The sequence below is a fragment of the Mobula birostris genome, chromosome 3 (assembly GCF_030028105.1).
Source record: "Mobula birostris isolate sMobBir1 chromosome 3, sMobBir1.hap1, whole genome shotgun sequence".
Taxonomy (NCBI): Eukaryota; Metazoa; Chordata; class Chondrichthyes; order Myliobatiformes; family Myliobatidae; genus Mobula; species Mobula birostris.
Window position 1 is genome coordinate 2,213,750 of NC_092372.1, and position 72,089 is coordinate 2,285,838.

Below are 72,089 nucleotides of genomic sequence, written 5' to 3' on the forward strand. Positions count from 1 at the left end.
TACTGTAAACCCTTCCATCACCATACCACTCCCCATTACTGTAAACCCTTCCATCACTACACCACTCCCCATTACTGTAAACCCTTCCATCACTACACCACTCCCCATTACTGTAAACCCTTCAATCAGTACACCACTCCCCATTACTGTAAAACCTTCTGTCGCTAAACCACTCCCCATTACTGTCAACCCTTCCGTCACTACACCACTCCCCATTACTGTAAACTCTTCTGTCACTACACCACTCCCCATTACAGTAAACTCTTTCATCACCACACCTCTCCCCATTACTGTAAACCCTCCCGTCACTACAGTTCTCCCCATTACTGTAAACCCTCCCGTCACTACACCTCTCCTCATTACTGTGAACTCTTCCATCGCCACACCACTCCCCATTACTGAAGACCCTCCCATCACTACACTACTCCCCATTACTCTAAGCCCTTTCATCACTACACCACTCCCCATTACTGTAAACTCTTCCAGCACTACACCACTCCCCATTACTTTAAACCCTTCTATCTCTTTGCTGATAACACTAAATTGAATGGAAAAGCAAATTGTGCAGAGGATACGGAGAGTCCGCAGAAAGATATAGATAAGGTTAACTGAGTGTGCAAGGGTCTGCAAGAAGGATTACAAGATTGGTCATTCACTTTGCAAGGAAATAAGTGGAAGATCAGGTTATTATTTAAGTGGTAAAAAGTGCAGCATGCTGCTGTGTGGAGGGTGTTGAGAGTGCTTGTGCACGAATCACAAAAAGTAGGTTTACAGGTGGAGCAGGCTACCAAGACCCTTCGTCTTTATTGCCAGAGGAATTGAACTTAAGAGCAGTGAAATAATGCTGCAGCTGTATAGGGTGCTGCTGAGGCCGCATCTGGAGCACTGAGGGCAGCTCCTGTCCCTTTACCTGAGGAAGGAAATATTAATTTTGGAGGCAGTGCACAGGAGGCTTACCAATTTGTGCACAGAGATGAGGAGATTAGACTATGAAGAGAGACTGAGTCGACTGCGAATATATTCGCTGGAATTCAGAATGATGAGAGGAGATCTTATAGAAACATAAACATTATGAAAGGGATAGATAAGGTAGAGGCAGGAACGTTGCTTCCACTGGTTAGTGAGACGAGAACAAGAGGATATAACCTCAAGATTCGGGGTAGTAGCTGCAAGATGGAGATGAGGAAGAACTACTTTACACAGAGTGGTGAATCCGTGGAGGCTACCGCACTAAAAATAATTAAGAAAAGGTCGGAAAGATTTTTGCGTAGTAGGGGAGTTAAGGGTTATGGGGAAAAGGCAGGCAGGTGGAGTTGAGTCCATGGTCAGATCAGCAATGATCTTACTGAATGACGGAACATGCTGGACGGGACAGATTGCTTACTCCTGCTCCTATTTCTTATGATCAACTGCCGTACAGAGTCTCATGTAGATATTATCAAGGCGTGGGACTTTCCACAGGAGTGTCTAAGAGCAGATGACACAGCCTCAGAATACAGGGATGGCCTTTTGGAACGGAGATGAGGAGGAACTTCTTTAGTTAGAGAATGATGTACCTGTTGAATTCTGTGTCTCAGGCAGTTCTGGAGGCTAATTCATTATGTATACGTCAGTCTCAGTTTGAAAGATTGTTGATTGGTCAAGGTATGAAGGGACACGTGAAGAAGGCAGGAGACTGGGGCTGAAAGGAAAATTCTATCAGTCATGATGAAATAACGGAACAGAGTCGATGGGCTAAATGGCCTAATTCTACTCCTAAATCTTATGGATTTTTCGTCTTAAAATTATAGTTTGTGAAATAACATCAGAGGGGAAAGTTTTATCAACAACGCTGATATGAGATTGAAAGACCAACTTGTCCAAAATCAACTGGAACGTTCACGGAAATAGCTGTCATGTTGCTGTCGTTGTGGAGACCAGTATATATGGTAATCCTTCCTTCATTGCACAACGTGACTGGCCGTCTCGTATTTCATGCAGATATAATCAAGGCGTAGGAGTTCCCTAATAAGATATTTATCAGGGATAGATTCTGGAATAAAATAAATTAAATAAGTAAAATAAAATAGATTCTGGACTGAAGACAACGAAATCTGTTCTGGCATGATTCATTGGAGATATATATAAAGCATAGAATAGTACAGCACAGTACAGGCTCTTCGGCCCACAATGTTGTGCCGATCCTCAAACCCTGCCTCCCATATAAGCCCCCACCTTAAATTCCTCCATATACCTGTCTAGTAGTCTTTTAAACTTCACTAGTGTATCTGCCTCCACCACTGACTCAGGTAGTGCATTCCATGCCTGAGTAAAAAACGTTCCTCTAATATCTGAGTAAAAAACCTTCCTCTAATATCCCCCTTGAACTTCCCGCCCCTTACCTGAAAGCCATGTTCTCTTGTATAGAGCAGTGGGCCCTGGGGAAGAGGCGCTGGCTATCCACTCTATCTATTCCTCGTAATATCTTGTATACCTCTATCATGTCTCCAATCATCCTCCTTCTCTCCAAGGAGTAGAGCCCTAGCTCCCTTAATCTCTGATCATAATGCATACTTTCTAAACCAGGCAGCATCCTGGTAAATCTCCTCTGTACTTTTTCCAATGCTTCCATATCCTTCCTATAGTGAGGCGACCAGAAATGGGCACAGTACTCCAAGTGTGGCCTAACCAGAGTTTTATAGAGCTGCATCATTACATCGCGACTCTTAAATTCTATCCCTCGACTTATGAAAGCTAACACCCCATAAGCTTTCTTAACTACCCTATCCACCAGTGAGGCAACTTTCAGGGATCTGTGGACATGTACCCCCAGATCCCTCTGCTCCTCCGCACTACCAAGTATCCTGCCATTTACTTTGTACTCTGCCTTGGAGTTTGTCCTTCCAAAGTGTACCATCTCACACTTCTCCGGGTTGAACTCCATCTGCCACTTCTCAGCCCACTTCTGCATCCTATCAATGTCTCTCTGCAATCTTTGACATTCCTCTACACTATCTACAACACCACCAACCTTTGTGTTGTCTGCAAACTTGCCAACCCACCCTTCTACCCCCACATCCAGGTCGTTAATAAAAATCACGAAGAGGTCCCAGAACAGTCCAATATATAATGAACATATTGGACTTTCCACACACACAGGGAGAACGCGAGTATAAGTTATTGTCATTTTATGTGGCGGATGGTATCAATTCATTCGACTTAAATGCAACGTTTCTTAAATCCAATAAGGAACGTATGGAGACTGCACCACCTGTTGACAAATCACCTCTGTTAGACGTCATGTGCATTTCCACAATGGACACTCTGAGCCTTGTAAAGTTTGCAAAATAAAAAAGAGGAAAAGAACTGCTGTGTGAAAATAGCATCCCTGTAAGAAAAGGCAGAAAAATATCAATTGAGAGAGGGGAAATGGATTGGCCTTTTAGTGGGAAAAATCCAAGTACTTCATGTTCAAAAGCGCCCGTTGCAAATTTTGGTATTAAATCTTCTGGGAAAAGATTACTAGATTGACGACCAAACTAAATGCACTTCCTTAACCTCACAAATTTAATGAGTTTCGCCTATTGTTGCAATTGATAACTATTTGAGAGTGATGGTGCATAGTGTGAAAATATCGAGGCTTAGAATTATTTTACTTGAACCGCACAAACTCTGTGCCTCAGAGAAAGAATGGGCAACGTTCTCGTTTGAAAATGTGAGTAAACAAATTTAAGCGTTAATCTAATTTTGTGATTCTTTCGAGGGAGCGATTTTCATTGTACGATGACGCAATTCATATAAATAGTTTACCTGAAGTGGTTGTTTAGTGGACTGTCACTGATGTGACTGACCACGTGGTATGATTAATTGTCAAAGTGCACTTTCCTCCCCTGTATAAGAGCTTGCAGAGTAAACAATCAGCTGTAGATATCGGCAGTTGGACTATATTCAAATGATCACCAATTCACACAGAAAATGGGATATCCCGCAACTTACTACATCGCGAGTACTTACTATCCTGTGCTAGCAGCGACTGGTATCCCTGGTAAGTAACTGGAATTGGCTACTCCTGTTTGTGTGGGGTTTGTTCATGTAGCATCTGTGCCTCATCTGATTAGTATTTTAAGCCTGTTCATGTTTAAGTGTATATTTTGTTTTATTCTTTCATTTTTCTCTGGAATTGTTGCTTGGTTCTGATGTCCGATCATTTTGTTAATATTCACAATCGATTGAGTGTTTATACTGACGCTGTTCCAACATTTTGCCTTACTCGATCTTCAACCTTTACCAGCACGTATTATTCTAAATCTGATTCTGTATCAATATTGAAACTCAAACATTTACTAAAATGAAAACAATGTTTTTAACAGCGCAAACAACAGGAATTCTGCAGATGCTGGAAATTCAAACAACACACATCAAAGTTGCTGGTGAACGCAGCAGGCCAGGCAGCATCTCTAGGAAGAGGTACAGTCGACGTTTCAGGCCGAGACCCTTCGTCAGGACTAACTGAAGGAAGAGTTAATAAGAGATTTGAAAGTGGGAGGGGGAGGGGGAGATCCAAAATGATAGGAGAAGGCAGGAGGGGGAGGGATGGAGCCAAGGAAGAGCTGAACAGGTGATTGGCAAAAGGGATACGAGAGGATCATGGGACAGGAGGTCCGGGAAGACAAGGGGGGGGGGGGAACCCAGAGGATGGACAAGGGGTATAGTCAGAGGGACAGAGGGAGAAAAAGGAGAGTGAGAGAAAGAATGTGTAGATAAAAATAAATAACAGATGGGGTACGAGGGGGAGGTGGGACATTAGCGGAAGTTAGAGAAGTCGATGTTCATGCCATCAGGTTGGAGGCTACCCAGACGGAATATAAGGTGTTGTTCCTCCAACCTGAGTGTGGCTTCATCTTTACAGTAAAGGAGGCCGTGGATAGACATGTCAGAATGGGAATGGGATGTGGAATTAAAATGTGTGGCCACTGGGAGATCCTGCTTTCTCTGGTGGACAGAGCGTAGATGTTCAGCAAAGCGGTCTCCCAGTCTGCGTCGGGTCTCGCCAATATATAGTAAGCCACATTGGGAGCACCGGACGCAGTATATCACCCCAGCCGACTCACAGGTGAAGTGTCGCCTCACCTGGAAGGACTGTTTGGGGCCCCGAATGGTGGTAAGGGAGGAAGTGTAAGGGCATGTGTAGCACTTGTTCTGCTTACCCTTCTTCCCTTACCACCATTCAGGGCTCCAAACAGTCCTTCCAGGTGAGGCGATACTTCACCTGTGAGTCGGCTGGGGTGATATACTGCGTCCGGTGCTCCCGATGTGGCCTTGTATATATTGGCGAGACCCGATGCAGACTGGGAGACCGCTTTGCTGAACACCTACGCTCAGTCCGCCAGAGAAAGCAGGATCTCCCAGTGGCCACACATTTTAATTCCACATCCCATTCCCATTCTGACATGTCTATCCACGGCCTCCTCTACTGTAAAGATGAAGCCACACTCAGGTTGGAGGAACAACACCTTATATTCCGTCTGGGTAGCCTCCAACCTGATGGCATGAACATCGACTTCTCTAACTGCCGCTAATGCCCCACCTCCCCCTCGTACGCCATCTGTTATTTATTTTTATACACACATTCTTTCTCTCACTCTCCTTTTTCTCCCTCTGTCCCTCTGACTATACCCCTTGTCCATCCTCTGGGTTTTCCCCCCTCCCACTTTTCCTTCTCCCTGGGCCTCCTGTCCCATGATTCTGTCATATCCCTTTTGCTAATCACCTGTCCAGCTCTTGGCTCCATCCCTCCCCCTCCTGTCTTCTCCTATCATTTTGGATCTCCCCCTCCCCCTCCCACTTTCAAATCTCTTACTCACTCTTCCTTCAGTTAGTCCTGACGAAGGGTCTCGGCCTGAAACGTCGACTGTACCTCTTCCTACAGATGTTGCCTGGCCTGCTGCGTTCACCAGCAATGTTTATGTGTGTTGTTTTTTAACAGCGCTGCAGCTCTCTCTGTGAGTTGCCCTGTTTTTGGCAACACACAGTTTTTTTGCCTCTCATTATTTCTCTAAATGTCTTTGAAATTGCCAGAATAACATGTAAAACTTCTCCGTTTTACGGTGTCCTCCTTCTTTGAGCGGTTTTATTTTAGATAAGAGTGGATTCAATAAGGATTATTTTATTTCTTACATCCATCTCACAACATAAGGGAATAAAGATTTTTATGTTGCGTTTCCTTCGCAATGTACAGGATTTAAGTGGCACTTCTACTTCAAAACATTAATTTCTATGCATGTATATCAAGTAAAAATGCTGAGTTTCTGCGTATAAACTTAACTCTCCTTTGCTTCCTTGCAGTTAATTTAGCTGTGCGGTTCCTCCACTCCAAAGTGTTTTCTCCGAAGAAACAGTCCCCCGAGTCCATTTTATTCCCGCAATATATAAAACCATCAGCATTCTTAGCTACAATGATGAGTCTGTCTAGATGAGTGGGTCGATAAGGCGCCCACCGAAAACTTGCCGTCAACTGGAAAGTTATCCGAATCAACGCATTTCTATGCAAGTATATCAATTAAAAATACTCAGAGTTTCTGCGTATAAACTTAACTCTCCTTTGTTTCCTTACAGTTAACTTAATGGCGATTGTGATCCTGTCTCTGAGAAACTGCGGACTCTCTAAATGCATCTCCCTTTACCTGGTGGGAATGGCAGCAGCTGTTTTAATGGGTGTTATTTTTGCTGTTGTACTCTCTGAGATCAATAATATTTACATTTATGCCCCTTCTTTGCTCATTACACCGATTTGCTCCGTGTCTCATGTACTGAGGCTCGCAACCATGGACTATTCTGTTTGGCTCACGGTGGCTTTCACGTTCGATCGCTGTATTGCACTCTGTGGTCAAAAGCTGCGGGAACGATACTGCACCGAGAGGACAGCGACTATTGTGATAGTAATTGTGTGTTTAAGAAGTTGTGCGAAAAGTGTTCCATTGTACTTTCTTTTAGAACCTTACCTTATCATTGATAACGTACCCTGGCGATGCATTTTCAGAACGGATTACTTCACTGTACCAATGTGGAATGCATACCAGTTGTTTAACACTATCACTACTCCTTTATTGCCGATCGGTTTGATTTTACTGTTTAATGCTTTAACAGTCAGTCACATTATCGCGGCAAACAGAGTTCGCCGGGGGCTCAGGAACAGCAGCGAGAAAAGGAATGATCCAGAGATGGAGAACCGGAGAAAGTCAATAATTTTGTTGCTCGCTCTGTCAGCCAATTTCATATTGTAGTGGATGCTCTTTATTGTATACACTATGAATTGGCAAGTCGAGAATTACTTTTACACAAACAGGTAGTTGAATACCTCGACGTATATCCTGCAACAGTTTGGGTTTATGTTGCAGTTTCTGTCCACCTGCACCAACACGTGTATCTACACTCTGTCACAGAGGAAATTCAGGGAGGAGCTGAAGGCTGGAGTCAAACATCTGATGACGTTATGTGGTCGGCTCTGTGGGTAAACCGCAAATCAAATTGTAAGCTTTGATGGAATTTCAAATGAATTTCCATGTCATTTATACGTCTGGTAAATGCGCTGTGCTCCTGCAGCCGGATAGTCGAATGCTAGCAGTTTGTCAGTTCCAGTAAAGTCTGCAAAATTAATTCAAAATTCAATTCAAGAAACAACACAAAAATCCTTCAAACATGATGTATTGATGCAAGGGTGTAGTGTTCATACTTTCTGAAACACTGGGGAGGCTTCACTTGGAGTATTGTGAGCAGTTTTGGGCCCCTTACCATAGAGCTGGATGTGCCTAAATTAGAGTGGTTTGAAAGGAGGTTCACGCAAATGATTCCAGGATTTATTGGCTTGTCATATGAAGAGCGTTCGATGGCTCTTGCTTGTGTTCACTAGAATTCAGAGCAATGAGTGGTGACCTCATTGAACCGTATCGGATGGATGTGAAGAGGATGTTTCCAAAGGTGGCAGAGTCTAAGACCAGAGGGCACAGCGTCAGAATAAAGGGACGTTGTTTTAGAACAGAGTTTAGGAGGAATTTATTTAGCTAGAGAATGTGAGTTTGTGACATTCTTTGCCAGGGGCAACTATGGAGGCTAAGACTGTATGCACAGTATGGTTCAGGCAGAGGTTGATAGATTCTTGACTGGAGATTGCACGAATAGGTATGGGGAGAAGGCAGGAGACTGGGACTGAGAGAACAATTGCTCCAGCCATGATGAAATGGTAGAGCAGATTCGATGGGCCAAATGGCTCAATCAGACTCATGGCCTCATGGAGTGGCGGAACAGATGATGGGCGAATGGCCGTATTCTGCTCCCACGTCTTCGGGCCTTACCGCAGAAATCAGGTCAGGACAGAAGCAAAATCAGGCGATGCAAAGAGGAGGACTAAAGTATCGGAGGACAGAGGGCAGACTGAGTCCGTATCAGAATGGAGCGGGGTGGGGGGAGGGACAGTTTTCACAGGGTAACACTGCACAGAAAATGGGTGTTGCCTAGGCTGACGTCACTCGCCAGGAATACATACCTGGACGTGTTTGCATTTGTCTGTGAAAACACGTAATAGCGTTAGAGCGGGAAGCTGCAAACATGCATTCATCAATTTACCAGGGAAAATGCTCAGTATGGAATTTCATCCCGATCCAGTTTTGGAAAATAGCTGTGATTTTGCTTGTCTTTTCAACGCCAACCAGTATTTTCTTTTCGCATTAATTTTCCTCGTAATTAGAATACCCACTCTGCAGATGCGTTCAATCTAACATCTTGATTCTACTTACGTAATGAATTTAAAATTTCGCAACTTGCAATGATTTCGGAACAGAACATTATCGACACCTCACAGGGCACGTTCTGAATTCTAAACACTAAACGAGGGAGAGAAAAAAAAAAGTCAGCGTCCAGAAGCAGTCCCGCTGCGTCTTGACGGAACGTTAATTTTCCGTTCCGTCCACTTGATGTCCCCATGATTCAAACAATCTACACGGTGACACTGAGGGAATTCAGGAAAGAGCGAAGAAACGGAATCAAACTTCTGATGACATTATATAATCGGTTCTGTACGTTTTCTTGGTAGTTGTAGAGGAAAATAATGTGAGTTAAAGATTTTGAAGGAGAAGGGTTTAATATCGGGTTTTGAATGTGGAAAACAGCTTGCAGCTCAGTTTGTTATAGATAAGCCTTGGCTTTCAGCAGAGACGGACCTTAGTACAAATACTCGCAGTTGTTTATCTTGTAAGAATTAGGCTCCAGAATATGATAAAACTGTTTGTTCGTACAAGGTTTTGCAGAGGACTGATTTTTTTTAAATTTTTGGCTGTTGCTGTGGACATAGTTTATCGTATGTTAACCGAGCTTATCTTTTCTAATTCACAAGGTTAATCGAACAGCCTTTGTTTTGGCATTTGATTTGTAGATACATAAAAGGAGTTGTGCTCTCTATTTGAGGCTCCACTCCCATTATATCGTGAATAAAACTCTCTTTACTTCGTAGTCCGTGTCTTTTTTACTTGAGATCAACTTTAATCGAAAGTTCTTAGCAAACTTTCCCTGACGAGGATGGGATCCCCAGAGATAAGTGATCCAGACGAACACCGGTGGCAGTAAATTTCTCTGACAACGTGAGTTCCGCTCGGGAATGTTTGACAATAAGCCGCTGTGAGTCTCCGGGGGAGAAACGAGCAGTAAAATTCCATACTGAGCAAGACCGGTACAGACGAGGGGCCCGTAAACACAAAATACTCTGCAGATAGTGTGGGTGGGTTGGCAAGTTTGCAGACGACACAAAGGTTGGTGGTGTTGTAGATAGTGTAGAGGATTGTCAAAGATTGCAGAGAGACATTGATAGGATGCACAAGTGGACTGAGAAGTGGCAGATGGAGTTCAACCCGGAGAAGTGTGAGGTGGTACACTTTGGAAGGACAAACTCCAAGGCAGAGTACAAAGTAAATGGCAGGATACTTGGTAGTGTGGAGGAGCAGAGGGATCTGGGGGTACATGTCCACAGATCCCTGAAAGTTGCCTCACAGGTGGATAGGGTAGTTAAGAAAGCTTATGGGGTGTTAGCTTTCATAAGTCGAGGGATAGAGTTTAAGAGTCACGATGTAATGATACAGCTGTATAAAACTCTGGTTAGGCCACACTTGGAGTATTGTGTCCAGTTCTGGTCACCTCATTATAGGAAGGATGTGGAAGCATTGGAAAGGGTACAGAGGAGAGTTACCAGGATGCTGCCTGGTTTAGAGAGCATGCATTATGATCAGAGATTAAGGGAGCTAGGGCTTTACTCTTTGGAGAGAAGGAGGATGAGAGGAGACATGATAGAGGTGTACAAGATAATAAGAGGAATAGATAGAGTGGATAGCCAGCGCCTCTTCCCCAGGGCACCACTGCTCAATACAAGAGGACATGGCTTTAAGGTAAGGGGTGGGAAGTTCAAGGGGGATATTAGAGGAAGGTTTTTTACTCAGAGAGTGGTTGGTGCGTGGAATGCTCTGCCTGAGTCAGTGGTGGAGGCAGATACACTAGTGAAGTTTAAGAGACTACTAGACAAGTATATGGAGAAATCTAAGATGGGGGCTTATATGGGAGGCAGGGTTTGAGGGTCGGCACAACATTGTGGGCCGAAGGGCCTGTACTGTGCTGTACTATTCTATGTTCTATGTTCTATGTTCTAGATGTTGGGGTCAAAGCAACACTCACAACACACTGGAGGAACTCAGCAGGTCAGGCAGCATCCGTGGAAATGATCAGTCAACGTTTCGGGCCGGAACCCTTCGTCAGGACTGTAGAGGAACGGGGCCCTATAAAGAAGGTGGGGGGAGGGTGGGAAGGAGAAGGCCGGTAGGTTCCAGATGAAAAACCAGTAAGGGGAAAGATAAAGGGTTGAGGGAAGGGATAGGCAGGAAAGGTGAAGAAGGAATAGGGGAAAACACAATGGGTAGTAGAAGGAGGTGGATCTATGAGGGAGGTGATAGGCAGCTGTGGGAGGGGGCAGAGTGAAATAGAGATAGGGGAAGGGCGGGGGAGGGAATTACCGGAAGTTGGAGAATTCTACTTTCATACCAAGGGGCTGGAGACTACCTAGACAGTATATGAGGTGTTGCTCCTCCAACCTGAGTTTAGCCTCATCATGGCAGTAGAGGAGGCCACGTATGGACATATCTGAACGGGAGTGGGAAGCAGAGTTGAAGTGGGTAGCTACTGGGAGATCCTGTCTGTTGTGGCGGACGGAGCGGAGGTCCTCGACCGGCCCGGCCACCTGGTGACCATCCCTGAGCTCCTGGAGAGGGGGAAGACGGCAGATGGAAGACAAGGTCTGAGACCAACAGAGTCTCCAATGAATAGTCAAATTAAAGGGCGATAGGAAATTCGAAGGCTGACACAAATTCTGGCCAATAGGTACTACCCATTGAAACCGAAATCTAAGCTGCAGGAGGAAAAATACTAAAAAAAATAGAAGCTGACCCTCTTCCCTTCCCCTCTTTCTCCCCATAACGGAACATTATCCTCAAATCCCAGCTGACGGGCTGCCGGAGGTACTGTTATAGAAATAGCAATGTTTGGCATTGTCGCCGCACAACATATCGCCTGACAGCTGCGACGACAAATCCAACAGTCTCAGTCCAATTCCGGGAGCCAGCTTCCCTCATAGGAACAGATTTCCCCATCCGGTGTCTTGAACACAAGGAATGCTTCATCTCCCATGGAACAAGAACAGTCACACGTGGACAATCCACAGGGTGTAGGGTTGCACACGCGGTTACTGAACAAGGATGTACAGTCTACGGAGCAGGTAGCGGGACATAGCGATAGCCATTGGGAAAATGAGCTGCCTGACAGTATAACCCATACGCAGGTACCCCGAATAATGGTAGAAGATATACCGATCCCCAAGCCCTGTATCCCTGCAGAGGTTGGGAGTATGATCAGTGATTCCTTAAACCCATCAGGAAACCTATCGCGTTCCACAATTGGTTGCAAACTTATGGAATTTTAACTGTTTACCAGGAGACGTGCAGCCACGCCTGCGGGTCGCCTAAGGCGCATCAAAACGACGATTCGCTGCAACCCGGGGAATAAACTGCGATTACGTCCCAGCTGCAGATGGAGGTGAAGGCAACCCCAGTATGCAGACAGACATAGTTAGAGCAGGCCAAAGACACAATCCGAGCAGGGGCCAGACAGAAAACGGATTTTCTGCAGGTCACGAGATGCCTACAGAAGACCGATGAACATATTTCATTTTCTGGTTTAAAGATGGGTGGGGGGAAAGTTTTGGGATACAAATGTAACAGAATGGACCTCCAGCGGTGCAAACTTTCTTTTAAGTTGTCTGCGACATCAAGTGACACATTGATTGAAATGGAACAAAGCTGAGGCTCATGACGAAGAGCGTTACAAGATATGCTTTAAGGGCCAAATATTGTTTTATATAGCCCTGAAGGATAGCCGCCGAAATGCAGCTGCACCCTTTTCAGAGAAATTACTTCCTGGAAGGAGACCACTCTTTTTACCTGATGCATCTTTGGGAAGAAAAGACCCTCCCGCAACGAACCACTCCCCCTGCCACCCCCACCCCGGACCACCACCACCAGTCAGCACTCTGGGCCTAAATATCTGGCTCCGATGGTGAAACAGTTAAAGGAGAAAATTCACGGCACCCCTCCGATTGGCGTAAACTATTTTGGTCCCGATACTGCAGTTATAGTGACAAATGCTCTTAAGACTGTCCCTTTTAGGCAAAACATTGCCAATCTCAAAACCGGACTGTCCGAATGCAGATAGTACAGCCCATTTCCCCGCTTGCACTGGACACAAATGCCATTATGGTCTCTTTACCATCTGAATTTCGATGGTACACGATGATTGATCTCTGCTCCGCCTTCGCCTCGTTCCCGGTGCACGAGGACAGACAATATCTGTTCGTCTTTACGTATAATGGACAAAAATATACCTGGACGAGGTTACCTCTGGGCAATACTGAGAACCCAGCTGTATATACAGCTGCAGTACAAAGCAATTTCAATGCATTATTGCTGCCAGTGTCACTTTGTAATAGGCTGATGTTTTGCTGCTGATCTGCAGGACAGTGGCGGATTGCGAGGAAGACTCTGTAGTATTCTTCAACCATCTGGCAGCCCATGGGCACCGATTGTCACCTATTTCTGTAGATCCAGTGAAGCCGGGGAATGGAACAGGTATATCAGGCTCTGAAGAAGGAAGTGCTCCACGCACCAGCCTTGGGCATTCCTGACTATATTAAATCCTTCCGGTTATATAGGAAAGAAAAGTGGGGATTTGCGAGCGCCGTATTCACTCAGGAACACGGTGGTTTAAGCATTCAATTACCACCCGTGGTGCGTGGCCTGCCTGGTTACCGATGAGCTGTGGCAACAGCAAATGATGATCGAAAAGGCAACGCCTGTAATATTGAAACAGTCCTGCATAATATTGACTCCTCACGTGGTAATTATACTCCACCCTTCAGCGGCTACACAATACTTCACAGCAGAGAGACGAACAGAGTTTGCTATTATCAAAGTCAGATTAGATTTCTATTCAGAGCACCCGCCCTTAATCCGGCCAGCCTTCTTTCCTATCACGAGGACTCCGTACGACATGATTCTGTGTTAAATGTAGAAGCCACTACCTCTTCTGGTCCTGATTTGAGTATTACCCCTTTAAATAATCCAGATCTAATTATTGTTACTGAAGGTTCATTGTATAAACCTGGGGATTTTGAGACACGAGCTGAGTATTCTGTGGTGATTCTTCATGAGGTATTGGAAGTGTGCTCACCCACGCCCCCTTCAGGAACATAAACGCAAGTCGCTGAGCTATTTGCTCTATTTGATCTCAGCTGAGGGTAAAACTGAATATCTGTAAAATTTATGAATCTGCACTTTGACGATATAGACTTTGTATTTATGCCAGCAAGTAGGAGGTATAAATATCTTTTAGCTGTATTGGACGTGTTTTCTAAATGGATGGAGACCTTTCCCACACGAAAAGATGACATTAGGACAGTAGTTAAATTACTGATATAGGAGATTATTCCCCTGTTTGGAATTCCTTCTCAGTTTAATAGTGACTGAGGAAAGCACTACACGGGAAATTAACTAAAGCATTGGCGCAAAGCCTGGAATTCTCCTGGGATAGACAGGTGCCCACCGACCACATTCATCTGAATTAATGGAAAGTATAATTGATTACTAAAAGGTACTCTGGCCAAAGTTTGCCAGGAGGCGGGATTGAAATAGCTCGAGGCGAATGCCGATTGATCTGTTACCCTGAGAGGTCATGTTAACAGGACCACCAAGTTGACCTATTTTGAAGATTTGATGGGAAGATCTATGCCCACTGGCTCTGAAGCTCCCTTTAACAAGTGACCAGACAGCGCTGATATGGACCGATGGGAAAGCCCTAGAAATAGTAAGAGCTCTAGGCGAAGCTATTAGAATAAATCGAGAAAAGTGACCGCATCCCTACCAAAACCTGGGGAGGGAAATACACATCCTGTTAAAGCAGGTGATTGTGTATAGAGGGAAGATAATGTAAAAGGGGGGGGCATGCACCAGAGCAAACATATTGGGAACTCAGTAGATTCGAAATCTTACAAAACCTACAGAGAGCAACTGAAAGAATCATTAAGAGGGAAAAGATGAAAATATGAAGAATGCCAGCATGCAATATCAAAGTGGATAGTAAAAGCTTTTACAAATATGCAGCAATAAAAGGGAGAGAAGAGTCGGTATATGACCGCTCGAAACAGTTGCCGGAGAAATGATGAGGAAGACCACGGAGATGGCGGATGAACCGGGGTCGGTGTTGGAACCGCTTCTTTTTATGCTGTATATCAATGATTTAGATGATGGAATAGATGACTTCGTTGCGAAGTTTGCAGGTGAAACAAATACTGGTAGAGGGGCAGGTAGTTTTGTTGAAGCGGGTAGGCTGCAGAAGGACATAGGCAGAGAACTAGAAAAGGAAGTGGCAAATATAATACAATGTTGGAAAATACATTGACATAAACTTTCGTAGTAGAAATAAATATGCGGACTGTTTTCTAAACGGGAAGAAAATCCAAAAATCTGAGATGCAAAGGGACTTGCGAGTACCTCTTCCTAGTGATGCTGCCTGGCCTGCTGTGTTCACCAGCAACTTTGATGTGTGTTGCTTAAATTTCCAGCATCTGCAGAATTCCTGTTATCTACTGTATCTGAAGTTTCTGGTGTGCGTTTCTGTATATCGGTGAGACCCGATGTAGATTAGGAAACCACTTTGCCGAGCAGCGCTGCTCTGTCCGCAAGAAAAAAAGGGGGATCTCCCGGTAACCACCTGCTTCAATTCTACTTCCCATTCCGATTCCGATATGTCAGTTAATGGCCTCTCCTACTGTCGCGGTGAGGCTACACTCAGGTTGGGAGAGCAGCATCTTGCATTCCGTATAAGTAGTCTCCAGTCTGGTGCCATGGACTTCGATTTCTCTGATTCATTGCCTCCCTTCACCATTCCCATGCCCGAATTCGCCTCTCAGATCAGCTCTTTACCGGCCCATCACCTCCCTCCTTGTGGAGCAGCACGTCACCGGCAGCAGCCAGAAAAGGTTCCCTTTATTCCCACTCTTTGCCTCCTGCCAATCAGCCACTGTTTTAGTCATGCTAGAATCTTTCCGGTAGTACTAGGGGCTTGTTCAGCAGCCGGATGTCAAAATACACAACATCAACCTAAATTATTCAAAGTGTTTGCTGGGTTTTTGCATTCTTTGTGAATAAGCAGTAGGTCCAATTGGGCTCTAGGACAAAAACACTCTGTCAGTGATTATTCAGACAGTCCTTTTCTAGTTTATTCTGGTTTACTACTGCGGACTGGTGGTGTTCGCGTTATATTCCAACGATTGCGATGATGGAAACGGTGGCTTTGCAGGTGTTACAGAGATAGGGGGAAGGGCAGGCTGTGTGCGGAAGGACTTAGACAGATTAGAGAAATGGGCAAAGAAGTGGTGAAGGAATACAGTGTTGGGAAGCATATGGTCATGTGCTTTGGTGGAAGAAATAAAGGGGTAGTATATTTTCTGAACGGGGATAAAAATCAAAAAGGTTTATATGCCAGTTGAGTTGGTGGTAAGGAAGGCAAATACAATGTTAGCATTCATTCCGAGAGGATTGGAGCATAAGATCAAGGGTGTGATGCTGAGACTTTGGTCAGATTAGACTCGGCGTATTGTGAGCAGTTTTGAGCACTGATATTGGAGAGGGTTCAGAGAGGTCCACGAGAATGAAAAAGTTATTATATGAGGAGTGGTTGATGATCCTGGGTCTGCATTCACCTGTGTTTAGAAGAATTGGTGGGGGGGGCGGATTTCATTGGTCTCGCCTGCTTGTTATCTCTTTTTAAAATTCCAACAGAAAATTTTCCCAGGATGAAACCATGCTCACTTCAGCCTATTTTATCACGTGCCTCCAAATATCCCAAAACCACGACCTTAACAATTCACTTCGACATCTCCCAACCACTGAGGTCAGACCAAGGGGCTTATAATTTCCTTGTTTTTGGATTTCTCCCTTCTTGAAGAGTGCAGTGACATTTTTGGTATGCAGATTGATCTCTGGGTGTACATTAATTTGCGGGATGCATGCAGGTTTCCGGTGCACATAGGTTTTGGGATGCTTAAGGATTTGGGATGCTGGTGATTTGGGGTTGTACACAGAATTGAAGGTGTTGCGGATCTGGAGGAGTGTTGAACCTCAATGTTGTTTCATTTACAGATACAGCTGAAGTCAGAAGTTTACATACACCTTAGTCAAATACATTTAAACTCAGTTTTTCACAATTCCTGATAATTAATCCTAGAAAACATTCCCTGTCTTAGGTCCGTTAGGATCACTACTTTATTTTAAGAATGTGAAATGTCAGAATAATAGTAGAGAGAATGATTTACTGTATTTCAGCTTTTATTTCTTTCATCACTTTTCCAGTGGGTCAGAAGTTTACATACACTTTGTCAGAATTTGGATTGAGGTCAGAAAATGATGTCAAGTCTGGTTCATCGTTGGCAGCAGTTTCCAAATGCCTGAAGGTACCACGTTCATCTGTATAAACAATAGTACGCAAGTATAAACACCATGGGACCACGTAGCCATCATACCGCTCAGGAAGGAGACACATTCTGTCTCCTAGAGATGAACGCACTTTGGCGCGAAAAGTGCAAATCAATTCCAGAACAACAGCAAAGGACCTTGTGAAGATGCTGGAAGAAACAGGTAGACAAATAGTTATATCCACAGTAAAACGAGTCCTATATCAACATAACCTGAAAGGCTCGTGCTCTCTCTCTCTCTCTCTCTCTCTCTCTCTCTCTCTCTCTCTCTCTCTCTCTCTCTCCCCTCCCCCCCCCCCCCCCACGCCTTCACATCATCCCCTACATACATCAACAATATTCAAATGCCAACTGGGATTTGTAACTGAGATCTTTGTCGGTTCCAGATCCTCGGTAACGGTCTTTATATATCAGGATCAGCGGGATCTTGGAGTCCGAGTCCATAGGACACTCAAAACTGCGACGCAGGTTGACTCTGTGGTTAAGAAGGCATACGGTGGATTGGCCTTCATCAATCATGGGATTGAGTTTAAGAGCCAAGAGGTAATGTTGCAGCTATATGGGACCCTGGTCAGACCCCACTTGGAGTACTGTGCTCAGTTCTGGTCGCCTCACTACAGGAAGGATGTGGAAACTATAGAAAGGGTACAGAGGAGATTTACAAGGATGTTGCCTGGATTGGGGAGCATGCCTTGTGAGAATAGGTTGAGTGAACTTGGCCTTTTCTCCTTGGAGCGACGGGGGACGAGAGATGACCTGATAGAGGTGTATAAGATGATGAGAGGCATTGATCGTGTGGATAGTCAGAGGCTTTTTCCCAGGGCTGAAATGGATAGCACGAGAGGACACAGTTTTAAGGTGCTGGGGAGTAGGTACAGAGGAGATGTCAGGGGTAAGTTTCTTTTTACGCAGAGAGTGGTGAGTGCGTGGAATGGGCTGCCGGCGGCGGTGGTGGAGGCGGAAACGATAGGGTCTTTTAAGAGACTCCTGGACAGGTACATGGAACTTAGAAAAACAGAGGTGTATGGGTAAAGCCTAGGTAGTTCTAAGGTAGAGATATGTTCGGCACAGCTCTGTGGGCCGAAAGGCCTGTATTGTGCTGTAGGTTTTCTAGGTTTCTATGTTTCTATATTAAGGAATGCCGCAGTTGGGAATAACGTTGACTCGTTTATTTAAATGAATCGTGAAAAATATTTTTAAAACGACTGCAGGAAATTGTAATCTGAGTTAAAAATGAAAAAGAAGGTTGGGATAGATATAGATTCCATCGCTCTTCCCTGCTGCAGAAAGGGTTAAATGCAATATTAAAGCGACTTTGCGCACACCCGAATGAGGGTGTTTTGCGGAACCAGTCCGATGTGATTTCAGCCCAAAGGCGGCTCCCTGTTCTCAGGAATGTGACCGGGCAGGCAGCTGCCTGCACACAAACCCTGGACTCTGAGTTTCACAGAACAACAACTCGTACCTTCTGAATCAATCAGTGATCTGGCCTCTTCTCCTTCCATTCCAGTACTGCTGAAGGGTCTTGGAACGAAACGTCGACCTGTTATTCCCATCCATAGATACTGCCTGGCCTGCAGTCTTTCACCAGCATTTTGCGTGTTGCCCTGGTTATGAGTGATCCGCGAGAGGGAGCGTGTGGGGCCAGTGGGCGGGGCTAGCTGAAAGAATCGACTTCAAAACTCCCATCCTCTCAGAATATTCCTGAGGAATTAAGATGTGAATGATTCATTTTCTGATATGTATTTTCTATCTTTATTTACAACCAACCCGTTGCCTGTGTTTTTAGATCAGTGATCAAAATTTCATCACCTCTCTCCTAAATCTTGCATGGTGGTGGTTGTGTTTGCGTTCCTGTTTGCTCGGTTGAGATTTTCCAGAGCGTATGTCAGGATTAATATCAGGAAGGTCGGCTGGTGGCGCAGTGACATCAGCGCCGGACTCCGGAACGGAGGTTCCCGGGTTCGAATCCATCGGGCCGTTCCCGAGTACGCGTTCCATCCGTCCTGCAATCTGACACACAGTTATCCACCACTACTCTCTGGCGTCTCCCATCCAGCCACTGCTGAATCCATTTTACTACTTCGATATTAATGCCTAAGGATTGAACCTTCCTAACTAGCCTTCCGTGTGGAATCTTTTCAAAGGCCTTACTGAAGTCGATATAGACAACATCCACCGCTTTACCCTCGTTAACTTTCCCGGTAACCTCATCAAAAAATTCAATAAGATTTGTCAAACATGACCTTCCACGCACAAATCCATGTTGACTGTTCCTAATCAGACCCTGCCTATCCAGATAATTATATATACCATCTCTAAGAATACTTTTCATCAATTTACCCACCACTGACGTCAAACTCACAGGCCGATAATTGCTAGGTTTACTCTTAGAACCCTTTTTAAACAATGGAACAACATGAGCAATACGCCAATCCTCCAGCACCATCCCTGTTTCTAATGACATTTGAAATGTTTCTGTCAGAGCCCCTGCTATTTCCACACTAACTTCCCTCAAGGTCCTAGGGAATATCCTGTCCGGACCCGGAGACTTATCCACTTTTATATTCCTTAAAAGCGTTGGTACTTCCTCTTCTTTAATCGTCACACTTTCCGTAGCTACCCTTCTTGTTTCCTTTACCTTACACAATTCAATATCCTTCTCCTTAGTGAATACCGATTATAATCAAGACCCAGACGCTAATATGAAGTTTGGGGCAGTGTGAGTGGGCGGGCGGGAATGCGGGATGAAAGTTCAGATGTGTTCAGCTATGTTTTAAGACCATAAGACAGAGGAGCAGAATTAGACCACTTGACCCATCGAGACTCTTCCAACATTTTGCATCTCAGCCCCAAAAGCCCACTTTCTCCCCCTATTCCTTCATGCCCTGACCAATCAGGAATCTATAAACCTCTGTCTTAAAATACATACAGACTTGGAGTGCACAGTTACCACTCACTGGCTAAAGAAATTCCTTAGCATCTTCGTTCTTAAACACACCCTCTATTTTGAGGCTGTGTCATCTAGGCTTAGACTCTCCCACCACAGGAAACATCCTTCCCCACATCCACCCTATCAAGGTATTTTACCATTCGATAACTTTCAATTAGGTCACCCCTTATTCTTCTGAATTCTGGTGAATACAAGCCCAGAGCCACGAAACGCTTTTCATATGACAAGCCTTTCAAACCTTGAATAATTTTTATGAACCTCCTTTGAACCCTCTCCAGTTTCAACGCATCCAATATACAATAAGGGAGATGAAGCTCATAGTCATAGACATACTTTATTGATCCCGGGGGAAACTGGTTTTCGTTACAGTTGCACCATAAATAATAAGTAGTAATAAAACCATAAATAGTTAAATAGTAATATGTAAATTATGCCAGGAAATAAGTCCAGGACCAGCCTATTGGCTCAGGGTGTCTGACCCTCCAAGGGAGGAGTTGTAAACATAGAAACATAGAAACATAGAAAATAGGTGCAGGAGTAGGCCATTCGGCCCTTCGAGCCTCAACCGCCATTTATTATGATCATGGCTGATCATCCAACTCAGAACCCCGCCCCAGCCTTCCCTCCATACCCCCTGATCCCCGTAGCCACAAGGGCCATATCTAACTTCCTCTTAAATATAGCCAATGTACTGGCCTCAACTGCTTCCTGTGGCAGAGAATTCCACAGATTCACCACTCTCTGAGTGAAGAAGTTTTTCCTAATCTCGGTCCTAAAAGGCTTCCCCTTTATCCTCAAACTGTGACCCCTTGTTCTGGACTTCCCCAACATCGGGAACAATCTTCCTGCATCTAGCCTGTCCAATCCCTTTAGGATCTTATACGTTTCAATCAGATCCCCCCTCAATCTTCTAAATTCCAACGAGTACAAGCCCAGTTCATCCAGTCTTTCTTCATATGAAAGTCCTGCCATCCCAGGAATCAATCTGGTGAACCTTCTCTGTACTCCCTCTATGGCAAGGATGTCTTTCCTCAGATTAGGGGACCAAAACTGCACACAATACTCCAGGTGTGGTCTCACCAAGGCCTTGTACAACTGCAGTAGTACCTCCCTGCTCCTGTACTCAAATCCTCTCGCTATAAATGCCAGCATACCATTCGCCTTTTTCACCTCCTGCTGTACCTGCATGCCCACTTTCAATGACTGGTGTATAATGACACCCAGGTCTCGTTGCACCTCCCCTTTTCCTAATCGGCCACCATTCAGATAACAATCTGTTTTCCTATTTTTGCCACCAAAGTGGATAACTTCACATTTATCCACATTAAATTGCATCTGCCATGAATTTGCCCACTCACCCAACCTATCCAAGTCACCCTGCATTCTCTTAGCATCCTCCTCACAGCTAACACTGCCACCCAGCTTCGTGTCATCCGCAAACTTGGAGATGCTGCATTTAATTCCCTCATCCAAGTCATTAATATATATTGTAAATAACTGGGGTCCCAGCACTGAGCCTTGCGGTACCCTACTAGTCACCACCTGCCATTCTGAAAAGGTCCCATTTATTCCCACTCTTTGCTTCCTGTCTGCTAACCAACCCTCCACCCACACCAATACCTTACCCCCAATACCGTGTGCTTTAAGTTTGCACACTAATCTCCTGTGTGGGACCTTGTCAAAAGCCTTCTGAAAATCCAAATATACCACATCCACTGGTTCTCCCCTATCCACTCTACTAGTTACATCCTCAAAAAATTCTATGAGATTTTTCAGACATGATTTTCCTTTCACAAATCCATGCTGACTTTGTCCGATCATTTCACCGCTTTCCAAATGTGCTGTTATCACATCCTTGATAACTGACTCCAGCAGTTTCCCCACCACCGACGTTAGGCTAACCGGTCTATAATTCCCCGGTTTCTCCCTCCCTCCTTTTTTAAAAAGTGGAGTTACATTAGCCACCCTCCAATCCTCAGGAACTAGTCCAGAATCTAACGAGTTTTGAAAAATTATCACTAATGCATCCACTATTTCTTGGGCTACTTCCTTAAGCACCCTGGGATGCAGACCATCTGGCCCTGGGGATTTATCTGCCTTCAATCCCTTCAATTTACCTAACACCACTTCCCTACTAACATGTATTTCGCTCAGTTCCTCCATCTCACTGGACCCTCTGTCCCCTACTATTTCTGGAAGATTATTTATGTCCTCCTTAGTGAAGACAGAACCAAAGTAATTATTCAATTGGTCTGCCATGTCCTTGCTCCCCATAATCAATTCACCTGTTTCTGTCTGCAGGGGACCTACATTTGTCTTTACCAGTCTTTTCCTTTTTACATATCTATAAAAGCTTTTACAGTCCGTTTTTATGTTGCCTGCCAGTTTTCTCTCATAATCTTTTTTCCCCTTCCTAATTAAGCCCTTTGTCCTCCTCTGCTGAACTCTGAATTTCTCCCAGTCCTCAGGTGAGCCACTTTCTCTGGCTAATTTGTATGCTGCTTCTTTGGAATTGATACTATCCCTAATTTCTCTTGTCAGCCACGGCAAAGTTTGATGGCCATAGGCAGGAATGACTTCCTATGACGCTCTGTGTTGCATCTCGGTGGAATGAGTCTCTGGCTGAATGTACTCCTGTGCCCACCCAATACATTATGTAGTGGATGGGAGACATTGTCCAAGATGGCATGCAAACTGCTCACTATGTTCCAAGTGAGGCCTCGCTGTCATCTGCCAAATCAGTCCATCACGTCGCATAAGTAGCAATCCGGGGATTACTACCCTGGAAGTCCTGTTTCTAACCACCTTCCTAAAATCTCCAGGATTTTATCACCTTGTCTACCAATGCCATTGGTGCCAATATTTACCAAGACTTCGGGCCGCTCACCGTCGCCCTTGAGAATACCATGGACCCGATCCGAGACACCCCTGATCCTGGAACCAGGGAGGCAACATTTATGCCGATTTCTCTATCGCGCCCACAGAACATCGTCTCTGTTCCTCCGACTATGGAATCTCCTCTCAACACTGCAATTATCTTTATCTCTCTGCTGATCTGTGCAGCAGCACCAGACTCAGTGCCAGAGATCGGGTCACGGTGGCTCCTCCGGGGTAGGTCCTCGCCCTCAATAGTATCTAAAGTTGTCTTCTTATTACTGAGGGGAACGGCCACAGTGGCTGTGCATTTATCCTCCTTCTCCCGACAGCCACCTAGTTACCTGTCTCCTGCAAACTAGGGTTCACTACTCCCCTTTAGTTCCTATCACCGCCTCATTACCCCGTGTGAGTGGAAGGTCCTCGAGCCGCAGCTCCGTTTCCTTAACACCTTCTCTCAAGGGGCGCTACTCGGCGTAGCTGGTGCAGATGTTTTTATCTGGGGGACTGGAGGTCTCCCAGACTTCTCACATCCCACACACAGTGCAAAATACTATCCAGGAGCTATTCGCACTTATCTGCTCTGCCAGATCAAATGAGGAATGAACCAGTCAGGGCACAAGGAGGGTAACTTACAAGACAATGTACCTCACACAAACCTGATCTCGCCTAAGCCTGATGAGAAAAAGCCATTCTAAACAGTGACAAACTCAAAAAGAATCGCCATTCCGCTTGCACTGGAATTATTCTTATTGGCCCTCGGGTTCAAATCAGATTACTGCCTGAAGTAGCCGTTTTCAGTGGCTGGGTGGCCTACTTGTGCACATCGTTCTGTTCACAAGAGAATCGTTGACAACTGATTTGGAGTAAGTCAATCGTATGACTGCTTGCAAAGGCAGATGCATATTTTTAATTGGACGAACATAAAATTAATATAGCACTAATTATGTATCTATCTATATCCCGTTTTCAGTGTGAATTCCGGAGCCCAGCAGGGGCTGTGCTATCGGACGGTTGCAGGGCAGCACGGTTCCCGTTCCCTTTCACTGATCCTGCAGGCTCTCCATCGCTCTCTCGCACCATTGCACGGCCCCGCCTACGGCAGCACCCGCGCCCTCTCACGGAGCTGCGTCAGCATCGCGGTCCGCGACTCGCGCCGGCAACCCGTGCTCCCGGGATCTCCCAGACAACGTGCCGCGACTCGGCAAATGAATTGCGAGATACTTTGGTTCCATTGGTAGTAGGTAATGTCAGTCTAGGGGTACCAACCAATGGGGATACGAAATTCGTCAAGAGGGCGTTTAACCCACAGACCCCACCCCACAATCACGCCGGTTAAACTCAACTAAACCTCAGAGTCCTGCTCTAAAATTTATTTCAAATTATCTGCAATAGTTCTGCCGATCTTTTTTGGAAGCCCCGCTCAATAAAGTATAAACGATGTGAATATGCATTTGTTTCATGTGCTCGCTCCCCACGTCCAAACACAGAGATCCTGGAGACGCTGGAAATCCGGAGTAACAATCAAATTGCTGGGTAAACTCATCAGGAGAGTGACCATCTCCGGAGAGGAGTACAGTGTCGACGTTTCCGGCCGAGACACTTCACTAGCACTGGAAAAGAAGGGGGAATGAGAAGCCGAGCAGTGAGGGAGGAGTATAAACTGGAAAGTGATTTGTCAAGCCAGGTAAGTGGAGGAATTTCTGTGGTGGGGGAGGGAGGGTGAAGTGGGAAGCTAGGGAGTGATAGGGGGAAAGGTAAAGCGATGAAGAAGTAATCTGGTCGGTAGACCATGGCAGAAAGAGAAGGGAGAGTGCCTGCAGTCGAGGGGGTTCGGCAGGTGAGCAGAGGCGAAAGGGTAAGAGGGGATTCAAAGGGCGTACGGAAAAAGGAGAGACGTGGGGCCGAGGAGAAATTACTAGAGGCTCGAGAAATCGATGCAAACGCCGTCAGGTTGGAGGCCCCCAAACGGAATGTGAGGTGTTGCTTCTCCAACCCAATGTTGGCCTTACTGTGGTAGAACAAATGCCCGTGGACCGTGTGTGCGTGTGTCTGTGTGTGTGTCTGTCTGTCTGTCTGTGTGTGTCTGTCTGTCTGTCTGTGTGTATGTGTGTATGGGTTTGTGTGTGTGTGTCTGTCTGTCTGTCTGTGTGTATGTGTGTATGGGTTTGTGTGTGTCTGTGTGCCTGTGTGTGTGTGTCTGTCTGTCTGTGTGTGTGTGTGTCTATCTGTCTGTGTGTATGGGTTTGTGTGTGTGTGTGTCTGTGTGTGTGTGTGTGTGTGTGTGTGTGTGTGTGTGTTTGGGAGGGGTTGGGGATTGAGACCATTACACAGCACTCTATATACTGCCTGACTCTCCGCTTGAACCCCACCCTCACCTCCACATTCGGGGTTCCGTTTAGATGCGACCAAGCGGCGGGGATGAAAGAAAAACGGGTGGCTTTAGTAGTCGGGGAAAATGTCACTGCAGGGCTCAGTCTGGACAGACTGGAGAAATCGTCCAGGGAGGCGTTATGGGTAGAACGGAGAAATGCGAAAGGTATGACCACGTTAGTGGGGCTGTATTACAGACACCGAACAGTCAGAGGGATTTAGAGGAACAAGTTTACAGAGAAGTCGCAGACTGTTGCAAGAAACATGAGGCTGTTATTATAGTAGGATATTAGTCCACTTCCAGTTCGGGTACAAACGGTCTCTTCCGTACAGATCCCACAATGTTACCTGTCGCACACCTGTCACCCGTTACCTGTCAGAAGGGGTGAGGATAAAGGGAGCCGTCTCTGGTTGGCTGCCGGTGATGCGTGTTGTTCCACAGGGGTCTGCGTTGGCAACGTTTCTTTTCACGGTCTATGTCAATACATCGGATGACAGTGTTGATGGCCGTGTGGCCAAATTTACAAATGATACCGAATATCGTAAGGTAAGGATAGAGATGTCGTGGAGGGCTATAGTATCTAGTTATCACAATGCCATAAATTACAGCGTAAATATACAAAGGACAGGCCTGCTCCGCAGTTTGAGATTCTAAATTGGAGAATGGCGCTTTATTCACAAAATCCTCATAGCCCACAGTGAATGTACACTGATCCCAGCAATGGAACCCGCCACTGCAGCCCCACAGTGCACTGTGTACTGATTGCAAAGCTACGAAGTTGCATGTGAATAGCCTCCCCTCCCCCAACTCCACTCTTTCTGCGTCACCAGCAGACTGGGACATCTCACATCTCGCTGCCTCCGCCAGGCCATTAAACTGTGAACAGCTGTGGTCAGGGACTGATCTCTGGGGTACTCCAAATGTTACCTCCTTCCAGTCTGAAAACAACCCACTCATCCAGCCACACACTACCGGCAGTTTATCGATCTCCAACGTGAAAGCCTAATCAACTACTCCTGAAGTTCAATACCATTGCTGAATTCGAGTTTACCATCGTCGGATGCCAGGAGGGACATAATGATCAGAAAGTCTGTAGTCGCAGCCGTGTAATTAAACTGTGCTCTTTGTAGGTGTGTGGCGCATGGTCAGAATGCGAAGGAGACAGACAAACCGAGCCAAGTCACAGACTGTTGAAGGGCGTGGTTTCTATGGTTTAATGGGATATGGTCCGTGTGCAAGTCAGTGGGACTAGGCAGAAAATGGTTCGGCACAGCCAAGAAGGGCCAAAAGGCCTGTTTCTGTGCTGTAGTTTCTATGGTCTATTCTATGGCAGAAATTATCCATTTTGATACAAAGAGGAAAGCAGAGAGTTTGATGTTGTGCCTGAATGTCTGAACTGCAGCCAGTTAGAAGATGAGATGTTGTTGCTCCGAATTCAGTTGAGCCTCGTTGCAACAATCAGAGGTAACCGTAGAGTCTAGAATTATCTCAGTGAAAATGTTGTCCTTCACCCACTGATGTGCTTTGTAAACTTTTAGCAGTGTAGAAAGGTCAAAGGATTTGTGTATGGGAATCTGAAACACAACAGCACGCTAGTTCCGCTGTATCTGTCAGTTCACCAGCACTTGAATGCCACCGATCCCTGAATGTGGAAACGGAGATGCTGGAGAAGACAGCACCCCACTTGCTACAAGGAGACCCTGAACATGTGTCCATGTCTGTGATCTGATTGGATACATTGCCATGGCGTTGATAACAGTGAGATGTCATTCACTGGCTCTCACTTTGGAAGCGATTCAGTCGGCCACCACAGATACACCAGCAGCTTCGCACTGGGAAGCGGCCGTTCACCTGCTCCGTGTTTGCGAAGGGACTCATTCAGTTAACCCACCTTGTGACGCTCCGGTGAGTTCACAATAAATAGAGGCCACATTTCTGTCCGGAGTGAGCAAAGAGTCTTGCTCAATCATCCCAGCTGCTGCAACACCAGCAACTTCACATCAGGGAGGAAGTTCAAATCAGCTCTGTGTTAAATGTTTAACCAGCATGGTGACTGAAGACAGCTGCAGGTTCTTGAGGGACTGTTACTGTCAGATTCTGCAGTTCTTGTGGCTGCTCATCGCACCCAGGACTGAACCCTGGTCACTGGGCATTGGAGGAGTCCATTCTGCTGATGTTAGCCTTAAACTAGACTGATGTTTAATATTGTGGATCTGTGAAACATAAATCAGTTCTGTATCAAATCCCGTGTCTCAGGTACTTACTGTCACTGCCAAACTCAATATATACTAGAGAGGCCACTCGGACCATCTGGTCCCTGCCCATGTTTCTGTTCCGTATCAGTACTTTAAAAATCCATCCCTGCTGTTCACCTCTCACTCTCCTTGTGAAGACAGGTTGCAACTAATTATCACTTCGTGGGAGAAGAGATCTCTCTTAAATTTCATAGAATCATATAAATCTACAGCACAGTACAGCCCCTTCGGCCAACAGTGTTGGGCCGACCATGTAACCTACTCTAGAAATTGGCTAGAATTACCCTACCGCATAGCCCTCTATTTTTCCATGTACCTATCTAAGAGTCTCTTAAAAGACCCTATTGTATCCACCTCTACCACCGTCACCGGCAGTGCATTCTACATACACACCACTATTTGTTTAAAAAACTTAGCTTTGACATCTCCTCTGTACCTACTTCCAAGGAGCTTAAACCTATGCCCTCTGGTGTTAACCGTTTCAGCCCTGGGAAAAAGCCTCTGGCTATGCACACGACCAATGCCTTTCATAATCCTATACACCTGCATGAATTCCCTGCATGATTTTCTCCAGGCTGAATAAGACGATGAGCTCAGTGTGGTTTGACGTTCTTCAGGGCTCTGGACTAAGGTGGTTAAACTCCTTCTTCCCTGCTCTTTTCAACATTTTGGGTCATTTTCACTCATTTCAAAGGACTGTGCCTCGGACAGCTGGGTTGTTGCAATGTGTCTCTAAAGTCTGACGGCAGACCAGGGAGTGAATCTTCGATGGAGCAGAGTCAGAAACCAGAGTTGCCAGCATGAATCAGGGCTTCGGGGCTGCAGAAAGAGATGGGGTCTGGAGTTTACGAGGAGGAAGAGGAATCCGACCAGCAGGATATGGCTACAAATGAAAGATCAGAAACATTTGGAAACTGATTGATTTCTGCAAAATACTGGATGAAATCAGTAGATCGGGCAACAAGTGTGGAGAGGAGTAAATAGACAATGTTTAAACCGAGTCCCTTCAGCATGCCTAGACTGTGTACTCCTCTGCTTAGTTGTTGCCTGAACTGCAGAGTGTGTGTGCGTCTCTGTATTTCCAGCAACTGCAGAATCTCTTGTGTTTTGTATCTGTATTTGTTTCTGTAAGAGCATTGGATACACGTTGATAATGAGTATATTGTTTATGGGAGACGCTTTCTGCGTTTAAACAGCTGCGGAGTTTTCTACACGCACAAAAATACTGAGATATGGACATGGAACCGCGCAGAAACTTTTAATGTCACCGTGATTACCCAGAAGTCTTTCCGTGAACAATTTCGCCGTCGCTGAAGCACTGATCAAATGCGCAGGCGTCAGGGTTGTTGACGTCCCCGAATATCACGCATGCGCGCGATACACAAAAGGCCGTGAGAGAATCGGAGGTAAGAGCGAATCTCCAAGCGGGCGGCAGAGGGGCAATTACTGTGACTCCAGACACCGTGACCTGCATCCCGCAATCCCGCAGTCCCGGGACGGTCCTGCTCTCTTCCCTCTCTCTCAGCACCACCATCCGTACACGGGCCCCGGGGAGGTTCCGGCTGATGAGGGAATGGGAACCGATGGATCTCAGACAGAGCTGAGCCCCAGCTGTCTAAATGCAAGGATTGGAAACTCGGAGAAAGGAACAAAATCTTTTATATCGCCAATTGAGAAAATCACCTTTGTTCTACCTCCAATCATAAACAAGAGAAAATCTGCAGATGCTGGAAATCCAAGCAACACACATAAAACGCTGGAGGAACTCAGCATTAGTACTCTTTTCCATAGATCCTGCCTGGCCTGCTGAGTTCCTCCAGCATTTTGTGTCTGTTGCTTATTCTACCTCCTCTTGTTCTGGACATTTCTACCCGTGAGAACATGTTTTGACCCATTCTGTCTGGGTACCTACTGATATCAAACACCTTTGTCCTGGGCAACAAATAGCTTTCACACCACAAATGTGCCAGACTCCAATGAGACAGACTACTGTCCTTCGCTTCATATTCATTGGCATTGCCGTCAATGAGTTCACCACCGTCAGTCACCTGGGGGAGAGCTCAGGGGAAATATTTATGTCCAATACAGAAATTGGTGTTACCTGTGTGCATTATGGTGGTGCAGAAATTGCTGGAGAATTTGCAAATGGCACTGAGGAGTGTTGTTGAAGAAAGGGATCTGGGAATACAGATCCATAATTCACTAAAAGTGGTGTCACAGTTAGACAGGGACAGAAAGAAAGATTGTGGCACATCGGCCTACATAAACCAAGGTGCTGAGTACAAGAGATGGATGTTGTGTTGAAGTTGTATCAGACATTGGTGAGGCTGAATTTGGAGTATTGTGTGCAGTTTTGGTCACCTACCTACAGGAAAGATGTAAAAGAGGTTGAAAGAGTTCAGAGAAAATTCAGAAGTATGTTGCCAGGTCTAACGGATTTGCATTATAAGGAAAGATTGAACAGGTCAGGACTTTATTCCTTGGAATTAGAAGATTGAGGGGAGATTTGATGGAGGTATACCACATGTAAGGCTTAATGAGAAAGTAAGGAGGCATGGGATCCAAGGGGACATTGCTTTGTGGATCCAGAACTGGCTTGCCCACAGAAGGCAAAGAGTGGTTGTAGATGGGTCATATTCTGTGTGGAGGCCGGTGACCAGCAGTGTGCCTCAGGGATCTGTTCTGGGACCCCTACTCTGTGATTTTTATAAATGTCCTGGATGAGGAAGTGGAGGGATGGGTTAGTAAATTTGCTGATGACACAAAGGTTGGGGGTGTTGTGGATAGTGTGGAGGACTGTCTAAGGTTACAGCGGGACATTGATAGGATGAGAAGTGGCCAGATAAGTGTGAGGTAGTTCATTCTGGTAGGTCAAATATGATGGCAGAATATAGTATTAATGGCAAGACTCTTGGCAGTGTGAAGGATCAGAGGGATCTTGGGGTCCGAGTCCATTGGATGCTCAAAGCAGCTACGCAGGTTGACTCTGTGGTTAAGAAGGCATAGAGTGCATTGGACTTCATCAACCGTGGAATTGAATTTAGGAGCTGAGAGGTAATGTTGCAGCTATATAGGACCCTGGTCAGCCCCCGTTTGGAGTACTGTGCTCAGTTCTGGTCACCTCACTACAGGAAGGATGTGGAAGCCATAGAAAGGGTGCAGAGGAGATTTACAAGGATTTTGCCTGGATTGGGGTGCAAGCCTTATGAGAATAGGTTGAGTGAACTCGACCTTTTCTCCTTGGAGCGACGGAGGATGAGAGGTGACCTGATAGAGGTGTTCAAGATAATGAGAGACATTGATAATGTGAATAGACAGAGGCTTTTTCCCCAGAGCTGAAATGGCTAGTATGAAAGGGCATAGTTTTAAAGTGCTTGGAAGTAGGTACAGAGGAGATGTCAGGGGTAATTTTTTTACGCAGGGTGTGGTGAGTGCGTGGAATGTTCTGCCGGTGGCAGTGGTGGAGCTGGGAACTATAGGGTCCTTTAAAAGACCCCTGGATGGATACATGGAGCTTAGAAAAATAGAGGGCTGTGTGTAAGCCTAGGTAGTTCTAAGGTAAGGACATGTTCGGCACAGCTTTGTGGGCCGAAGGGCCTGTAATGTGCTGTAGGTTTTCTACGTTTCTATGTATCAAAATTATGAGGGGTACAGATAGGGTAAATGCATTCTGGCTTTTTCCACTGAGATTGCGTGGGACTACAACCGGAGGCCATGGGTTAACAGTGAAAGGTGAAACATGAAGGCGAACATATGGCGAAACTTCTTCACACAGACGGTTCACCCAACTGGTGCATGCTCGCTCAATTTCAACATTTAAGAGGTTTGTATAGGCACCCGGATGGTAGGAGTATGGGAGTAGAAAGTTTCAGTAGTTCAGCACAAACTAGATGGGCCAAAGGACCTGTTTCTGTGTTGTACTTTTCTATGACTGTGACAATGTCCTGAAATAATACTAATAATAATACTACTAAATAATAATACTAAAATAAAAAACACTAAAAATAATAATACTAAAAATAATAATACTAATAATTTCCTTTAACAGTTTCGCGGACCAACCATTCATCTGGGCAGGAAATGTTTACATGGCTTTAAAACTGTTGCACTTTAAATTAAGAGTACATAAAAGAAAATCCCAGCTGCATGTTAACAAAGGCACGTTAACAAAGGTTTGATTTACTGTGGGGCCAGGCACCCATGCAGCTCAGTGGGAACAGGGAATAATACCAATTGAGAGAGTCAAACTGAGCCAAGTGATGGATTGGAGATGGCAGAAATGCCCCATTCTTACAGAGACAGGAAGAGCATCAGAGGATTTGATGGTCATTCCAGATACCAGCACTGTGCCCAGTTAGAAGATGATTTCTCTCTCCAACGTGGGTTGAACCTCACGGTAACAGTGTGATGTCAGATCGCACCTTGGTGACTGAAGTGATCTCATCTGAAATGTTGTCCACACATTGATGGATTTTGTAAATCTTTTTTCAGGTTATAAATGACAAGGAATTTGCCTAAGGGAATCTCAAACACAACACACCAGTTTTGCTGTCTCTGTGCAGATGTTTAAGAAGTGGAGCAAGGGATTCACTCGATCATCCTTCCTGCTCAGACTGTGGGGAGGGATTTACTCGATCATCTGACCGACTGGCATGCCTGTCAGTTTACACAGGGGAGAGGCCGTTCACCTTTTCAGACTGTGGGGATTCAAGGTACATCAACAAGTTCACACTGGGACAATTCACCTGTTCTGTGTGTGAGAAGGGATTCAGTCGGTCTTCCCACCTGTGGACACACCAGTCAGTTCACACTGGGCAGAAGCTGGTCGTCTGCTGAATTTCTGAGGGAGGATATACATGGTCATCTGACCTAATGGCTCACCAGCGAGTTCACACCGGGGAGCGGCCGTTTACCTGCTCAGACTGTGGGAAGGGATTCACTTGTTCATCTAAACTGAAGGTACATCAGCGAGTTCACACTGGGGAGAGGCCGTTCACCTGCTCAGAATGTGGGAAAGGGTTCACTCGGTCATCCTACCTAATGGCACACCAGCGAATTCACACTGGAGAGAGGCCATTCACCTGCTCGGAATGTGGGAAGGGATTCACTTGCTCATCCCAAATGAAGGTACATCAGAGAGTTCACACCGGGGAGAGACCGTTCACCTGCTCTGTCTGTGGGAAGGGATTCACTTTGTCATATCACCTACTGAGACATCAGTCAGTTCACACTGGGGAGTGGCCATTCACCTGCTCAGTCTGTGGGAAGGGATTCACTGAATCATCCTTCCTACAGAGACACCAGTCAGTTCACACTGGGAAGTGGCAGTTCACCTGCTCAGACTGTGGGAAGGGATTCAATCGGTCATCTCACCTACTGACACACCAGTCAGCCCATGCAGGGAAATGGCCGTTCACCTGCTCGGACTGTGGGAAGGGATTCATTTCATCATCGCAACTGAAGGTACATCAGCGAGTTCACACTGGGGAGAGGCCATTCACCTGCTCAGACTGTGGGAAAGGATTCACTCAGTCATTCCACCTACAAGCACACTGGTCAGTTCACACAGGGGAGAAGCCATTCACCTGCTCAGACTGTGGGAAAGGATTCACTTCATCATCTCAACTTAAGGTGCATCAGAGAGTTCACACTGGAGAGAGGCCGTTCACCTGCTCAGACTGTGGGAAGGGATTCACTCGGTCATCTCAACTGCAGAGACACCAGCGAGTTCATACGGGGTAGAGGCTGATCACCTGCTCAGACTTTGAGAAGAGATTCTCTCAGCCAAATAGACCAAATGTGCATAATTGAGTTCACACTGGGGAGAGGCCGTTCACCTGCTGTGAATGTGGGAAAGGATTCATTCAGTTATCTATCCTTATGATACACTACCAGGTTCACACTGGGGAGAGGCCGTTCACCTGCTGTGAACGTGGGAAGCGATTCACTTGGTCATCTAACCTCATGTAACTCTCGCTTCGGCTAGCAGCTTAATATAGGGGGTGATAGCCCCCAGCTCGGCCAAACTTAAGAAATCTCATTTGGGTGGATGCTGCGCAGTGTGTCCCTTAAATCAGTACCCCGAAATAACAAACAGTACACAATATGTGATCAAATGATTGAGCTTTGTAATTCTTACTTTGACTATAGGGTTGGTAAAGAAAACAAAAAAAAAAGGCCCACTCTCTCCGTTCGCATCTTCTCAACTCTTCCTGGCAAAAGATCATGAAAATCTCTCTTCCAGACTCACAAGAAAGAATAAAATTTCTCTCCTTGGATAGCTCCACATTCCAAAACCCTGTTATCTCCAGTCATAACCCAAACATTGCTGCTGCAGAGAAACCATTACCTCAGCAGTGAAACATTACAGAGAGGCCATTACATGAGCAGTGAAACCTTACAGCATGTTACACTTGTGACACACTACCGGGTTTGGACTGGGGAGGAAGTTTCAATAAGCTGCATGCTGGATATTTGTCCATCACCGTTTCAAGAGTGACTATCGGTGCTGAACTCTGCAATTATTGCTGCTGCTCACAACACCCAGTTCTGCACCCTCATCACCGGGCATTGGAGGAGTTTCTTCTGCTGCATATTCACCTTTAACGGGACTGGAGTTTAATATTCTGCATCCGTGACAAATACAAGGGATGATTGATAAGTTCATGGCCTAAGGTAGAAGGATGATTTATTAACTTCAAACTCTCTGCATTTACACTCAGAGTTGAACTGCATGTGCATGTAACGAGAGCTGTATAACTCATCTCCTTCTACCTTAGACCACAAACTTATCAATCACCCCTGCTATGAACCACCTGGAGGTCCAAGACACTCTGGTTACATGCACGTGCAGTTCAACTCTTTGAGTGATAATGCAGAAAGTTTGAAGTTAATAACTTATCTCCTTCTACCTTAGGCCACAAACTTATCAATAACCCCTGCTGTAGACCGCTTCTACAAAGAAGGGATCCGTATGTTCCACATCTGCTGAACTAAGTGTGTACATGTAGGAGGGGACTATGTGAAAAATAGATGTGCTAGGTTCTCTAAAATTGACTCCTTCTACCTTAGGCCATGAACTTATCAATCACCCCTCGTAAATCAGTTCTATTTTAAACTCTATCTCCGGTACTTGGTGAATTTATAACACAACTAGCGTACAGTAGAGAGCCAACTCAGGCAAGCTGGACCCTGCCAGTGATTCAGTTCCACGACAGTCCTTTTAAATCCTCCCCTGTTCCCCTCTCGCTCTCCCTGTGGGGATGGGTTCCAAACAGTCACCACTCTGTGGGTGAAGAGGTTTCCCTTGAATTTCCTGCAGACTGAAGAAGTCGAGCTGACTGCAGTTCTGTCTGACATGTTGTTCGCTCCTCAAATCTCTGGGCTGAGGAAGAATGACATTAGTCGTTAACCTCTGTATTCAGGGCTCATTTCCACATTATGGGTCATTTTCCCTGCTTCTAAAGGGTTGTTAGAAAACACCACTGTTCTCGAAAGACTGAAAGCAGAATGGGAATCCATTAGTTGGATATTCAACGGAGCAGCATCAGAAACCAGAGGCGGGTCTGCACAGGGCAGAGTTTGGGGCTCTGGACGATGGTTGGGGTAAGAACGTATGATGAGGAGAAGGGAATCAGCAGCGGGGCGTGGCAACGAATGACAGAGTAGCAACGTTTGGAAGGTGATTGACAGAGAAAATCTTCCGGTTGTCTGACTGGTGACACAAACAATGCCTGTTGTGAGGTGCTCCACTGGTCGAGGAACATTTGTGTGTTGGGAATGGTTTTTTCTATTGAGGGAGTTGTTCCTGCTTGGTTATCCTGTAATATTATATCCGGATGGTTATTATGGATTATCCTATTTGAAATAATGTGTTGATTATCGTATCATTTGTAAAATTTTGACCCTAAAACTGGATCAGGCTTGAATTGATGGTGTCTTTATGAAGTGATGGAGGTCATTCTTCAGTCTGTATTTTAAAGCAAGATTCTGGTGAATGATATTTGCCACTTGATTATACCTGTGTAAGTAATCAGATTGAGTTAAACTACTGCAGGATCCCAGAATCTGTTGGATTGTGTCTGGTTTCTCTTGGCATTTTCTGCATTTATTGCCTGATTCGTTTGTCTTTTATGTATTTTTGATTTTAAAAATGTTAACCACCTTGTCCTGTATTTCCCCAAGGAACCCCTCTGTTTCTGGGAAGAGGTCTCCAACTCTGAGTCAGGCACTTGATGCTTCCTTGTCAACATCTCGTCTGCTCGGATCGTTGGGATGTCTCCCGTGGAGGGTTATACCCATTCCACTAGTTAACGTTTGCTCCCATAGTAAAGATTAATTTTTCTGAGTTGGCCTCTCATTTAAGTTTTCTGGTCTGTATTTCTTAGCAGAATTGCTTATACCTGCATGGTGTGCTGAGTCCTGTTTATTTTTGATGAAAATATATACTTTAGAAATCTTATCAGACTGTTGGGTGATTTTTTTCTTAATGCCTGTTATAGCTTTTGTCCTCGGTAATGTTAATCTAACTGTCTGTGTGTAAATAGTCCTTTCTAAATTTGTAATTTCAGTTCTTATTTTTCATTGTAATGTTTCCAGATCGGAATAGAACCAAGATATTTTGCCAAGGAGTACATTAATTTGGGAATAGTGAAAGTTTATTGCCTTTGCTGTATTTGCTATACCATGGAAATCTTTTTGGCAAGTATCTTAAGCTTTGAAGTAAATGTTTTTTGCTTTTTCACACTACTTTCTATTTTCTCTGCTTGTTGATATTCCAGATACCTGGGTATCAAGAGTTCTGATGAAGGGCCTTGGCCCAAAACGTTGATTCCCAACCATAGATGCTGCCTGACCTGCTGAGCTCCTCCAGCACATTGTGTGTATGGCTCTAGATTCCCAGCATCTCTTGTGTCCCGTATGTTTCTTGAATAGGACAGACAGGTAGGCAGAGATGGTTGTATGGTTCTGTTGGTAAAATATAAAATCAAATCATTAGAAAGAGACGGCTGTCATAATGGGGGCATTGGTGGCGAACCCAAATGCAAGACACAGACACTGAAGTACTAGGAACAGGACTGGGAATGTCAAGCAAGCAAGGGAAGTGATGAAGAAATGACGCTGGACATTGACACGCCCTGGACGAGACTAGGATGCAGGGCCAGGGCTAGGACATGGACAAGAAACACGGAACCCAGACAAGGAACTAGGAACAAGGAGCCTGGACTAGTGACATGGAACTCTGGAACCAGAGCCTGGACAAGAGCCTGGAACCTGGGTCTTGACTCAGAATCGGAACTCGGGTCTCAGCTAGGACTTGGGATGAGGATCTTGGCAAGGACAGGACGTGGCGCTCCTGCACAGAACGAGGCACATGGACAGGACGAGAACACAAAGCCTTGACTTGGACAGGATGAGGTTCTTGGACGTGGCTTGGACAGGACGAGGTTCTTGGACGTTGCTTGGACAGGACGAGGTAACTCCAGCACCGGGCTGGGCGAGGTACTCCTGGGCTGGGCAAGGCACATGGACAGGACGAGAACACGAAGCCTTGATTTGGTCGAGGGAGACAGGAACGCAGAGCTTTGGTCAAGGGCGACAGGAACGCAGAGCCTTGGTCGAGGGAGACAGGAACGCAGAGCCTTGGTTGTGAGAGAACAAGAACATGGAACACAGAGTCAAAACCCCTCCTTGGGAACAGGACTTGGGGCCGGGGCTCTACACAGAGTCAGGACCCCTCCTAGGGAACAGGACGTAGGGCCGGGACTCATAAACAGAACACAGAGAGACAGTTCCGAACATACGGTAGCGGCAAACGGCCAGACCTACCTAGCGAAAGCGTAGACACAGAGAACAGTTCCCAACACTAGGTAGCGGCAAACGGCCAGACCTACCTGGCGAAGGCGTGGACACAGAAACGGTTCTCAACATTAGGTAGTGAGAAATGGCCAGACTTACCTAGTGAAGGCGTGGACACAGAGAACAGTTCCGAACACTAGGTAGTGGCAAACAGCCAGACCTGCCTAGCAAAGGCGTGGACACAGAGACAGTTCAAAACAACGAAACAACGATAGACAGTTCCATATCTTGCTCCAGTGGTTGAACTTGACAGCAGCGCAGGCAAAGATTGCAGGCGAGGGTTACGGATGAGGCAAGGCTTCAGGCACTGGTTGCAGGGCAAGGCCTCAGGAGGAAGGGGACAGAGAAGGGTTTCAGACAGGGGATTTGGACAGGAACAATCCAGCAGCCAAGCCCTGGTCTCCGGAGGTATTTTTGTGTCTGCCTAAACGAGAATCATGTGCCTTAATGAGAGCACCCAACAGAACAATGGAAAACCGAAAAACCTGGAATACGGATCGACAGACCGGACCGTGAACCGGAATGCGGACTTCACGGATCAGACCATGACAGTGGCATAGAGTCAGAAGGTGTTGAGTCATTGTGGGTAGAACAAAGGAATAGCAAGAGTGAAAAGACACTGATGGGAGTTTTATAGAGACCCCCCAAACAGTAGTATGTATACCTTCCACAAATTACAATGGGAGAAGGAAAATACATGCCAAAACAGCAATATTACAGTATTCATACGAGATAGTCCTGCAGATATATTGGGAAAATCAGATAGGTGCTGGATCCCAAGAGGGGATTTCCTAGAATGCCCACAAGATGGCTTATTAGAGCAGCTCCTGTTTGAGCCCAGCTGGGGATCAGCCATTCTCGGTTGGGTGTTGTGCAATGAACAGGAATTAATTAGAGCACTTCAGATAAAGAACCCAGAGGGGGAAGTGATCTTAATACAATGGAATTCGCCCTGAATTGTGAGAAGGAGAAGCTATCGTGAAATATGTCAGTATAACCGTAGAATATAGAGAATTGCAGAGGCATGAGAGAAGAATTGGCCTGAATTGATAAGTAAAGAACACTGGAATGGATGGTGACAGAATGGCTGGAACTTTAGTAAGTACTTCGGAAGGTACAGGATATGTAAGTACCGAAGATGAAGAAGTATTCCAAAGGCAAGATGATAAAACTGTGGCTAATAGGAAGGCAAAACCAACATAGACACCAAAGAGAAGGCATATAACAGAGCGAAAATGGTGGGAAGTCAGAGGATTGGAAAGCTTTTGAAAACCAACAGAAGGCAACTAAAACAATAATTGATAAGGAAAATATGGAATACGAAGGTAAGCTAGCCAATGAAGAGGATACTCAATGTTTCTTCAGATGCATAAAGTGTAAAGGAGAGGTGAGAGTGCACATCGGACCAATGGGAAACGATGCTGGAGGGGTGGAGCTGGCGGATGAACTGAGTAAGTATTTTTCATCAGTCTTCACTGTGGAAGACCCCAGCAGGATCGTGGAAGTCCAGATGTCAGTAGTCAGAAATATTTATTAGACATTACTCGGGAGCAGGTTCTTGGCAAACAGAAAGGTCTGAAGGTACATAGGCCACCTAGACCACATGGCGTACATCCTAGAATCCTCAAAGAGGTGACTGAAGAGATTGTGGAAGGATTGTAATGATGTTTCAATAAATCAATTGAATCTGGCATGGTTCCGTATGACTGAAAATTTGGAAGTATCACTCCACTCTTCAAGAAGGGAGGGAGGTAGATGAACTGAAATTACAGGCCAGTTAGTCTCACTTCACTCTTTGGAAAGATTTTGGAGTCGGATGTTGAGGATGTGTTTTCAGGGTGTTTGGGACACATGATTAAAATCGGTAATTTTCAGCATGTTTTCCTCAAGGGAAAGTCTTACCTGCAAGTATGTTGAAGGTCTTTGAATTAATTTAAGAAGCAACAAGCAAGATAGACAAAGGAGATTCGGTTGATGCTGTGCAGGTGAAGTTTCAGGAAGTCCCTGACAAGGTGCCACACATGAGGCAGCTTATCAAGTGAAGAGCCCACGATATTACAGGAAAGATTCTTGTATGGATAAAGCAGTGGCTGATTGGCAGGAGGCAAAGAATAGTAATAACGGGAACCTTTTCTGATTGGCTGCTGGTGATCAATGGTGTTCCACGCGGATCTGTGTTGGGACCGATTCTTTTATGTTATATGGCAATGACTTGGATGACAGAATTGATGGCTTTGTTGCAAAGATGCAGATGATACCAAGTCAGTTGGAGGGACAGGAGGTTTTGAGGAAATAGAGAGGCTACAAGAGGACAGACAGATTAGAGAAATTACTTTAGTCAGGTGGTAAATCTGTGGAATTTGTTGCCATGAGCGGCTGTGGAGGCCAAGTCATTGGTTGTGTTCAAGGCAGAGATAGATAGTTTCTTGATTAGCCAGGGCATCAAAGGGTATGGCGTAAAAGTAGGGGAGTGGGGATGACTGGAAGAATTGGATTAGCCCATGATGAATGGCAGAGCAGACTCGATGGGCCGAATGGCCCACCTCTTCTCCTATATCTTATGGTCTTATGGTTTGAACGCGGTGAAGCCTTGAATTCTAATCCTGCTGAGAAATAGACGCTACAAAAAGTGCGTCTTTAGAATGTTTCATACCTGGAGTATTGTTTTATTCCCTTTTCGTCAGATCAGCGACGCTCCATGTGTCTTATTTTTAATACTGTATTGTCTAATAAAACAACGAAAATATCAAGATTGAAGCAACACTTCCATAAAAGACACTCTGAAAAAGTTACTTATGGTTTTACTCAGTTCCACGAGATGAAAGAAGCGTTTGAAAAGCGCTGCACACTCGAGTCATTTGGAAAGAAAGCTACCAATGACTTTGATCGTGGTCCCAATGCTTCTCATAACATTTCCAAAATGATACCAAAAGTCTGAAAGATTTATACAATTAGTGAAAGATTAATAATGCCTGCCATATCAGGTACTCACCGCTGTTCTCAAAATAGATACCAGTATTTTAAAATCGATTCCTCTAAGTGTGAACTCTAGCTCGTCATATTGATGAAATGAGTAAAGACATTGAGTATCACTATGCATAGAGCTACAAGAAAACAGAATTTGGGAGTCAACTGTGCCAGACCACGAGGGATTAATAATGGCACATGCACGGTTCATCAAAAATGTAAATATTGATCAAGAGATTCTCGATTGTAAAAGGTTAAAAATTGATGTCAACGGAGAATCAGTCCACGACGAGCTCAAAGTGAAATTGATAACAAAATTATTCTGATTAGGAACATGACTTCTTGTGCAACGAATGGAGCGCCATATATGACAGGTTGCCATGTTGGTTTAGTGGAATTTATGAAAAATGAAATTGCAGGTCTATTGTGTCATTTATCGTCAACATTCCACAGCTACTGTGCAGTGGGCAGGTGCTGTGAAATCTAGGTTTAAAGATAAATAAGAAGTTAAAGCAGAATATTTTTCTCATGTTAGCATATGGTAGCCATGTTTTTACACTATGGGGGCGATGGAAAGTGTATTGGGCCTAAGAGGGGCGTTGGAAAGTATGAAGGTGCTTCAGGAGGGCGTTGGTATGAAAAGGTTGGCAAACACTGCTATGGAAGAAGGAGTTAGTCAACGGATAAGCATAACCGTCCATGGATGAAATCCCCGCGATCGGAGCAGACTAGGTGTCAACGAGAACGCGTCCAAAGACTGGCTCAAAGTTGGAGAAGTCTTCCCAGAAACAGAATGTTTCCTTGCAGCAATACAGGACCAGGTGGTTAAGACAAAGACATCGAAAAATGCACAATAAAAAACTAACAAATTCAGGACGATAAAAGTAGAATATGCCATGTGAAACCAGAAAATAACCCACACATTACAGTATCCTGCAGCAGTTTAATTCAATTTTACACAGGTACAATCAAGTGACAAATATCTTTCACCAAAATCTTACACTAGGATACAAAATCATGAAATATTGTACAGATTATTATAAATCTATTATACATACCATCTTAATCCAGTTTTGTAGTCTATTACGACCAATCCACTATTAGAGATGGGGTAATACCCGGTACCCGTCTAGATCTAAATATCACAGGATAATAGGTATAGCCATTCCGAACAGACACAACGCATCAAAATCAATAAGTGAGAAAGACCAGAAATATGCTGACTGGAAAGAGGAAAATGAAAGCCTATCTTACACGAACAGGGGATACATTGTCCCATTTGTAATATACACGATTGGTAACATCTCAAAGTCACCGCACAATACCATTGAACAATTGGACCCAAACGACAATATTTATGTAAATATCCAGACAGCCACAATACGCAACACCATCAGAATCGGCCGAAAGTTCCAAGCGATTGAGAAATTAATGGGCTTGTCTGTGTCCACACCGCAATGTTTATCAGTTTGAGCTGAGATAAAAAAATAAAAATAATAACAAACACGCGGTTCTACTGGAGTGAAAGCAGAGGAGAGTCAACACGCAATTTGATCGGATGGAAATTTATTAGAAATGAGGAAGTGAGATGATATTATTTTTTCTTGAAGCAGAATAGGCATCGGGGGTTTCCGTAAAAATTTTCACAATTGTGCATGAGTTCTGTGGTGTTAAACATTTCTCCGTAACATCTTTGTCCAATGCAACGGACTAGTGCAAGGTTTACTGTAAGTTCGTGCAGACTGTTGACTAAATTTTCATTTCATTCTTATGCAAAAGACGAGAGTAACTAATCAGTTGCATTTTTACTTAAACACAAAATAATCTATAGATGCTATGATCAAAGCAACACTTTCAGTACGCTGGAGGAACTCAGCAGGTCGGGCAGCATCAGTCACGAACAATGAGTCGACGTTTCGGGCCGGAACCCTTCGTCAGGACTGAAGAATGAAAGATGGGGAAGGATTTGAAGAATGCTTGTAGCGTCAGTTGAAAGACCAGTAATTTGAAAGACAAAGGGGTGGGGGAGGGGAAGCATTGACGTCATAGCCCTGAAAACAATGGGTGGTAGAAGAAGGAGGCGGAACCATGAGGGAGCTGGGGGAGGGGTAGAGTGAAATAGGGATAGAGGGAGGGAGGGAGAGGACATTACCGGAAGTTGGAAAATTCTATGTTCATACCAAGGGGCTGGAGACTACCCAGACGGTATATGAAGTGTTGCTCCTCCAACCTGAGTTTAGCCTCATCATGACAGTAGAGGAGGCCATGTATGGACATATCTGAATGGGAGTGGGAAACAGAGTTGAAGTGGGTGGCTACCGGGAGATCCTGTCTCCGTCCGCCACAACAGGCAGGATCTCCCGGTAGCCACCCACTTCAACTCTGCGTAAACTGGATCAGCCATGATGAAATGGCGGAGCGGATTCGACGTGCAAATGGCATACTTCTGCTTCTATGTCTTAAAGTCTTATTGTCTCATGGATCATATCAGAGGAACATATTTCTAACCTTAATGATTAAAACATAACGGCAGACGAGTAGGTCATTTCCAATGCTTCCACATCCTTCCTATAGTGAGGTGACCAGAACGGGACACAATACTCCAAGTGTGGCCTAACCAGAGTTTTGTAGAGCTGCATCATTACATCGCGACTCTTAAACTCTATCCCTCGACTTATGAAAGCTAACACCCCATAAGCTTTCTTAACTACACTATCTACCTGTGAGGCAACTTTCAGGGATCTGTGGACATGTACCCCCAGATCCCTCTGCTCCTCCACACTACCAAGTATCCTGCCATTTACTTTGTACTCTGCCTTGGAGTTTGTCCTTCCAAAGTGTACCACCTCACACTTCTCCGGGTTGAACTCCATCTGCCACTTCTCAGCCCACTTCTGCATCTTATCAATGTGTCTCTTTGCAATCTTCGACAATCCTCTACACTATCTACAACACCACCAACCTCTGTGTCGTCTGCAAACTTGCCAACCGACCCTTCTACCCCTACATCCATGTCGTTAACAAAAATCACGAAAAGTAGAGGTCCCAGACCGATCCTTGTGGGACACCACTGGTCACAACCTTCCAATCCGAATGTACTCCCTCCACACGACCCTCTGCCTTCTGCAGGCAAGCCAATTCTGAATCCACTTGGCCAAACTTCCCTGGATCCCATGCCTTCTGACTTTCTAAATAAGCCTACGGTGTGGAACCATGTCAAATACCTTACATCCACTGTACTATCCTCATCTATACACGCAAATACGAGGAATTCTGCAGATGCTGGAATTTCAAGCAACACACATCAAAGTTGTTGGTGAACGCAGCAGGCCAGGCAGCATCTATAGCAAGAGGTACAGTCGACGTTTCGGACCGAGACCCTTCGTCAGGACTAACTGAAAGAAGAGTTAGTAAGAGATTTGAAAGTGGGAGGGGGAGATCCAAAATGATAGGAGAAGACAGGAGGGGGAGGGATGGAGCCAAGAGCTGGACAGTTGATTGGAAAAAGGGATATGAGAGGATCATGGGACAAGAGGTCCAGGGAGAAAGAAAAAGGGGAGGGAGGAGAAAAACCCAGAGGATGGGCAAGGAGTATAGTCAGAGGGACAGACGGAGAAAAAGGAGAGAGAGAAAGAATGTGTGTATATAACTAAATAACGGATGGGGTACGAGGGAGAAGTGGGGCAGTCGGGGAAGTTTGAGAAGTCAATGTTCATGCCATCAGGTTGGAGGCTACCCAGACGGAATATAAGCTGTTGTTCCTCCAACCTGAATGTGGCTTCATCTTGACAGTAGAGGAGGTCGTGGATAGACATGTCAGAATGGGAATGGGACGTGGAATTAAAACCCTACGCTGTGTCCGCCAGAGAAAGCAGGATCTCCCAGTGGCCACACTTTCCCATACAGTTCACCTACGAGGCCCCGAACCTAATAGAAAGACATTACATTACCTGGAACACCCAGGGCTGGAAGCACTGAGCAGTAAATGATGACGATGTTGTAAATTGCGGAATATTCTATTTTCTACCTGAAGCAGCGATCCGTTGTACAAATTGTCCCAAATACCCGCATGCGCTGATTCGAAGAGTTTTTATATAACAATCAGAACCACGGTTAAATGAATTAGTGCTCCCATTGGTCTCATTAGACACAATCCACTGAACAAACACGCTCTGTACTATTTTTACTCATTGTGTCATTGTTTATCATATTAAGTCCTCAAGGGGAATTACAAGGCCATTTATTTGATGTTGCTAAGCAACATAGTTAGTGAAGAGGGGCAGTGTAGTTCTGTTTTACAATGCTTGAATCGTTAAACATATATTTTATGATCATAATCTTCATTTGGCATTGGAAACCGAACGCTGTCTCCTTCAGTTCAGCGATCAGTTATAAGATTGTCAGTATCAGGTGTAGCAGATGATGAAGTGAGTTCAATGCGAGTGAAATGTGCGATGGGCATTCCTCGGGGGTGACAGTTTCGTCCCCGGCTTGTCTTTCCGGTGCCGTTCGTGTTTGATGCGACAGCTTTCGCTGGTCAACCATGCAAACAGAAATTTGATTGCTTGCCCGAAGATTTCATGAGTTCAACACGCCCAGTTAATCCGAGCACCTGCTGAAGCAACAGTCTGTGCCAGTGAAGACCACAGATTCTCCATCCTCAGTATAAAGAAATTCCTCCCCATTTCTGTTCTTAATGGACGTCCGTCTGCTCCGTGCTATGCAGACCAGGTGGTGAAGGAAGTGAGCGGCGTGCTTGCTGTTATCATAGAAGCATTGGCGACGTGGGATTGTTGTGTCATAATTGTACAAATTATTAATTGGTTCCCAGTTTCTTCACCGTGTACAGTTCCAGTTACCACACCGGAGAAAAGATGAAATTAATGTGGAGGTGGTGGACAATAGTTTCGCATGGATTATGCCCGGACTGGAGAGCTTCAGTCTGAAGGCGAGATTGAACGCACGGGGTCTGTTTTCTTCGGTGGCGAGCGGCCGAGACGGGACTGTACAGTTCAATGTGCAGCTCATGCAGTGGGTTAGTTGCAGTTGTAGGGATCATTAGGTTCTCTTCCAGGGCAGGTGGGGCCGTTGAAGTGACGACAGTTTTAACCTAACCCCCTGCCGAGCGCCTGCCCCCCCCCCCGCCCCGCCGAATCTCTCCGAGCGACCGGCGCCCGGCCGAAAACCATGGATCCTTGCATACCATGCAACATTACTTTCTGAATGAGTCTTGCATGGGGAAAATTTAGTTTTGCTAAAATTCATAATCACTGCATGCACTGCTCTATATTCATCAATTGTTTTTTGTTGCCCTCTCAGAGAATTCAGTTCAGCTCGTAAATCACGACTTGCCCTTGACAAAACCATGCTGACTCTCCCTAATCAGGAGGATGCTGTCTAAGTTGCATGCCATCTTGGTCCATGTCTCCCATCCACTACATAATGTACTGTGTGGGCACAGGAGTACATTCAGCCACAGGCTCATTCCACCGAGATGCAGCACAGAGCGTTATAGGAAGTCATTCCTGCCTGTGGCCATCAAACTTTACAACTCCTCCCCTGGAGGGTCAGACACCCTGAGCCAATAGGCTGGTCCTGGACTTATTTCCTGCATAAATAATTTACATATTACTATATAACTATTTATGGTTCTATTACTATTTATTATTTATGGTGCAACTGTAACGAAAACCAATTTCCCCTGGGATCAATAAAGTATGACTATGACTATGACTATCTGGCACACTGCTAGTGTCTTCTACATAGGGGACTAAAGCAAAATACTCATTAATTCATCTGCGATCTCTTTGTCCGCCGTTATTATTTCCCGACCGTATTTTCTCGCCGTCCAATCAAATTTCAATTTGAAGTCAATAATAATATGATCACTGGTCCCTAAGGGACCCAGTCACCACAATCACCTCTGGGTCATTATCAGACACGCAATATGGTATAGATGATCCCCGAGTAGTCTCATCGAGAAACTGCTCAAAAAAATCGATCTCATAGTGATTGAAATCGAATAGCAACAGGATTTTCCTCATTTACCTGACGATCATCACATTGCCCTTTTGACGCTCCTTTTTTATTATTATTTAACGTTGAAACCCGTACTCCGACTCTAGCTACCATTTGGAGGCCGGAATGTAACTGCCATCAGGGTCTTTTTACCATGGCAGTTTTTATAACACACCCACTAGGATTCAACACCTTACAGTCCCATATCACATCTTTCTAATGATTTTATGCCATTCTTTACTACCAAAGCAACGTCAGCCAATCTGCCTATCTTCCTATCCCCTGATACAATATTTAACTTTAAAACTTCAAATTTAAACGAGATGTTTTCTCTTTTACCATGACTTTGGAGAGCGACAGGAACCGACACGTGAGGAAAGCACTTAATTGGAGTAAGGGGAAATAGAAGCTATCAGGCATGAACTTGGAAACACAAATTGGGAAGAGATGTTCTCAAGGAGAAATCCGGCAAAAAATGTAGCAAATGTTCAGGGGATATTTGCGTGGCGTTCTACACCTGTACTTTCCAATGACACAGGGAAAGGATGGTAGGATACAGGAACCATGTTGTACAAAGGCTGTTGAAAATCTAGTCAAGAAGAAAATAAAATCTTGCTAAAGGTTCAAAACACTAGGTAATGATAGAGAGCTAGAAAATTATAGTGCTAGCAAGAAGGGGCTTAAGAATGAAACTAGGAGAGCCAGAAGGGGCCATGAGAAAGCTAAGGCGAGCAGAATTAAGGAAAACCCCAAGGCATTCTATAGGTATGTCATGAGCAAGAGGATAAGACGTGAGAGAATAGCACCAATAAAGTGTGACAGTGGAAAAGTGTGTATGGAACCGGACGAGATGGCAGAGGTACTTAATGAATACTTTGCTTCAGTATTTTGCTTTCACTACGGAAAAGGACCTTGGCGATTGTAGGGATGTTTTACAGCGGATTGAAACGGTTGAGCATGGAGACATTAAGAACCAAGATGTGCTGGAGCTTTTGGAAAACATCAAGTTGGATAAGTCACTGGGACCAGATGAGATGTACCCTGGCTACTGTGGGAGGCGAGGAACGAGCTTGCCGAGCCTCTGGCAATAATATTTCAATGGGGACGGGAGAGGTTCTGGAGGATTGGAGGGTTGCAGATGTTGTTCCCTTATTCAAGAAATGGAGTAGAGATAGCCCAGATAATTATAGACCAGTGAGTCTTACTTCAGTGGTTGGTAAGTTGCTGGAAAAGATCCTGAAAGGCAGGATTTATGAACATTTTGACAGACACAATTTGATTGGGAATAGTGAGCAAGGCTTTTTCAAAGGCAGGTCATGCTTTACGAGCCTGATTGATTTTTTGAGGGTGTGACTAAACATATTGATGAAAAATGTGTAGTAGCTGTTGGGTATATAGATTTCAGCTGGCATTTGATAAGGTACCCCATGCAAGGTTTATTGAGAATGAAGGGGTCATGGGATCCAAGGGGTCCTTGCTTTGTGGATCCAGAATTGGCTTGCTCACAGAAGGCAAAGAGTAGTTGTAGACGGGTCATATTCGCCATGAAGGTCCATGTGGAGTGACTCAAGGATTTGTTCTGGGACCCTTACTCTTCGTCATTTTTGTTAATGACCTGGATGAGGAAGTGGAGGGATGGGTTAGTAAGTTTGCTGATGACGCAAAGGTTGGAGGTGTTGTGGATAGTGTGGAGGGCTGTCAGAGGTTACAGCGGGAAATCGATCAGATGCAAAACTGGGCTGAGAAGTGGCAGGTGGATTTCTATCCAGATAAGTGTGAGGTGGTTCATTTTGGTTGGTCAAATATGATGGCAGAACATAGACTACTAACAGTGTGGAGGATCAGGGAGCGTTAACAGTGTGGAGGATCAGGGAGATATTGGGGTCCGATTCCATTGGGCACTCAAAACTTCTGCGTAAGTTGACTCTTTGGTTAAGAGGCATTCGGTGCATTGGCCTTTATAAATCGCGGGTTTGTGTTTAAGAGCGAGAGGTATGGTTACACCTATATAGGAACCTGGTCAGACCCCACTTGTAGTGTTGCACTCAGTTCTGGTCACTACAGGAAGGATGTGGAAACTATAGGAAGAGTACAGGGGAGATTCACAAGGATGTTGCCTGTATTGGGGAACATGCTTTTTGAGAATAGGTTTACTGAACTCGGCCTTTTGTCCTTGGAGCGGCGGAGACTGAGAGGTAATCTGATAGAGGTGGTAAGATGATGAGAGGTATTGATGGTGTGGATAGTTAGAGGCTTTTCCCCAGTGCTGAAATGGCTAACACGAGAAGGCACAGTTTTAAGGTGCTTGAAAGGAGGTACAGAGGAGATGCCAGGAGTAAGCTTTTTTTTTTTTTTTTTTTTTTTTTTTTACACAGAGATTGGTGAGTGCGCAGAATAGGCTGCCGACCACCGTGGCGGAGGCAGATACGATTGAGTCTTGTAAGTCTCCTGGATGGCTACATGGAGCTTACAAAAATAGAGGGCTATGGGTAACCCTGGGTCATTTCTAAAGTAAGTACATGTTCGGTTCAGCATTGTGGGCCAAAGGGCTTGCATGTGCTCTATGTTTTCTATGTTTCTTCAGCTCTCAGATCCGACCATCCTTCAGCCAAGATTCCGTAATGGCCACAACATCAGACACCAGAATTTGTAACAGTTCAACAAGATCATCCCCCTTATTTCGTATACACTGTGCATTCAGATAGAGCATTCTGAGTGCTGTATCAGCCACCCTTTTTGATTCTGCCTCACCAATGCACTGATAGGGACCCTGCTGGCTGAAATTTTGTCCTGTGTTATGCCTGCTCTTTCTGATAGACTGACTGCACTCTTTTCTTTTTTTACCACCCATCCTGCCCCGCGTCCTTTCACTCCGCTTCACATCCCCTGCCCAATTAGTTGAAACCCACCCCAAGAACTTTACAAACCTGCCCGCTAGAACGTTGATCCCGCTCGCGTTCAGGTGCAACCCGTCCTTTTGTGCAGGTTATGCCTCCTCCAGAAGATATAGCACGGATCCAAGAACCTGAAGCCCTGCCCCCCGTTCCCGCTTCACAGCTATGCTTTTATCAGACAGATTATCTTTATTCCTTTTTTTCCCCAGTTCCTTGATACATCCTCTCAGGAGCTGCATCTAATACAGATGGGTTTATCCAGGAGCCACCTGCAGTACACCACTCTGCCTTAATGACGCCGCTCTTCTCTCTGTCTCCCCTGCTGAGCCGCAGCCCCAACTCAGTGAGAGAGACCCTGGCACGGCGCGTCACCCCTGTTAGGCTGTTGTCCCTAGCCGTATCAAAAGCGGTGAATCTATTATTGAGGTGAACGACCTCAATTTTTGTATTGTGCACTGGCTTCCTCGTCTCTTTCGTTCTACTGACAGTCAGACAGCACCTGCTCCTGCAACTTAGGGGCGATTCCCTCCCTGTATCTCCTATCTATTACCTCTCATTTTCCTATATGAGGCGAACGTATTCGAACTGCATCTTGATCAAGTTCATGCATATGTAGATCTGAGGGAGACTGGCGGTCTCCGGTAGTTCCCACGTCTCACAAAAAGAACATACCACTAACTTTGGACTAAACCTCCTTACACCAACTATGAACTAACAGACAAAAGAAACTTACGTGAAACTTTCTTCCTTATGTAGAACGTCAGCCTGTGCTTACCTAAGCCTGTTCAGCCAAAGCCAGACCACTCTGACAATTCCCCACTTCAGCAATGACCACTCTAGAAGTTGCCGCTCGGCTTAGACCGCCTTTTTCTATTTTTGCCACAGTGTGATTTCCATCCGCCGTAAAGAAGCTGAAAGAGCTGAAACTCTTTTCAAACTTTCACTCCGTTTGCCAGGAACAATCGCTCGCCCTTTTTTCAAGCTGAACGCCCTCAAGCTCGTTAGGTACCTCCCGCTGCGTTACCAACAAGCGACCTTTCGGCAGGGCGGTCACGGTAAAGAATGTGTACGCCATGTTAGTTGTTAGGCGAGTCTGAAACGTTGATTGTTTATTCTCTCTCATAGGGGCTGCCTGATCTGCTGAATTTCTTCAAAATCTCGTGCGAGATCCTCGTGTTTTACAGCATCTTTGATAAGTTACTTTGAACTTCGCTCTGCAGAATCGCTTGTGAAACCACGACAACATATCCAACCCCAAGATTCATTTTCTTGCAGACATTCAGAGTAGGATAAAGAAATACGATAGGATCAATTAAAATAAAACTACACACAGTGACTGACAATCAAAGTGCAGAGAAAGATAAACAGCAATTGCATCAATAAAGAAAATAAACAGGCCAACAATAAACACTGATAACATGAATGGTAGAGTATTTGAAAGTAAGTCCATGGGTTGCAGAATTAGTTCAGTGTTGTGAGTGAAGCTACCCACACGGGCTCAGGAGTCTGATGGTTGAAGCATTATAACAGCCTGATCCTGGTGGTGTGGGACATTCCGCTCCTGTACCTCCATCCTGAATGCAGCAGTCAGAAGGGAACATTGCGTGGATGGTGTCGTTTGGCCGAGTTTTTAATGTCTTTATAAGTTGATACATTAAGTTCGCAAGCTAGGATGTTATTTTGCAATGTGGTCCATGCCCCTCCCTTTCCTACATTTTCATAGACATATCAGAAAGCTCTTATATGCCGCTGTCGTAAATGCTTCTCCCACTCCCTATGGCAGCGCGTGCCAGGCACCGACCACTCGCAACGTCAAAAATAATCTCTTCCTGTCCATCTTTAAACTTACCCTCCCTCTCTCATCTTAAATCTGTACTTCTAATGTTGGACATTTGGAACCCGGGAGAACGATGCTGACCCTCTACGCCATCTATGTCTCTCATATTTTATTAAATTCTATCAGGGCGCCCTCAGACCACTAACCACTGAAGAAACCAGGCTCCTCATCGAAACCTTCCTTCGAACTCAAGCCCTCCTGTTCAGCTTGATTACATTTTGTCCTACGGTGCGGTGTTCGCAACTGCACACGGTGATCCAAAGGCGACCTAGTTAGTAATTTGTACAGTATAACTCGATATTCCAAACCCTCCAGTGCCACTGTGATGAAGGCAAACAGGCCGCGAACCCCCTTCACTACCTGGTCGACGTGGCAAGAAACAGAGGGACGTTCCTTTAGTACAGAGATGAGGGGAGATTTCTTTCGCTTGCCGGTGGTCAATCTGTGGTGAACATTGTCACAGTTGCTGGTTTGGTGGAACCTTTCTGCAGGTGCTCAGTTTTGTCGGACTTGGTAAAATCATGAGACAATCATGAACGCAATCAAATTTAGCTTTGAAAATTCAACTAGCTGATGCTGTAGTCTAAAGTAGACACAGAAAAGACAGGATGGCGACTGAGCTGTCCCACCAAGGCAGGCTCGTCGCAGATTTCATCTACATTGAACCGGCTTCATTTTGTCGGTCCATCTGTTCCTTGCAACGTTATAATTGATCGGCAGCAGAAGCAGATTGCGTTTGTTTTCAAAATGAAATGTATAATGATAAAAAAAAATGTTTAGCATTTCAATCATTGCGAAACAGAATTGCACTGATCTTCTACAATGAAAATCATTGGTAAAAACATCAAATGGATGCCCTAGTTCTCCTTGAAATGCTAAATATGATAGCCAATGACACAAGGAGTAAAAATCGTTGACATCGTGTTTGTTCAGTGGATTGTGTCTAATGTGACCAATGGAAGCACTAAATGATTTATTTGTGGTTCCGTCTGGTGTATAAGAATTCCTACAATCACAGCGTGCAGGCAGTTGGGATAATTTGTACAACTGATCGCTGCTTCGTGTAGAAAATGGGTTACTCGGCAATTTACAGAATCGTCAGAATTTACTACCCGGTGCTTGCAGCGCGTGGAGTTGCAGGTAACGCTCGGGGGTCGTGTCTCGATGGCCAAGGCGCAGAACTGCTCCGGTGTATTTTTGTTATTGAACGATGAAAAGAAACTTTCGCCGTAATTTAGATTCTAAATGCAAATCGCGTTGATTTAATGATTAAATTTTCAATGGGGATATTCTGGAAGTGATTGATACATTTATATATATTGATGTAATATTAATGTAAGCATACATTTCCAGGTTGTAGAATTGTTAACTCAACTGGCTGCTAGAAATTTTTAAATATGCTTACAAAACGCGCAGACAGGAATATACCAAACACAAAACACTGGTCGGTCAGCATCTATGGAGGGGAATAAATATTCGACGTTTCGTGTCTAAACAATTCACGAGGACTTCGTCAAGACAGGTTGCTACGATACTGCTTCGAGTAAAGTCCTGACGGTAACAGCAGTGACCCACCAGGCTCGTCCTCCCCGATTGCAGAGAAAACACAGTCATACAAATGGAATATGATTGTAAATTGTTTACCTGGGAAGAGTATAAAATTGCCCTATTGTAATGACCATTTCCGGTCATCTCCTTTCTCATTGTCCTTTTACCGATCTAATCAATTATTTGTTGAATGTGCGAAATTTAATGATCGGGCATTACTTTTAAATTGATATTGATTGTTTCACTGATTAAGACTGTCTCGGCGAAAGTCTTCCCAGCTCTCATGCGGCACCGAGTCGCAAGTTTGGCGACGCACCCTCTGTGCCGCCGCTTTCCAGACGCCTCGTTACTGCCTCCGATCTTCTCGCAGCAGCTTGTAGAGTTATCAGATCCGAATTTAACCTCGATGATCTGTCAGTCTGTGACCAGTTAGCCAGAGGGCCGTTTCACATCCTGTAAAGTTAGACGGCTTCCCCTGCCATCTCCAAATACCTCCCGATTTTCAATAAAAAAAAATTCAAGACCGTTTTATCGATGTTGTTATTAAATAATTTCATTTTAAATGGAAGGCAATGAAATAAACTCGTTTTAAAAAGTATAATTGGCTCCATCCCTCCCCCTCCTGTCTTCTCCTATCATTTTGGATCTCCCCCTCCCCCTCCAACTTTCAAATCCCTTACTCACTCTTCCTTCAGTTAGTCCTGACGAAGGGTCTCGGCCTGAAACGTCGACTGCACCTCTTCCTAGAGATGCTGCCTGGCCTGCTGCGTTCACCAGCAACTTTGATGTGTGTTGCTTGAATTTCCAGCATCTGCAGAATTCCTGTTGTTTGTTATAATTGCGTCATACCGGCTGACAATAAAACCAATCTGCCCATTGCCTGTGCCGTTCTCGCAAAGAAAAAGATGTTATTCTCTTCGGGTGAGCTCTTAATAAACCTGGTCTTACAGGACAGGACAGGTGTTCAGCCCTTTGTTCACTATCTAACGGTACCGCTTAGGGGCTCTCTGTTTTCACCCTCCTGCTTTCCCTCTGGTGGTGACCTTTGTCAGATCTAAATTGTACATTGTAAAGTACAATAACCTTGGACAGGGCATCCCCATCCCATCTCAGTCAGCGCAGGGGGACTGTCATCCCGACTCCAGTGAATGGCCAAATCGACCATTACTCACACGACGTAATTAAAGTTAAACTAATCATTCTACGGTAACCTATAGTAATTGTTTTTCTCTTAACAACTTATTTCAGTTAATTTACCGGCGATTGTGGTCCTCAGCCGCGGCAAATGCGGTCTGTTCAAGTGTATTATTCTCTACCTGGTGGCCATGGCGACAGCCGCTCTGATGGTGGTCATTGCTTTTATTATATGGGAGAGGATAAATTTGTTTGTTTGCTAATTTGTTTGCTAATTTTCTGTTCGAAACTCCGCTGTGTTCTCTGCTACCTGTCCTGAGTCTCGCATCCTGCGACTGTTCCGTTTGGCTGACGGTTGCTTTCACTTTCGATCGTTGCGTCGCCATCTGCTCTGCGAAGCTGCGAAACCGATATTGCACCGAGAGGACAGCGACGGTGGTGGTAGCGACAGTGAGTGCAGCGTGTTGTGCCAAGGCCATTCCGCTATACTTCGCAGTGGATCGATGGCGCTGTGTCGCCGTAACGGAATACTTCACGTCACCCCTGTGGAAAGCCTACCAGGTATCTGGCAGCATCACAACACCGTTATTACCAATCTGTTTAGTTCTGCTGTTTAATGTTTTAACCATCAACCAGATTATAGCGACATAGAGTTCGCCGCGTACTTTGAACAAGCAGCGAAAATCGCGATGATCCAGAGGGGTCAAACCGGCGAAATCAATGGTTTTGTTCTTCGCTTTTTCAGCCAATTTTATATTATTATGGGTGCCCTTTCTCGTTTTTTCCATGAGCTGGCAAGTCGAAAAGTATTTCTATACAGACAGATTTCTCAGCAAGCCGGCCTACATCCTGCAGGTATGTGGGATAATGTCGTCTTCTCTCAGTACCAACACCAACACGTGTATCTATGGGTTGACACAGAGAAAATTCAGGGAGGAGTTGAAGATTGGAGTGAAGTACCTGTTTGTGTCAATGGGGAAATTTGCAAATAAAACGTAAACGCAATTATTCATTCTTGTGTTTTCACTGCTAATGTAATGGTCTTTCTGCAGAAGCACTGCTTGTTACATAACCGGCAACAATGAATATCAATCGAGTCAGGTTATATAAAAACAACCAAAACATTTATTAAATGCGGATAAACAATAAAAACAAACAAACGAAAACCTTAACCGGAAGTTAATCGCTATGCGGCCATTCAACAAATCGCCGCTCGGCACTGGTTCTTAAAGCGATAAATGCGAAAACAGTTCTTAAAGCGGTAAGTCAAATACAGTTCTTAAAATGGTAAATTCGAAAGTCCAACAGATTTATACATGCAATTGGGAGAGACCCTGGAGAAGAATTTCTTCACAGACGCGACTGTCCTGCTGGTTCTGTCCAAAAGGATTCACGATGAAGGAAATAAACGGCTTAAAACAACTGTCCTTTCTTCTGGCGAGCAAATCCTGCATGAACTACCTGTCGGGTTCTGTCGGGCTTCGGCGGGACTCAAGTGCAGACCAATGAATACTTTTTCACCAGGATTTATTAGGGAGCACAAAGACAACAGTCTTTCAAAAACAGAAGGCAGGCACGAATCAGAAATGGCAGGCAGAGGTCTTACCAGGAAAGGCAGTCCGGCGAGGGCAGACAATCCAGATCGCACAGGCAAAGATCAGGTCCAAGAACGGGCAAAAGCCAAAACACAGTCAGGCAAAATCGGTTGGCATAAGCCGCAATGACTGGCTGGAACGACACAGGTCAGAACTGGGACAAACTGGCAGAGAATGCTAGTCAAGGCAGGGTTTAAATGGACAGGGTAATGAGTGAAAATTAGACACAGGTGAGTGCAAATGAGGAGACGAGCAGGTAATTGGAGGAAGTCTAAAAAAGGAAAGGGGCTGGGCTAGAACCCACATGGCCAGGTGAAAGAAAACAGAAATTAAAGACTGTCGTGATCCAGAGCTACCAGCAGAGGCCCTTCGACCCAGTGTTCAGGCCGGATCCTTAAAACTACCTTGGTCTTTTGGCAGGAGTTATCCTTGATGCAGGTCGCTATTTCTTCACCGAAGACTCAATAAGGTCTATCCTCTGTTAAACTGCCAAACGATACCAACTTCTCTTAATCCTTCAGGTCCTGTACTTCGATAAAGTCTTCACTCTCCAATACCACTAAAAAGGTACATCAACAAATCTGGCAGAAATGGGTAAACTGCGAGTCCAGCACTATTGTACCTTGCAACAGAACGTAATACTCCGTTTTAAAAATGAAACTGCGTCATAAAACAAATACGCAATGGAATGGAGACACTGACTAACGTTTTAGCTGGAACATTAACTGCGTCACTAGGGGTCTTCCCTTTTATACCCGTGGTGAACATGTCATCACGTGACCTCACATTGGCGGGAAAATTACATCAGGAGGCCTCCAAAAGACCATTACGTCATGCTCACAAGAAAGTCACGAGATCTCCTTGAGGTATGTAACACCTCCCTCCAAAAAAAATGTTGGTCTCTTAAGGAACAAAATTTTTACAATTAACAATTTACACAAAAAAATACAAAGGTATAAAATTTACAACATACGCAATATACACAGTATTATCTTGCAGCACTTTACAAACTAATACACAGTAGGAGTGTACAAATGTTAAAATACCACTCCAAAAAAAATGTTCATTGTAGATAGACACTCAGCGATCACATTATCTTTACCTATAATATGAGTGATCAAAATATTGTACTTCTGTAACATTAAACTCCAATTTAATAATCTTCTATTTTTGTTTTTCATCTTACTCAAAAACACTAACGGATTATGATCAGTATAAACTGTGAGTGGTTTATGAGTAGTACTAATATACGCTTCAAAATGTTGTAAAGTCAAAACAAGAGACAATAATTCCTTTTCTATTGTTGAGTAATTTCTTTGATGGGCATTAAATTTTTTAGAAAAATAAGCTACCGGACGATCAACTTCATCACCCTCACCCCTTTGAAGCAACACTGCTCCTGCAGCTTCATCACTACCATCTACAGCTAACAAAAATAGTTTTTCAAAGTCAGGAGATTTGAGTAGAGGTTGACTACATATTATAGTTTTCAATTTATCAAATGCCTCCTGACAAGACTCTGTCCAAACAAACTTTTCATTTTTCTTCAAGAGATTAGTTAATGGAAGAGCAATGTTTGCAAAATGCTAACAAAATTTTCTGTAATATCTTACCATACCCAAAAATCTTCTGAGAGTTTTTCCACCAGTTGGAGTGGGCACTTCTAAAACTGCCTAAACTTTCGCTTGAACAGGAGCTAATTTCCCCTGTCCCACAACATAACCCAGGTAAGTCACTGTGGCATGACCAAATTCACTTCTAGCTAAGTTAATAGTTAAGCTAGCTTTTGAAAGTCTCTCAAATAATTTCTCATCAATATTTTCTAGAATTTTTGAATTTGGTAACCTGGCTGAAATAATGTTGGGTTTAAAATGAGTTTCAGATGAATCATCCATTAAGTTTTTAGGAAGATCGGACTCATTATTGATCACAACAGTCATAGTAGCAGCGTCTCTCTCATAATACGGTTTTATCATATTAATATGACACAGCTGTGTTGTCTTTCTCCGATCTGGGGTTTTTACCACGTAATCCACATCATTTACCTTAGATTTAATCTCATAAAGACCATGAAATTTAGTTTGTAATGGGTTCGTTTGCACCGGGAAAAGAAGCAACACCTTATCTCCAGGCTTAAGTAACCTCATCCTAGCTTCCTTATCATACCACGACTTCATCTTCTCTTGAGCCCATTTTAAATTTTCCTTGGCCAAGCTACAAGCTTTATATAATCTTTCTTTAAATTTTAAAACATAATCTAGCAAATTAGTGTGTACCTCTTTATTAATCCACTGTTCCTTCAACAAGGCCTAAGGTCCTCGAACTCTATGCCCTAACACAAGTTCAAAAGGACTAAAACCTAATGATTCCTGTACTGCCTCCCTTACTGCAAAAAGTAGTAAATGTACGCCTTCATCTCAATCCTTTTCATTTTCCACACAATATGTCCTAATCATAGCTTTTAATGTAGAGTGGAATCTCTCCAAGGCTCCTTGTGATTCTGGATGATACGCTGATGAGATAATCTGTTTTGCTCCCAGTTTATAAACTATGTGCTGAAACAATTCCGTCATAAATTCACTACCTTGATCCGATTGTATTTCCTTGGGCAACCCAAAATAAGTAAGGAATTTTATAAGAACCTTTGTCACAGTTTTGGCTGTTATATTCCTAAGAGGTATTGCCTCTTGAAACCTAGACGCTGTGCACATAATAGTTAATAAATATTGATGTCCAGTTTTAGTTTTTGGCAATGGGCCTACACAATCTACAATAATTTTGGAAAATGGCTCACCAAATGCTGGAATTGGTTGCAGTGGGGCCACTGGAGTGACCTGAATAGGTTTACCCACAATTTGACACGCATGACACGTTCTGCAAAATGTTACCACATCCTTTCCTAAACTCGGCCAATAAAAATGTTTAAAAACCTTGTTCATTGTTTTCTTTACACCTAAATGACCACCCAAAGGAATACTGTGAACCATAGTCAAAATCTCATTTGTGTTCAAGTGTGCAACAAATATTTGGTGCCGAAACCCGGGACAATTAACATCGCTCAGTGTGGCAACAACGAGGACACGGATCGCGTTTGATGGACAACGGGAGCGCGTAGCTTCGGGGGCGCGGCTGCTTCACACATCATGGATCTGGAGGAGTTGGCAGAGACCTTGTCTCAGAGACTACGGCTTTTGCAACTGGATCAGCTCAAAGAGGTGGTTGTGGAAGCTAAGATCCCATGTGAACATGTTACCACAAAGCGAAAGTTAATTAGAATAATTACTGAATCTATGGACAATGCAATTAACGATGGAGAGGAGGATGTTGTGAAGTGTTATCTAAGGACGATGATGGAATCAGTTGAGCAAATGAGAGGAAATACTGGAAACACTGGTAATGAGGAAAAAACAGACAACACAGGACAAACCAGCCAGGGAACAGCTGAAGGAAGGAGCTTGGCAGAAAAATACTTCGAGCTCAGTCAGGCTCTGCAGGATGGAGTTAGGAGGCTGAATGAAAGAGTGAACAGGGCATCTTCAAGTCAAGCTTCAGCTCCACAGAATGTGCTGCCTATGGCTGCGAACCGGCTCCCGGAAGCGACAATAACGAGAGAATTCAAGATCTGGGGTCAGATCGGGGAAAGGGGACAGAAGGACACACTCTCATACACAAACCTGATGCATCAGATTGACAGAGGCCTGAGTAGGGGACACAGTGAGGCTGAGGTGTTGGAAGCGGTGATCAAGTCAATCAGTCCATGTTTGAGTATTCGTGATATGCTCGAGATAAAAAGTGACCTTACCCTTCCTCGACTGAAGACAATATGAAAGGGACATTTCAACGAGGACAGTTCTACAGATTTATACCACAGACTGGTAAAAATAACGCAAGACAATCGTGAGTCTCCCCAAAATTTCCTCTTTAGAGCAATTGAGTTAAAAGAGAGACTGTTACTTGCTTCAAGAGAAGTAGAGTCAGACGAACAGTACAGTCCCGAGCTCATCCAGAAGAGATTCTTGAGGTCAGTTAGTACTGGGCTGTCAAGTGACCATATCAGGTTTCAGCTTAAGCCTTATCTCGACGATCAGAGAGTGACCGATGAAATACTCATCGACAGGATGAATGAAGCAGTCAGTGTTGAATCAGAAAGACAGTCCAAGCAAAGAAAGAACACAAGCAGCAGAGTCCCAAAAGTAAGTGAGTTACAGACAGAAATGCAGAGCAGTCAGCAGAGTCAGGGTGCAGCCGAAGCCAGGGTGGGGGTTCGAGAGCAATCAGATGAAGTTGTGAAGCCTAAGAGCCGTAAAGCACCTGCTGTAGCTCGTTGAGGAGACACAGAGCTTTATGAAGCAGTCAGGCTGCTGAGAGAAGAAATGGCTGAAATAAGGAAAAGCATATCTAACTGTCTAGGACCCGCCCGCCAAGTAAGAATGAGTGTTAGGAGAGGATGTGAAGCATGTCAGCAGGGAACAGGTGACCAGTGTGAACACTGTTTCAAGTGTGGGCAGACAGGGCACCTCTCAAGGGGCTGCAGAGGACAAAGAAGGCTGGCAGGGAAATCTGACGGCAATGTGACAATCCGGCCTGTCACAATCGCAGAATCATCAGCTCCAAGCCAGGCTGGACCAGATGACAAGGTGCATGAGTTTCTTTGCGAGAGAGTCAGGCAGCTGGAGGCAGAGTTAGGGAAAATTGGGAAGGCTGAACAGACGGTGGCTGCTACCTACGCCAGTCATCTCTCTTTACGTCACCAAGCCGAGCTGACAGCTCTCATCGGGGAGAAGTGCACGGTGGATTGTTTCTGTGGGGGAGTAGCAACACAAGCATTATGGGATACCGGCTCACAGGTCACTATTATCAATGAAAAGCGGAGAGGGTCCTGTTTTCCACACATCGGGGTACGGAACACGGGTGAGCTCCTGGGTGAGAACGAGAAACTTGTGGGCAAAGCAGCAAACCAGACACCCGTACCCTTTGCAGGATGGGTTGAGCTGAAGTTCAAGTTGGGGTCACGTTGGGGCCCAACGCCAGAGCTGCTTGTGCCGGTGCTTGTCTCCAATGAGCCCGGAGTAGCAGAGCCACCGATCATCGGCTACAATGTCATCGAGCAGCTGGTGATGAATGGAGTGGAGCAGCATCCAGAAGTTACACCTGCTGTGGTCAGAGACGCTTTTTCCATTGACTGCAAAAAGGCAAATGAGCTGATCCACATCGTGCCGAGCGGTGACCAGGATGACAAGGAGGGCGTGGTGAGAGTTGGAAAACGAAAGACAGTGATTCTGGCAGGCCAGCCCAGGGAGGTTAAATGTAGTGTGAGGACAGGGCCCCTTTCTGCAAAACAGGGAGTTCTTTTTGAAGCAGGTGAGGTCCCAAAGTGGCCAGAGGGGTTGAACATTACTGACACCGTCATCCGCCTGCAGAAGGGAAATTGGTCTAGGGTGGCTATCCCCGTCACTAATGACAGCAACCACGACCTTCCTCTCACCCCTCGCACAGTGCTCGGACAGCTACAGCTAATCGAGGCTATTTACCCAGTAGATGTAAGGCCAGTCAATGCCAGTGTAAACACAGCAAAGACAGCCAGCGCCCCTGTGCTTCTCAGACAGCTGCCTCTGCCCATGACTCATGTTTGCATGTATCCAGCTGTCTGTCTGGGGCTTCACCCCATGTGCTTGATAGCGACGTAACACCTCTCTCATATCACACACAGATAGCTGTCACCTCACACACAGACAGCTGGACACATGCAAACATGAGTCATGGGACCCTCCAGTGTCTGTTGATCACCTGACTCCAGACCAGCAGGAACGGGTGAGACAGATGCTGCGAGAAGAGTGTGCTGCATTCTCAAAAGACGAGAGTGATGTGGGATGCATTCCATCTCTGCAGTTAAAAATCAGACTGAGCGACACAACTCCTGTAAGGCGCACCTACACTTCTGTACCCAAACCACTCCACAAGGAGGTGAAGGAGTATGTGGAGGACCTACTGAATAGAGGATAGATTCAGAAATCCCGGTCCCCATAGTCATCACCAATAGTCTGTGTACGGGAGAAGGATGGGAGTTTACGTCTGTGCGTGGATTACCGTGAGCTGAACCGTTAATCCATCCCTGACCGTCACCCCCATCCCTCGAGTGCAGGATATGTTGAACAGCCTGAGTGGGAGTGTATGGTTCTCGGTACTGGATCAGGGGAAGGCGTACCATCAGGCTTTCCTTGAGGAGAGAAGCAGGCTACTTACAGCCTTTATAACACCTTGGGGCTTATACGAGTGGGTAAGGATCCCCTTCGGCCTGTCCTGGGCCCCAGCAGAGTTCCAGCGCAGTATGGAGGAGTGCCTCGTGGGTTTCAGAGATGAAACATGTCGGCCGTATTTGGATGACAGTCTTGTCCACAGCCAGTCTTTTGAAGCCAATCTGCGGGATATGAGAGAGGTGTTACGTCGCTATCAAGCACATGCGGTGAAGCTGACAGCTAAACAGTGTGAAGTGTTTAAGGACAAAGTGAAATTCCTGGGAAAGATTGTATCCAAAGATGGCTACTGCATGGATCGTGCTGAGATGGCACCAGTTCAAGCACTCAAAGACCGCAGACCTGAGACTGTGGGAGACCGGAGGAAAATGCTCGGCTTCCTATCGTACTACCGCCCATATGTCCCAAACTTCTCACGCATTTCCAAGCCGCTGTACAGTCTGTTATCCATCGAGAAGACCCCAGGAGGTAAGGTCCAAGGAACAAGTGCAGATAGGAGCAGGGAGAAACACAAAGAGTCGGACCAGCTACCCTCAAGCCAACCGATCACCTGGACCGAGACACACCAGGAAGTGCTCTGCCAGCTGTTAGAGTAGCTGCCGCGCCCACCTCTCCTAGGTTACCCCGACGTTGAGAAGCCGTTTGTGTTGCATTGTGATGCCTCTCAGGAGGGGCTGGGTGCAGTACTGTACCAGAGACAACAAGGCAAGCTGGTCGTCATAGGTTATGGGTCGAGAAAACTAACTGCACCAGAAGAGAATTACCACCTCCATTCTGGCAAGTTAGAGTTTTTGGCAATGAAGTGGGCCATTTGTGAAAGATTTCGTGCGTATCTATATTATGCGCCCTCATCCACTGTCCACGCCGATAATAATCCCTTAACCTGTGTTTTGACCACAGCGAAGCTGAACGCCACAACACACCGATGGATTGCGGGGTTAGCTGACTTTAATTTCTCAATCAAATATCGGCCTGGGAAAGTTAATGGAGACGCGGATGGCTTGCCACGGTTGCCACTTGATATAGAGCAGTACATCCGCACATGCTCACAGGAAATGGAGCCAGAGACAATAACAACTGTCGCACAGGCACTCCAACTCGAATCGCATGAACATGAGCCCTGGTTGTGTCCAGCCACCATCACTGCAGCATGTACTGATGTACAGCATGAAAGACTAACTTCCACAGTGGCAGAAATCTCCACCGAGAACCTAAAGGAAGCACAAAAGGATGATCCAGTCATTGGCAAGGTGCGAGAGTATGACATGACAGGACAGTGGCCTCATCAATGGGGAAGAGACCGGCGTGATGACACCTCTGTTCCAGTGAGGGAGAGAAACAAGTTGTATCTGAACAAAGGCGGCAACCTGTACAGAAAGTCAGCGGCTCCAGATCAACTAGTGTTACCTAAAACATTCCATCAGCTGATATACAAGGAGCTGCATGAGGAGATGGGACACCTCGGAGTGGAACGGACACTCAGCCTGATCCGTGAGCGATTCTATTGGCTAGACAAGGGAGATGCAGTGGATGTTGTATATTTGGATTTTCAGAAGGCCTTTGACAAGGTGCCACATATGAGGCTACTTAACAAGATAAGAGCCCATGGAATTACAGGAAAGTTACATACGTGGATAGAGCGTTGGCTGATTGGCAGGAAACAGAGAGTGGGAATAAAGGGATCCTATTCTGGTTGGCTGCCAGTTACCAGTGGTGTTCCAACGGGTCCGTGTTGGGTCCGCTTCTTTTTACATTGTACATCAACGATTTGGATTATGGAATAGATGGCTTTGTGGCTAAGTTTGCTGACGATACGAAGATAGGTGGAGGGGACGGTAATGCTGAGGAAACAGACTCTGCAGAGAGACTTGGATAGATTGGAGGAATGGGCAGAGAAGTGGCAAATGAAGTACAATGTTGGAAAGTGTATGGTTATGCACTTTGGCAGAAGAAATAAACGGGCAGAGTATTATTTAAATGGGGAAAGAATTCAAAGTTCTGAGATGCAACGGGACTTGGGAGTCCTCGTACAGGATATCCTTAAGGTTAACCTCCAGGTTGAGTCGGTGGTGAAGAAGGCGAATGCAATGTTGGCATTCATTTCTAGAGGAATAGAGTATAGGAGCAGGGATGTGATTTTGAGGCTCTATAAGGCGCTGGTGAGACCTCACTTGGAGTACTGTGGGCAGTTTTGGTCTCCTTATTTAAGAAAGGATATGCTGACGTTGGAGAGGGTACAGAGAAGATTCACGAGAATGATTCCGGGAATGAGAGGGTTAACGTATGAGGACCGTTTGTCCGCTCTTGGACTGTATTCCATGGAGTTTAGAAGAATGAGGGGAGACCTCATAGAAACATTTCGAATGTTAAAAGGCATGGACAGAATGGATGTGGCAAAGTTGTTTCGCATGATGGGGGAGTCTAGTACGAGAGGGCATGACTTAAGGATTAACGGGCACCCATTCAGAACAGAAATGCGAAGAAATTTTTTTAGTCAGAGGGTGGTGAATCTATGGAATTTGTTGCCAGGGCCAGCAGTGGAGGCCAAGTCATTGGGTGTATTTAAGGCAGAGATTGATAGGTATCTGAGTAGCCAGGGCATCAAAGGTTATGGTGAGAAGGCAGGGGAGTGGGACTAAATGGGAGAATTGATCAGCTCATGATAAAATGGCGGAGCAGATTCGATGGGCCGAATGGCCGACTTCTGCTCCTTTGTCTTATAGTCTTATGGTCTTATCTGCAAAGAGATGTGGACCATTATGTGACCAAGGTGTGTAGCTGCCTGAAGCGGAAGCGCCCGAACAAGCCAACTCGAGCACCACTGGTTAATGTAGTAACCACATATCCTTTTGAGATGGTTTCAATAGATTACCTGCCACTAGAAAGCTGTAAAGGAGGATATGAGTATATCCCGGTTGTCATCGATCACTTTACGCGCTTTGCTCAGGCATACGCATGTACCAACAAGTCAGCAAAAACTGCCGCTGAAAAGATCTTTGGAGACTTTGCGCTCAAATTTGGATTTCCGGCCAAGTTGCATCATGATCAGGGCAAGGAGTTTGAGTGTAAGCTGTTTTCCAAGCTGGAAGAAGACTGTGGATCCAAGGTTCACGCACAACAGCTTACCAGCCGACTGGAAACGGTCAGGTTGAGAGATTTAATCGAACACTCCTTTCCATGCTGAGAAACTTGACAGAGGAAGCCAAGTCAGATGAAGAGCTCCTTAGCCAAGGTCGTACATGCGTATAACTGTACGCATAGTGAAGCGACAGGATATGCCCCGTACTACCTCCTGTGTGGTAGAAGCCCCCGGCTACCTGCGGACATTATGTTTGGCCTGACACCAAGTGACCAGAGCACCTCTCACAGCGAATATGCCAGTAAGTGGAGAAGGCGGATACAAGAGGCATACAGGCTGGCATCACAGACAGCTCAGAGGGAGCAAAATAGAGCAAAGAATCAGTATGACCGGAAGACTTACAGAGTGGAACTACAGCCAGGGTGTAGAGTATTAGTGCGGAGCTTCAGGGACAGAGGAGGACCCGGGAAGCTCAGGTCTTATTGGGAGGAGCGAATCCACATCGTAACCCAGAGGAAGCACAAGGACAGTCCTGTCTACGTCGTACGACCTGAGAGAGGCCCAGGAAAGACTAGAGTCCTACACAGGAACCTGCTACTGCCCTGTAACTTTCTGCCCCTGGAAGAAGATGAGCAGGGGAAAAAGAAGATGCGAAAGAAAAAGCCAAACACAGATGAGAAGAGGGAAAGGCAGAAGGAGAGAGATCGGCACAGGGGTTCAGAGGATGAGAGGAACTGGAGATCCATCACCACACGACCAACAGAGTCATTCGAGCCGTTCAGAAGCCAGCTGAGAGTGGAAGCAGAGGAGTTCCAACCACAAGCAGCTGACAGAGAACTGGAGCAAGGCGGTGAGGAAGGTAGGATGGAACCAGAGATGGAGAATGGAGAAACTGCGGGGGGTATTTGATGAAGTAGACGAGATGAGTTCTGAGCAGGCGTCGTCATCTGATGAAGCAGACGAGAGGTGTCTTGAGCAGCGGTCAACTCCCATGAGAAAGTATCCTTTCCGAAAAAGAAACCCAGCCAAGACTCTCACATACAACACATTGGGTCAACCGTCAGTCAAACACAGACCACTGATATATAGGAGGACACTGGAACATGGGTGAGACATACAGTAGCACATGTGGGTCTGTGTAATGGGTTATGGGGTAGATATAGGGTCAAAACCTTCAGTCCGAGATACATAGCCCACACAAGTAGCGGAGTAGCATTTAAGATATCATCTGGCCAGTGATGCCTGTTGCTGACACGTGACATAAAGAGGGAGATGTATGTCATGTCAAAGACTGTTGCTGTACAGAGAGTATCCCGAAAGACTGACTTCTTTATAACCTACCACTATAACTCACCAGTTGAAGACATGAGCACCCTGAGAAATCTATAATGTCGGGACGACATTCATTTTGAAGGGGAGAATGTGGGACCCATAGTAATGTGGAGCATATTAATGGACACTCGATTCCCCCCTAATTTCCTTATATTATGTTCATATTATTTTTATTGCTTTGGTTTGTTATTTTGTTCATTCACAATTTGATGAATGTTCAGTTGCACTAGCAACGGTAATATTTTAGTGGGTTGGTTGATGGTTACAAGGAACAAAGCTTATACAGGCACATGGGGCAGCTGAGGGGTCCTGGGGGCACGGGAGCGCGCACGTGATGGAGTAGACGGGGATGGCCCGGCAGCGTGCGTGGAAAGCCAATGCGCTGTGTTCCGGTGTTTCCAGAAAGGGAAATAAAGACGTTATTTTAAACTTCTGAACGCCTGGAAGTCCCTTTTGTGTCCAAGTGTGCAACAAGATTAAGGGGTGGAGTTTCAGTGGAGGATTTTCAGGGCTGGAGTTGCAGGGGTGGGGTTTCAGGGGAGGAGTTTCATGGGGGGAGTTTCAGGGGCTGAGTTTCAGGAGAGGAGTTTCGGGGAGGAGACTCGGGATGAGTTTACGGGGTGGAGATTGAGGGGTGTAGTTTTAGGGGAGGAGTTTCAGGGGAGGAGATTCAGGGGTGAAGATTCAGGGTAGAGTTTCAGAGGATGAGTTTCAGGGTTGGTATTTCACTGGAGGTGTTTCAGGAGTCGAGTTTCAGGGGCGGAGTTTCAGGGTGAAGTTTCATGGGAGGAGTTTCAGGGGTGGAGTTTGAGGATAGAGTTTCAAAGGATGAGTTTCAGCCGAGGAGTTTCAGGGTTGGAATTTCACGGGAGCTCTTTCAGGAGTCGAGTTTCAGAGGAGGAGATTCAGAGGAGTACTTTGAGGTTTGGAATTTCAGGGGTGGAGTTTCTGGATTGGAATTGCACGGGAGGAGTTTCAGGAGTCGAGGTTCAGGGGGTATGAGGCATGGAGTTTGGGGCCTGTAGTTTGAGGGGTGAAATTTTAGGGATAGAGCTTGAAGGATGGGTTTTGAGGCGTCAGAATTGAGGGTGACGTTTGGGGTGTGGAGTTTGATGCCTGGGGTTTGAGGTATTGAATTTGAGGGGTGAAGTTTGATCCCTGGATTTTAAGGGGTGAGGTTTTCGACATGGGGTTTAAGGCGTTGGGTTTTAGGGATGGAGTTTAAGGTGTTGTCATGGTCAGGTCTGTGAAGTCCGCATTCCGGTTCATGGTCTGGTCCGTGGACTCAGGACTCCGGGTCTTCAACTGTCCCTTGTTTTGGTTGAGTTAATCATAGGCACCTGATTCCCATCTTGCGGCTTGGGATATAAGTGGCCTTGGGGTTGAGTGTGAGCTGCTGGTTTGTCTTGTCAAGATTTCCTTGGAGCAACCTGCTGGTGGAAGGCTAGAGTGGCCACTTGCCATCTTTAGGCCATGTTGGAGAACCATCACTTCATGGAGCCTTGCTGTCAGTAGTCGGAGCTGTCTTTGCGGTATGGATTCGGCTGTTTCCCGGGCCAGCTGTGTGGCTGCCAGCCACTCCGAGCTAGGTAGGGATCCGGCTGTTTCCGTAGCCAGCTGAGGTTGCTGGCCAAACTGCGACTCGAAGCAACCCCAATGAAGAGATGGAACTGTCTGTCGTTCTTCGGTGTTTGTTTATTCTTGTCCTTGCCTCCGTGGGGTAAGTCAGGCCGTTCTGCCATTGTCCTGCGGGAGGATCTGTCTTGTTTTGTCCTCGCCTCCGTGGGTTAAGTCAGGCCGTTCTGCCGTTGCCCTGCAGGGGTTCCTGTCTTGTCTTGTCTTGTCTTGTCTTTGCCTCTGTTGGGTAAGTCTGGCCGTTCTGCCGTTACCCAATGGATGGACCTGTCCCACCTTGGTGTGGAGATGAAGTTCAATCCCGGCTTGTCTAAGGATAAATCCCGGCTCTATGTCTATGTTCTGTCCAGTCTCATGTTAGTGTTGTGTTAATGATGAGTCCCGGCTTTTCGAAGGATAAGTCCCAGCTCTATGTTGATGTACAGTTCCCAGTCTGTCCCCGAGCTCCAGCCTCCGCATTCCAAGAGCCAAGACCCCAGCCTGCAGCGTCAAGATCCAAGACCCCAGCCTGCAGCCTCAAGAGCCAAGGCCCCTGTCTCCAAGTTCAAGAGCCAAGACCTCAGCCTGTCTCCAAGCTCAAACCTCGAGACCCCAGACTCCAGTCCTGTAGTCATGTCATGTCCTTGCCTGGTTCTGGGGCCCGAGCCCGAGGCAAGACCCAGGTTCTGGGTTCTTGTCCAGTCTCTGGCTCGGAGCCCAAACCCAGGCTCCTAGTTCATATTTCCTTGTCCGGGTTCCCGGTTTTTTATCCTTGTCCTAGCCCAAGTCTGCATTCTTGTCCCTGCTCCTTGCCTGTTCCTTCTACTTCAGTGTCTGTGTCTTGCATTTGGGTCTGCAGTCAGCGCCCCCATTGTGACAGGCGTGGGGTCTGAGGCGTGGGGTTTAAGGGATGGCGTTTGAGGTATGGAGTCTGAAGGACTGCATTTGAAGGGTGGAGTTTGAGGATAGCGTTTGTGGCGTGGGGTTTCAGGGGTGGAGTTTGAGGGATGGAGTTTGAACTGTGAAGTTTGATGGTTGGAATTTGAGGCCTGGGGTTTGAGGGGTGGAATTTGAACAGTGGAGTTTGTGGGGTGGAGTTTAAAACGTGGATTCTGAGGTGGGGATAGGGTTGCCAACTTTCTCGCTCCCAAATAAGGGACAAATGTAGCAGTCAAATACGGGACACTTGTGTTTACCGCGATAAAGACTACCATGACCATGAAGCCTTGCGCGGGCACCTGTGTGCGCATGCGTGTACATGTCGATCCCCCCCCCCCTTTGCAAATCGGTTTTGGCGATTCCGTTCAGTGAAACTACACTGTATGTACATTATTTCTAGTTTATATAGGCTGTGTATTTATCATATCATTCCTGCTTTTACTATATGCTAGTGCTATTTTAGGTTTTATGTGTTATTTGGTATGATTTGGTAGGTTATTTTTTGGGTCTGGGAACGCTCAAAAATTTTTCTCATATAAATTAATGGTAATTGCTTCTTTGCTTTACGCCATTTCAGCACGAAAGGTTTCATAGGAACACTCTAACTTAGCGGGGGGAAATACGGGACAAGGGCGGTCCTGTATGGGACAAACCAATTTAGCCCAATATACGGGATGTCCCAGCTAATACGGAACAGTTGGCAACCCTAGGTGTGGAAGTTGAAGGCTGGAGTTTGAGGCTTGGTGTTTGAGGTCTGGAGTTTAAGGCGTAGGGTTGGAGGTGTGGGGTTTGACGGGTGGGGATTGAGGGATGGATTTTGAGGGATGGTGTTTGAGGTGTGTAGTTTGAGTCGTGAAATTTGAGGCCTGGAGTTTGAGGGGTGAGTTCTGAGATGTGGGGTTTGAGGGATGGGGTTTCAGGCATGGAGTTTGAGGTGTTGAGTTTGAGTCGTGGACTTTGAATCGTGTAGTTTGAGGGGTTGGAGTTTGAGGCTTGGGGTTTTAGGCCTGGGGTTTGAGGGGTGTAGTTTGAGGTGTGGTTTTGAGTGGTGAAGTTTAAACTGTGAAATTTGCAGGGTGGAGTTTGAAGCGTGCATTTTGAGGTTTTTAGTTAAAGACATGGAGTTTGAAGGGTTAAGTTTGAGTGGTGGAGTTTGCGGCGTCTAGATTGTGGTGTGATGTTTGAGGCCTGGAGTTTGAAGGATGGGATTTGAGGCATGGAGTTTGAAGGGTTGATTTTGAGGGGTGGAGTTTGAGGCCTGGAGCTTGATGTGTGGTGTTTGAGGGCTGGGGTTTGATGTGTGGTGTTTGAGGGGTGGAGTTTGAGGGACAGCATTTGAGGTGTGGGTTTTAAGGTAGAATTGAGGCATGGGGTTTGAGGTGAGGAGTTTGAGCCACGGAGTTTCCGGCGTGGACTTTGGGGCATGGAGTTTCCAGCATGGGGTTTGAGGTGTGGAGTTTGAACCGTAGACTTGCCGGCACGGAGTTTCTGGCTCAGAGTTTGAGGGGTGTTATTCAAGCAGAGGACCCTGAGACTGGCTCTCACCTAACTGTCCTTGCTTTCAACTGGAATATACTTCTGTTGAGCAACGTGAAAAATGTCTTTAATAGTCTTCCACTGTTGCTCAACCATCCCACATATGACCCCACCGTGATCCCAAAGCTGTCACATTTTTGGTGGAGCCCAACCATTGGTACAGCTCCCTTTCCCCAATACTGGTGCCAATTTCCAACGAATTCAAACCCACTTCTCCCACACCAATTCTTGAGCCACACACTTAACTCTCTAATCTTCTTGACCCTATGCCAATTTGCACGTGGCTCAGGTAATAATCCAGAGATTACTATCTTTTTGGGTCTGCTTTTTAATTTAGTCCTTAGCTGCTCAAATTCCCTCAGCAGAACCTCTTTCCTCATTCTAGCCATGAAGCGTGGTTCCACTAAGCCCTCGGAAATAGGATCATTTTCTTCCTGGAGTTCCTTGGTACATTGCTGGGAACGTGTTCCCCCAGAAACCCCAAGCCGTTCCCCCACTGGGCCTCCATTAAGTTTCCCGACACCTCTCTGATCAGCTGGAGAACTGAGGGAGGGGCTGATCCCCTTAACTGATCCCCCTGGCACCGCAAGCAATTTATCTGCCCCCCGCCAGCCAGAGATGATACCCTGAAAACTTTCCCCCCAGTCTCCTGACACAGGTATGGACGGCCCCCAGGCGCTGCATTTTACTTCTAGTCGAACCAGACGCATTTTCCCCCGCTTTCAGATAACTGGCAGCTGTCGCTACGGTGTAAGTGAACCTGACAGCTCTAACACCGTCACCAGCCCGCCTACTCAAACTTTCAACCAGTCCCTATCGCTCTCCCTCAGCCGAGCACTGCCACTCATCTAACAACTGAGAGATCCGCCCCACCCACGTCTCGTCCGCCTCCACCCCTTCAGGGGTGGACATTATTCGGAAGGAAAAACTGAGCCTGCAAAGCGGGAACATCTATTCGCCAGAGAAGCAAAGGCGGACATTACCCCAGAATTCTCACTCTCCACTGGGGGAGGAGGACTGATTCGACATTCCAACTCCAACCACTCTTCCCCCTCCCTCCTGACAGTATGGACAGCCCCTGGCCCCGCCTCCCCCGGGGCACCAATAGACCCACCTCCGTGACGTCAGCGCTAACCGCGCTGAAGCAAGGTCTGATCCCGCCATTTCATCAACTTTTTGCGCTTCGATTTCAAACTCGCCATCAGCTTTAACCATATTCAAAAATCGAATTAACAATTCATCCAAGGTACGACTATCCACCCCACTCAGCCCGTTACTAACCCCAATCCCATAGAGGCACACCAGCACTGATTTAAACAGGGCGAACACGCAGCACCCTACAAAATCCATATCCCGGACGAGCAACCCCACATTGTAACACTCGCTTTGCCTAGTGACATGATCTCGGGGGTGGCACCCCCTACCCGGCCAAACTTTAGCACTCTTGTTTGGGTGGATGCTGCGTGTTGTGTCGTCTGTGTAACATCAGTACCCCGAAATAACATTCAGTCCACAATGTGAGGTTAAAGGATTATGATTTTACATTTAAGAATGGGGTTAGTAGAGAAACAAAAGAAAAGGAAAACAAATAAAAGGCGCCAATAATCTCATCAACATATCCAGTGCACAACGTTGGAGCTCACGGATTCCCTTTCGCTGATCCTCCTTCTCTCGTCGACCCCTGGGTTCCCGCCCCGAGCCCAGGCCCAGCGGGTCCGGCAACCGTCTCCGCAAGCCCCGTCTTCTCTCTTCATCCTCCTCGCGCCTTCTCCCCCAAATCCCGCGCAAACAACAGCTTTCACACAGACAGAGAGAATAACATCTATCCCAATTGGTTAGCAAATGAATACAACTCCCGTTATCACTAATTATAACCCAAACATGCTGCTATAGAGAACATTACCTCATCAGTTAAAATTACACAGAAGCCATTTTA

At 45.7% G+C, this 72,089-nt stretch overlaps 1 protein-coding gene across 1 annotated transcript; it reads left to right on the forward strand.

Moving 5' to 3' along the window:
• Positions 1-28,910: 28,910 nt before the first annotated feature.
• LOC140194522 (uncharacterized) lies at positions 28,911-35,967 on the forward strand. The gene is made up of 2 exons (XM_072251727.1): positions 28,911-28,954; positions 32,040-35,967. The coding sequence occupies exon 2, from the start codon at positions 32,421-32,423 to the stop codon at positions 33,288-33,290; it is 870 nt and encodes a 289-aa protein (XP_072107828.1). The 5' UTR covers positions 28,911-28,954; positions 32,040-32,420; the 3' UTR covers positions 33,291-35,967.
• The last annotated feature ends 36,122 nt before the right edge of the window (positions 35,968-72,089 follow it).

Bases quoted from the DNA above. Each gene is read 5' to 3' on its own strand.
- LOC140194522 (XM_072251727.1), top strand. From the start codon at position 32,421: ATGGCTCACCAGCGAGTTCACACCGGGGAGCGGCCGTTTACCTGCTCA.